Source organism: Benincasa hispida, chromosome 2, assembly GCF_009727055.1.
Source record: "Benincasa hispida cultivar B227 chromosome 2, ASM972705v1, whole genome shotgun sequence".
In the NCBI taxonomy this organism is placed as follows: Eukaryota; Viridiplantae; Streptophyta; class Magnoliopsida; order Cucurbitales; family Cucurbitaceae; genus Benincasa; species Benincasa hispida.
This window is the reverse complement of record NC_052350.1, coordinates 47,096,413-47,168,501: the sequence shown is the minus strand read 5'-3', so window position 1 is coordinate 47,168,501 and position 72,089 is coordinate 47,096,413. Positions and strand designations below refer to the sequence as shown.

General features: G+C 33.4%; 3 protein-coding genes across 4 annotated transcripts; 2 read left to right on the top strand and 1 right to left on the bottom strand.

Moving 5' to 3' along the window:
* Positions 1-17,012: 17,012 nt before the first annotated feature.
* Positions 17,013-48,913, top strand: LOC120071130 (calpain-type cysteine protease DEK1). Of its 2 annotated transcripts, XM_039023206.1 has the most exons (32): positions 17,017-17,433; positions 17,542-17,717; positions 18,456-18,706; positions 24,352-24,534; positions 24,647-24,782; positions 31,301-31,431; positions 31,519-31,633; positions 31,719-32,751; positions 32,880-32,990; positions 34,679-34,737; positions 35,160-35,322; positions 36,738-37,011; positions 37,214-37,364; positions 37,497-37,608; positions 37,693-37,858; positions 37,989-38,059; positions 38,172-38,263; positions 38,385-38,547; positions 38,645-38,716; positions 39,067-39,444; positions 39,665-39,780; positions 39,848-40,145; positions 42,559-42,878; positions 43,144-43,495; positions 43,586-43,906; positions 43,990-44,094; positions 44,273-44,401; positions 45,598-45,978; positions 46,073-46,210; positions 46,444-46,680; positions 46,803-47,253; positions 48,401-48,913. In XM_039023206.1, exons 2-31 carry the CDS (start codon positions 17,593-17,595, stop codon positions 47,106-47,108), a joined length of 6,489 nt encoding a protein of 2,162 aa, XP_038879134.1. In that variant the 5' UTR covers positions 17,017-17,433; positions 17,542-17,592; the 3' UTR covers positions 47,109-47,253; positions 48,401-48,913. The 2 variants fall into 2 exon arrangements, with proteins under 2 accessions (XP_038879135.1, XP_038879134.1); XM_039023207.1 differs by lacking the exons at positions 45,598-45,978; positions 46,073-46,210; positions 46,444-46,680; positions 46,803-47,253; positions 48,401-48,913 and adding an exon at positions 44,552-45,567 and having other exon boundaries at positions 17,013-17,433.
* Positions 48,914-52,478: 3,565 nt separating this feature from the next.
* Positions 52,479-55,047, bottom strand: LOC120071537. Its single transcript, XM_039023865.1, has 6 exons — positions 54,736-55,047; positions 54,439-54,499; positions 54,110-54,340; positions 53,325-53,595; positions 53,106-53,183; positions 52,479-52,780 (listed from the first exon to the last, which is right to left on the bottom strand). Exons 3-6 carry the CDS (start codon positions 54,334-54,336, stop codon positions 52,730-52,732), a joined length of 627 nt encoding a protein of 208 aa, XP_038879793.1. The 5' UTR covers positions 54,337-54,340; positions 54,439-54,499; positions 54,736-55,047; the 3' UTR covers positions 52,479-52,729.
* Positions 55,048-67,494: 12,447 nt separating this feature from the next.
* LOC120071485 (arabinogalactan protein 13-like) lies at positions 67,495-68,059 on the top strand. The gene has a single exon (XM_039023799.1). The coding sequence runs from the start codon at positions 67,597-67,599 to the stop codon at positions 67,780-67,782; it is 186 nt and encodes a 61-aa protein (XP_038879727.1). The 5' UTR covers positions 67,495-67,596; the 3' UTR covers positions 67,783-68,059.
* Positions 68,060-72,089: the final 4,030 nt, after the last annotated feature.

Genomic DNA, 72,089 nt, shown 5'->3' with positions numbered 1-72,089 from the left:
CATCGACACATAAGGACATAGAGGTAATCTAGAGGCAAAACGGTAATTTGATCCAACTGGTGTTACGAACACTCGTGAAGAACTAACTTGCTGCTATTGGTCTATATCTGTGGACATAGAAACATATCTATAATGAGAAAAGTGCAACTGTAAGTCTTTAATGCAGTGTATCCATAGTTAACAAATATTGATTAATTTGGTTAATGAGTTTAGCCAATTAATCTCACATCGTTGGAGCTTCTGATCTGCAGGTCCATTAGGTCTCCTTCCTAGCTTGTAAAAGGTATTGAGGTAATTTGTCATTAAATCGAATTTTAAATGTTCAAATTCATAATTTGGAATTTTTCAATATATGTTAATACATTTTAATATAAACTTTAATTTTATACTGTATTATTAATTTTAGATATGATTCAAGATTAATAAATGAGAGAACGAAATATTTGAAAGGAATTCGAATATTAATTTAACATGAATAAGATTCATATTAAAAACTATAGGTTAAAAATAATGTGCATCAAACTACAGGTTAAATGAGAGAAATATATTTAAATATGATTCAAATGAGAAATTTAAATTAAATATGTGTTATTTAATTGGATGATTAATTAATTATTTTATTTTATTGAATTTTGAATTTAATTAAATTGATTAAATCAAAACTATAGGTTAAAATTAATGCACATTAGATGCGTATTAACACTATAGGTTATGTGAGAGTGAACCATTTAAGTATGATTTAAATAGTTATTGGTTTTTATTTTTTAATTAGATTAAATAAATAGTTTTATTTAATTTTAATTAAGTAAAATGCAATTCCCCACGTAGGGTAGTTATTAGAGACATGGAATGAATCCCACATTTCGTCACTTTCACCCTCTCTCATTCTTTTTGTATCAAAATAGAAGAAAGAAAAAAGGTGCAGTGCAAATCAATTTGATTGATGAGAAAATTCTCTGCATTTTTTCTTCCTCCTTCCTCCCAATTCCAAAAAAAGGAGAATCTCACAATTCTCATCTCCTCAATTTCCCTCCAAGAACATGGATAACTCCAAGTGGTGGTGCCCATTTCTAATTCGTACAAATTCCACAGAATTCCCAGAAGGTTTGTCATGTAAGTTTTTCCCCTGTATAATTAGGTTTTTGGGAATTGCATGCTTAATCTATTTTTTCTTGTTTTATACCAATGTAAAAATATTTTGTTTTAGATGCCAATTTTAAATACGTTTGGGTTCTATGTTTTGGCTTCCACTATGCCTAGGGTTTTCATCCCATCACTACCGAGGGGCAGTCAAATACTCATTCGCTAAAGCAAGACATTCTTGACTAAATACTATCTCCTAAATAACTCTTATTCTTATAATCATTTAGTTACCATCTTCGGTCAATAACTTACTAACACTTAGTAATTCTGTAAGTCTTCATTTTCATACTTCAAAGGTCAACCCTTACAATGGTTCCAAACTGGATAGTCAAGGTTAGGAATTGACCAAAAAAATCTTATCCATTTCTAGAGTTTGAGTTGTTCTGAATCTCATGTTACGACCCTCCGAGGGGATAACCGTTTGTCAAACGACTAGCGTAGGTTGCCTAAAGTCAACAAGCATACGCAATATAGGAATCTCAGGGTCCAAACTAATGGAAGAGACCGTAGGACAAGTTGATGCATATCCTTCACCCACTTACTATGAACTACTTCCCTTATTCACCTTGCTATTGACCCATGTAAACACTTTCCGAATGGAGGTCACTCCCAGGCTAAAATGAAGTCGAGCATGAATCTTACGGTGTGAATTCTTAGAGATGTGAGAGCTAAGAACAACATATCGTATATGTTATTAATCTCTTGCTGAAGTGTTCTAAATGTTCGAGTATATTCCTTTACTTAGGCATAATTCAACTAATAAACACCTTAAGTCTATGTGGTTTTATCCAAGTATAATGTTTATAATTGGATATAACCTACGAGATATGGGTGATAAACCAGTTTTAAAACCACAAACCACTCACGCATGCTCATAAAACCGGTTAACAATGCTCAGTATATGGCTAAAATCCTCAGGTAAGAGGTGTTACGTAAACCGTCAACTTAAGTATCTACAGACTTAGACAGGATTATAGATCGATTGAGTTTGTAACCACGTTTTATAAGATAACGACCTATTTTAACTATTAAATCAAGTTGTTGTTAAACCTAAGTGAGTATGCATCTTATTTTTGTTATAGGTTTTAAATGTCTAACTCATTTCATAACCCTTATCATACCATAGACATGCTATAACAAATGCTTAAGCATTTCATACATTAATATAACAACTATATTAATCTTATGAAACCCTAATCATGAATACTATTACATTATAACCAATTTTAACATGTATTGATGCATGAAAACATGCTCTCATATGGTGGAATTTTAAATCTACATGGCATACAATATGCACATACATATTTACTTTAAATATAACATACATCACATGCATAAAATATTTAAACAACTCTTATATGGACCAACTATGGTGTCCTAAGCAACCAAAAACCAATTTATTACAAAATTAATTTTAAAAAACAACTCCAAGTTACTTTTAGACTGCTTGAATCGACCCAATTCGGATCCAAACCGCCCGAATCGACCCTCCAAAGCATCAAAGAAGTCTAAACTGGTCCATTTTGGGTTAAACCGGACCTCAGGCCATCGAACCGGTCCATTCGAATCATTCCCACGAACCAATTCACGTGCGCGTCCATTTATGGGTTGGGATGAGCAGCATTGCAATGCTCCATCCTAGCATTGCAAGGCTTCAGGATGAATAGCATCGTGACGCTCTAAAAACAGTGTCACAACGCTGCGAAGTCAGTGGCTGTTTTTCTAGTTTATGCAACTGACCTTGCTTCCTCGAATCTTCAATTACAACCTATTTAAAAATTTATGCACTCCAATAAAATTACAGACTCTCAAGCACACATTAAAACTCATCAACCAAGAGCCAATTAGAAATTTAACAACTGAATAAAAAAGAATTATAATGCCAAAGTTGATGTAATACACGAATCCCAATTACCTTAAGTAAGCAAGTGTAAGTTATGTGATGTCTTCAAATGAGTTGTAATGAGATTATTTTTTGGTTAGGAGTGATGGACGAAGAAAGCAAACTAAAGAGCAAGAGAAGTCTCGGATGGCTATATAGGAAAGAATGGTCAAATTTTGGCTAAGTATAGGAAACCAAGAGGAGGTCATGCTATCCTATGAGATTTAATGCTAAATTGTGTTGTGAGTGGAGTGGAAAGAAAGTGGCTCAATCAAATCTTAGTCATTAATCTTTAGTAGGCTAAGTGGCCCAAGGAGATTTCATGCAAGTAGTTTGGTAGTAGCATAGGAAGGATGGCCAACTTCATTTGAATGGTTTGGACAGATTACTCGGGCTATTTGTGTAATTCTAGTGGCATTTGAAAGCTCTGTCTGTCTACTTTCTGTGGATGTACTTCTTGTGGGAAAACTCGCCAAAAATAAGGCCAGAGAAGAAAAATAAAGATGAAGGGTTCATTTCTCGGGTGAATCTAGGCCATCAGTGACAAAATGATGCTCCATGACGAATCACAAAGATTTTTTACCTAAAAATTTGAGTTAATATTTTCAACTCAATTATAAACAACTTTGTAGAAGGAAATGTTTTAAGATGAGGCCTGGAACTCGAGTTATATATTTTTGAATTTTGAACTGGAAATTGTTGAACAACCAGGCAGCTGCTTGAATTGGGGCCAATGATGAAAGTTTGAATCTCTAGATCAAACGACGGGGATTTTTTAGCTGAAATTTAAAGGTAATGTTGAAAAAAGTTTGTAGAAGGACGTTTCTTGAGATGAGTTATGGAAATTTAGTTATGAATTGTTGAAATCGAATCTGGAGTTTAATGCTCTAAATTTTTTCTAAGTGTGGGGAGTGTCGGCGATCAAAGGGTGCATTCTTTTGGCACTCAAGCCCTCCAAATTGGCTAAGTATCTGAACCTCAAAGTGAAGGGTAGAAGGCACAATGTGATGGTTTCCCATGTGATCTTGATTTATTGAGTAGGCTTAAAAGGAAGGCTAATGTAAACACTAAGTAGTATGCTTATACGTGTAGGTTCAATGCCCATTGGAGAAGCCTATCAAGCCTTAAGGAAGAAAATTTGAAGGACCTGCGAGTGACTATAAATGATTTATAAATGGTTCATAAATATTTTTATAATCCATGCTTTATTGATAGTTACTTTTATGCTAGTTATTTTACAAGAAGTTCCAAGCAACACATTTCTCTAAAGTTTATAAACGCATGCTAGTTACAAAGTTTATGAAATATGCTTTGGTATAATGGTTGAACCATGGTAGTTCTTAAAAGAAGATTCTATGACATGTTTAAGTTACAAGTATTTGTATTATGTTTTAAAGCATATATCCTCTTAATGTTGTTGAGCATGCGTTAGCAAATGATATTCTTATGAAAACTATGTTTTATGAGATCAAGCTTTCAGTAAGCTTGTTTTATGAAAATGTTTTTCTATCAGGTATTTTTAGCTCAATACTGAAGTACAAAGAGAAGGTATTTGAGTTGTACTACCTGGTTTCAATTATGTTATGATTCTGATACTGAAGTACTTAGAGAAGGTATTAGAATAATTCACTCAGTTTAGTAATATGCAGTGGTACCCTGCTTCAATTATGATCCTTGACATCAGGATCCGTTTGCTCTACATGCACATATGACAGTTAATCAGTTCAATAGGATTGAATTATGAGGGTTCTTTCCCAACATTGGATAAAAGGTGTTGAACAAAAAGGTTCTTACTCCAGCCCAGGCTTATGTTTGAGAGATTGAGCAAAAGGGTTCTCTCTTAAACAAGAATATCTGACATTGAGAGACCGAGCAAAATGGTTCTCTCTCAACTGGGAATCAGTTCAGCTATGTTTTCAGATACAATAGTTTTAAAATTTTTATGTACACGTTTGCTTGGCATGTTTTTAGTTCCAGTATTCTATTTTCTAGCTTTCAGTTTAAGCATGAGATATTTTTATTAAGTCATTCACTAGGCTAGTAGCTCACTTTGTTTTTAAATGTTTTCCCTCCCTAGGCAGCGGTCAATTCCCCATAAACTAATTCTATTGCTGCTCTGCCACTCAAAGACTCAAGGTTAAAGGAAGATTAGGTATTTGTTCTATAACACATGTTTTGTGCGTATAAGGACTAAACTTAGTGTCATGAGTTCACTGGATTTTATAGTGTACATAGTTGTGAATGTGAATAGTAGCTATAGAACCTATTGATGTAAGAATGTTAGGTTTCGGTTAGTCTATTCAGTACGTTTAGTATGTTAAGCTCTGAGGTTGTGAATATTGTTGTTATCAAGTCATAAATGCATATCTAAAAAAGGTTTTAAATGTAAGTTAGGCAATAAGTGCCAACGAGAGGGTCGGTAACTGCTGTCGTCACATGCCCTTTTAGGTTAAGAAGCTAATCTGGGAGGTCAGTTACCAAACATGCATCGATATAATTTCACCCACCAAACTCGAATTAACGTTAATTGAGTGCTTAAATCATGCTCTAATACCAATTGATAGAATAAAAATGCATAAAATATGTAATCGTTAAGCACTTTAATTACACTTAATTCTAGTTACAAGCATGCTTAAAAACAGTTTTTCAAATATAAGGGTTTCAATTCATTACCTTTGAAGAATTCCACCTTAATCCTTATGCTCTCCACAAATTTGACCTTCAAATTTACAGTAAACCACCGATAAAATCTTCTCTACCATTCTCAGTCTTGAATTTGAGTTGACTCCGAATTGAGAGGAATCAGATATAGCTTGGAGAGGGTTTGAGAGCTCGAACAAATTTTTCAGAAATTTCCAAAATTTTAGAATTTGTCATCCCTTTCAATTTTAGAAATTGAAGTATTTATTTGACATAAACATGCAAGCACTAAGTCCTTAAGCTATTTGACACTTCAGGCATTAACATAGTGAGCTAGGTGTTGATGTTGGTATTGTTCCACTAAAAAGTCTAAAACTTGGATAAATCCACTAAAACCCACTTTCAAACTCAATTTAATTTAGTTTTCAAATTTAATTAATTTAAACTAAAATTCAATTTTCAAAATTGAATTTTCTTAATTTGAAAATAATTTAATTAAAAAACCAAATAAATAAATTTAATTAACTAAATAAATAATAATTTAATATCAAATATTAAATTAATAAAACACCTAATCCAAACATGAATCATATTCATGTAATCAATATTTAAATATTTTAAACTTTCCAAATACGCTTAGTTTCAATAAATCTAAACGTTAATTATATCGAATATGATTGTCCAAACATTAAATTGAAATTGAACACTTTAATATTCAAACTTTAAATTGAGAACACTTCAAAATGAAACCTTAAACTGAATTTGAACACTTCAGATTCACTAAATATTCCAATTCAAGGTTTAATCTTTTACGAGCTAGTATAGGGACCTCATGGACATACAGATCACGAGCTCCAACGATTTGAGATTAATTGGCTACACTATTTAAACCGAATTAATCAATATTCGTTAACTACCGAGACACACCACTACAGCTCAGTAAACTTTTCTAGTTATAACTACGGAAAGGTGCATGATCCCGCGAATTACTTCTGACAAAATGAAGAAATCATATTGAAGAACATAGCATTTCGTGATACATTGGTAAATCAACTTTAATTCTCTATCAACCAATAATGTGGGACTATTAACATGGTTAAAGCAAACTGTTTGAAGTCCGGACGTAGCATGGTACTCTTTCTACTACTATGTTAATACATAGCACTCTCCTCACTGTAGATATATTTCTGTTCACTTGATTTAACCATAATCAGTAAGTTGACTATTCATAGGTTGTTTGTAATAACGACTGGGTCTAATGTTGTTTTACCCCCAAAATTACATATTGCTCCTCAAGTACCACTGATCCTTTAATGAACAATAGGTTTGTGATCCAATCACTAAATGTAGTCCCTCTTGGTCCAATGAGAGTGTGGGGGCCCTTTGTTCAAGACCTGGAATCAGTACTTAAAAGAACAACCTCTCTACTAACCCTAGAGATGGGTATGAGTGAATTCCGTCTTGTACCCTATGTCCTAGCCATCTATCCGATCTTATCCCTGAAATAGGAGACTTATTGAGCTGACACTGTTGAGCCAACCCTCACCTATTCAAATCTAAGAATAATTTCGAATAAACAGAAGTTCATAATTAACTCGGGATTCAGGTCGAATTACCTAGGTTATCGATTTGAAACAGGTAGTCTTAAACGAAACAACGTTATAAAGTAAGAACGACTTATTTCTTGGTCCTGGTCTTATACAAACTCATTGCATAGGTCGCTCTCACTCGCATGTCTCTATATAAACGATTCACGATACATCGTTTGCATTATCTACAAAATATGTTGTGTCTGATAGTGTTATCAGAATAAGGTACCAAACCTTATTCATATATTATATACTGTTTTGGCTATTTACTCGAACTTGATCCATCTTTATGTCTCCAAAAAAAGTTGAAGTATTCATGTAATAGCCATGGATCTCAGTTTATTAGATTTAGTCTAATATTCAACAACAATTTTATTGAATAAATGTCAAGTGAACTCCGATTTGGCAATCTTTGGTGAAGTGAGGATTTTGTTCATGGCTCAGAGGGGATGTTATGTTTGCCATGGAGATACATTTTCCTATGACGAGGTATACTAAGCTTGCTGAGGCTACTACCATGTTTGAAAGCCTTTAAAAAGCTTTTAAAGCTAGCATTTTCCTTCACTGGGCTAAAACTGATTCACGAATAATTTGGAACCTATTTATTGGGAAATATAGATACGAGAATGAAGTTCAAGTGTCTACTGATTCCATTAGTGACCTTTTATCACTATGATTTTGTTTAATGCTTCCTCTTGGTTAATCACAAGTATGACTCTGTCGTTCATGACTTAGTTGTCCATGCTTGAAGAATTGGATTTTCGGCTGTGTGGCTTTAAGGTCCCATCATGAGGGGATTATGCTCTTTGTTATGTCATTAGTTGTCTTCACCCCCTCCATTCTATTATACTAAAAGAATACATTATATAACTGAAGGAACTCTAAATCTAGAGTCCCAATGAGCGGAAGTAGATCGTTCCAAACTCCATTGTGAAAGAACATAAACATTTACAATCATACAGAAACAGTTATGCATCGAAGAATAAATTACAACATGCTTTTTAATTAAAGACAAGGGATCGAATAATTGATACCTTTGAAGAATCCCTTTTTCATGTATCCCTCAATCAAACAACAATGCGTTGAATAACATGAATGCAACGAGCCTATGGAAAAACCTCGATCACCAGCGAGTACAACTCGATCCTCAAACAAATTTGGACACCACCATTCGATTATCTTGGTATTCTCGGTGTGAGAATCCAGGAGCTGTGGGCTCTGTATGGAGTTGGATAGAGGGATGGAGTGTCACACCCCGCCCCAAGCCCACCTCTTGAGCCCGAGGGGAGGCATGAGGACAACAGATACCACCCTTTTGTGATACCTACTGCCCATCTCTACCTTACTACACTCAGTAAACTTTAAGCCAAAGATGTAATCAACGATTGTTTGACTAACTCATTTTATTATAAACAGTATAACGTCTACACAACTCTCAGGTTTAACTACAAAATTTACATCAACAACTCTAAAAAAAAAATGAAAGTGTGACTGTAGCGTGGTAGAACTTGACCTTATCAGTACTCTGGAACTCCTCACCTTTCGCTACCTAGGGGGGAGTAAAGAAAACAAAACATGGAAAACGTGAGCTATAAAGCTTAGTGAGTGGCAGCTTTATACGAAAATATGTTTGATTTCAAAAATTCATTTTTGGGAAAACAATTCCACAATCAAACAACAACCATATAGCAAAATGTAACCTCCCCAGCCTGTCAGCTAGACAACCCTGGCATGATCATGTATTTTCCCTGGGTACTCTCCGTGAATAACCCACGATGACTAATGTGGACACAATCTCAACACCATATAACTCGTCGAATGTGCACATGTCGACATTTTCTGTTAGACATGTTGGGTACGCTGACAATTCCAACCAGATATCGTGTCAATCCCAAGCAATCGTCCACAAAGCATGCTAACAGTATCCTGGGTGCAAATCCCATTTCCTAATACAGTTACACACGCATTATGACAACACAACAACAATTAAATCCAGATAAAATACATTTCCCGATTATTCCAATATTTCAAATATTATATATATATATATATATATATAATAACATATATACATAGAAATCACTCATACAAACAGTAGAATAACCACTCACCTTGGTTGGTTAGGAACTTTTCTCTTCAAAGTTCCTTAAGTTTCCTCAGGTTCCCTTTTTAACTCTAAATTCCATATTCAATTTCATGCTTAGAGTATCATTATTCCAAGCCTTACTTCGCGATACTAATGTCTCAGGAAGCTTACCTTAAAATATTAGCTCATAACTCCTCGTGGTTTGGCCGAAATCCTTAAATCATCAAGACTGGCCCAAGCTTACCCGAGAGCTCGACCCTTCTGTCTTTTCGTCGCTCTCCAGCTTGATTCCTTGGATTTTATTCTCCAACAGCCCTGCCTTGAAAACTAGACTCTCTCAGATTTCAAATGGCTTTGGAATCACTTAAAATGCACGAGTAGTCTGGGAGAACTCCTCGTCCTAAATTGATGCTACTTCATGATCCCACTGTCTGTCAACATGTCCTTCGCTTGGAAGCACTTGACCAAGCACATGGTCTTACTACCAACGCATAGCCTCTTCCCAATCAGCCTTCATACACTCTTCCTAATACCCTTTGAAGATAATTCGAGTTATCATTTGAAGATAAGTCTTTGGCCCTATTTATAGGCGTTCAAAGTCCATCCAAGCTCGACACCTCCTACTTGGCTGTATGTCCAGGTGTCCTCTCTTTCTGTTGCCAATGCGTATCCTTGCTACAAAGACATTGAAGTGTCTTCCTTTCCCTTAGCCAATGTACAAGTCCCTCTGTGTATGCCTCCTCGGCTGTCCACCTCAACTTGCACGAGATCTCATCTGTCCACCTCCTACTTACTTAAACTTAATCTTTTCTCGGTTAGCCACTATCAGCCTATGGCTTTCTCATCAACACATCACTTGAGCCATACTAAATTCAAGACATCGCAAGTCATTGGTCGCATCCCTTTCTTCTCTCACATGGCTTACCCTTGGCACATGCGCTCAACTAGACCTATGACCATCATAAATTCCAATGCATACTGCTTGCTCCAGCCTTGTCCTATGCGCCCACTACCCTCGGATGTCCTTGGCACATAGCATATCACCAACGCATACCAATCCTTGGGTCAAATTAGGTCTCACTCAACGCCTCATGGTATATCTTACCATCGTCTAGCCTGTTGCTATTGCATTTCTTATGACTAACACTAGTATGTCTTTGTTGCTTACCAACGTCCTAGTCTCTTGCTCAAGATCAAACAATCTAACCTCACAAACCTTATGTACCGCCAGCCCCGTCAATGCATGAACACTCTACTATGCATTTACCCTGGCTTGGCCTATCATCTAGTTCATCGTGTAGCTCTTGCACCCATCGAATAGCTTATCGTCTAGTAATCTCTCGTTGTCGCTCATCATCTAACCCTCTCACTGTCGCTCGTCATCTAATGCATAACCCATCACACAGCGCCTACATATATCGTATAGTACTTATGCCTCATCGCATAGTTTCATCATTTAGTAATCTCTCGATGCTAACGACCTCGCTGTCGCTCATCGTATACCTTTCATTGTTAACGATCTCGCTGTCACTCATCTTGTAGCACTAACGTCTATTGTCTAACGCATCACGCATATCGTCTAGTGCGTCCGTTTATCGTGTAGTTTCATTGTCTAGTGTCTACGTCTATCGCACAACGCCCATTCTCAAGCGCTTCGCCTATCGTGTAGCACCATCATCTAGCGTTTGCATCTATCGCGCAACACCCATCGTCTAGCGCTTCGCCTATCGTCCAATGCTCATGTCTAGCGCATCGTCCAACGTCTACGCTTATTGTCTAACACCTGGGCTCATTGTCTAACGCATATGCTGATCGTGTAGCACTATCGTCTAGTGCTATCGTTTAGCGCCACATACAACTACGCAATCGTCCGCGTGCACGCTCCAAAACCCAGCACCTTGCACATACTAGTCAGAACGCATGCCCAGTCTCAGTGTCAAGTGCCTTGCGCTCATTGTCTAGCCTTCTCGTTCTCACTCAAGTAGCTTCTTATCATCCCAATGCATGAGCAACTTTTGGGTAGCGCCTCTTGCCAATGCTTCAGCCAACATGCGTCCAAACCTCACGAGCTCAACGCATGGTTGTCCTTGGCTTTAATGCTTAATCCCTTATAACCTCTATAAACTTAGTTTGATTAGAGCCTCATGTGTTAATGTTTCCTAACACCAAACACATGGTTTCTTTTTTACTTCACACTTAGCCATTTTTTTTTTTTTACTAGTTAAGGCTCAACTCAAAGCTACTCAAGCAATCTATTCCAATACTTAGAAATTTCCTTTTTTTCAATATAGAATTTAACTTATACTTAGTTAACTCTTTTAATTACATGCCTAAGTAGGGAAATTAAGATTCGGGTTTCACATGGAGGAATTAGACGATTGAGTATGTGACAGAAGGAAGAAGTCTATCGTATAGATAATACTCAATCGTGTAGAAACTAGTTTTATCGTATAGAAAACTTGATGCGATCGTTTAGTCTCTAAGGCTATCATTTAGTAAAACTCGTTTTTACTCGATAGTGTTTCTGTGAAATGTCTCAAATTAATGAATTTGGAAAACTATTTTTCTTTTATCTCACAGTTATCATAAACTACCTAAAACCACCCACTAAGGTTGGTTATCGGAGAAAAATAATACTAATTATCTCATAATTAATATATTATAAATAAGTATAATAACTAACTTATCATATTATATTTATAACCTATAGTTTTAATATTGATTCATATGCAACAAATAAACCATAGTTCTTTTTCTCTTTTATGGCATTTAATATAAATCATATTTATATTAATTCCTCGAATCAAATTATCAAATACATTAAATCAATTATATCATATATAATTGAACTAATTTAACTATATTATATATAATCAAATTCAATTGTTAATTTAAACATTTCAAACTAACCCAAAAACTGATTTTCAGCATGAATCCACTGAGCTACCAAGGAGACCTTATGAACCTTGTTGGGATTGGTGTCATAATTCTCCCAAAGTCTCGTAATTTGTAAACAGTTTGTACACATCGTTAATGATAAAACAAGAGTTATTTTATTTGCATTTATTCATTTCTAATAAATAAAGATATGTGGTTATTTTATGTAAACTTAAGCATGTATATGAGATATACAAGTGGATCATGCTTTAAGTAATAACCTAAATGGTATGTAGTATAAGGATACAAATATTGGTCTTTAGTGGAGTGTCTGACAGTTAACGGATGATGGATCCCGTGACTAAAGAGTTTAATCAGCTATTCACGTACCATTGGAGCTTCAAGCTACATTTCATAAGGTCCCTTTGGTAGCTCAATGGATTCAAGTTGAGAATCAGATTTTGGTGTTGATTTGAAGTGTTCAAATTAACAAGAGGAAATTCAATTATATATAATATAGTTGGTGTGTTGTATGAGATACATCAAATGGATGATTAATGTAAATATGATTTACATTAAGTACCATAAAATAGGAAAAGAACTATGGTTTATATGTTTCATGAGATAAAATATTAAAACCATATGTTATAAATATAATATGATAGGTTGGTTATCATATTTATTTATAATATATTAATTATATGATAATTAATTCTTTTTCTCTAATAACTGATTGAGTTGGAGGTTATTAGAAGTTTATGGTAACCGTGAGATAAAAGGAAAATTGTTTTCCTAAATTAGGAGTTACTTCATTCGAAAAGTTCTCACGGAGACATATTATCCAGTGAAAGAGTTTTACTAAGCGATAGCTTTGAAAGACTACATAATCAGCTAAGCGATCGCTTACCTTTGACTATACGATAGTTAATAAACTGATCATTACTACACGATCGAGTAGCAAAGTTTATGCGATGGGCTGCTTTTAACTAAACGATTGAGCTCATCGTCTATATGATAGACAATGTCATATTTCCCACTTGCTCGATTGTAGACCTCCGGTATCTTCCTCAAGCCAAGATCATACAGATCCCACAACTCCCGGATTCTCACACCGAGAATACCAAGGTAACCATTGTGGTGGCGTTCTCACTCAGTTCGTGGATCGAATTAGACTCGATTGGGTTCAAGGAGCTATTGGTTGTTTGTGTTGTTCGCGTGGTGATTGTTGCGTTCGTGTGTTGTTGTCTTTGGACGCATTGTAGACTGATCGAGGGATTCGTGAAGAATGGTTCTTCAAAGGCATGCATCCTCTATCTCTCGTATCATCGTTTAGCATGTTGTGATTTATGTATATGCATAGCTTGTTAGTTTTCGGTTAGACTGCATTTGTTTGTTTTCAATTCGAATGGAATTTAGAACAATCTCTTCCGCTGCTCATGGAGATCCTCGTGTTTGATTTCCTTCAATGACTTATAGCTTGAAGCTCTGACGGTATGTGAATAACTGACTAAACTCTTTAATCACGATATCCACCATCCGTTAACTGCCGGACACTCCATTAAATATCGACAATTACACTCTTCATACTACAGATATTTTCTGTGTCCATTGGATATAACCAATCAATAGTACGATGACCCTTCACAAATCGCTCGTAAGTACAACTTGACCAACTTACCATTTTGCTCCTATAGTTACATCTAACTCCTTAAGTACCACTGATTTCTCTAATGAACAATACATCATAATCCCACTTCGGGGAAGGAGTGACCAACTTATCGGACCAATAAAAGGTGTGACACCACATTGTTCAAGCCCCAGGATCAACCCTTAAGTGAGCAATTTATCTACTTACCCCTGCTTCGGGGAAGGAGTGAATTCCATCTTGTGTAGCTGAGTTCCCAACTCCCCAATTAGACGAATCCTCAAAGTGGAAGGTTTGAGTGGGGGATCTGGCTACTCGCACCCATGTAAATCAAAGGATTGCTCTCAGAGACAGTAGTTCAAAACTCACTCGGGATTAAGGTCATGTTATCTATGGTCATCCTAGTGAAATGAAAGTCTCAATTATGAACGTCGTTATATAACGAGACTAAACATTTCGTGGTCCGGTCTTATATAAATTCCTTTGTATAGAGCATTTCCGCTCGCATGTCTAATACACGATTAATCAGGATCAGACCATTTGTAGCATTTTACAACATTTGTAACACCTATAAAGCGGGTCACACTCGTAGTGTCACTAGAATAAGGTTTTCCTCCTCTATCCATATACTACAAACCATTTAGGTTATCACTTAAATCATGATCCACTTGTATGTCTTCCCATACATGCTTAAGTTACAATGATAACCTGGGCTATAACTATTCATTAAACGACCACGTTAACCACCTCCGGACCGTAAGGGATCTTAGTTTATTGATTTTTGGTTAATGCAACTAAAATATCTCATATTTTATAGACTGAAGTGAATAAAAATATTTCATATTATAAATCACAAAACTGTTTGTTCATATATGTGTTTACAAACTATGAGACCCTATGAGATTTAGGGCATTAACCTCAACAATAACATTGTGCCACAAGTTGTTCATAAATGTACTATGTAAGGGCTAGAGCTTACTTTACTTGTTATAGTGGAAATCAAAATACAGAGGTCGGTCCTACCCGGTAACGTATTTAAAAAGTAATTAAGATAAGAGAATCCCATGTTCTTAGAGCAAAGCCATTCCTGGAATCTTTCCCTTGGCACAATAGATTAGATAAAATTAGAATACGGTAAAAGAGTTGGTTTATTGTTTCTTCGTTCTATATACTAAATGAAAAAATATCTAGAACATAAGTTGTTAATTGCAAATTTTATTTATTTATAGTTCAACAATATATGTGTTTGAGAGATTAGGACATTCGACGACCTCTTAGTTGAAAGTATATGCTCCAGCCTATATTTACTTATCATAAAATGTTATAAGTTCAAAACCCAACTATTGTGCCAAAGGGGAATATAACTCACACTAACATGTACATGCATTATTACTTCCCTTGAGGTCAAAAGTTCAAGATCCCATACTCCCACTTATTGTTCGGGAAAAAGTAGAGCCATCGCTATTATAAGAAACAACGTTTAAGTTTTTTCCCTCCCTCATTATTTCTTTCTTTCCAATTTAACAATATACGAGTGCAAGGGAATTTTGAACCTACTACCCCTCGATTGGTGGTGTATGACTTAATCGGCCAGGTTTTTGTTTGTTTTTTAAGTATAAATGAAATAAACGGAAAGGAAAGCACGAGGACAAAACGAATTAGAACAAAGGGCAACATCAACCCAATGAAGTTGTAACTCTGGCCAAATAATCGAATAACTAAGTCTTTGAACATGGGCAGCTAAATTATGAATGACGTAATTACTCATGCGATTAACTCAGAAAACCAAGAATGGAACCACAATGATGGAGATCACGAATAGAATCAATAAAATCATGAACCTCATTGATGAATTTGATTTGCCCAACCAAGAGCTTCCAGAGGATATGAGAATCTATTTCAACCCATAGCGGATCAATATTAGTCTCCATAGTTGTAGAGAGGGCATGAAACAAGGCAAGAGCCTCAGCAGGCAGAACATAACCCACCATGGAAAAATGCCTCTTTATAGCAAGCAAATCATCTCCTTTTGAGCCACGAACAATGATTTTGATGCCAACAATACCATTAAAGAAAGTCGCATCCGAATTCAACTTTAAAGTGCCATTAGGGCGGATGTCTAGCGAGATGCCTCCTCAACAATCGGGGAAGGATTTGGTCGTTAGGCTGAGACTTGACCAACTCGACGATCCATACCTTCTAGGACCATGTTCTCCGCTCAACAAATAGGATGATAGGTCGAAAAGACGTGAACATAAAAAACTTTTACCCGAGTTGTGCTCATGCAAGTTTGAGATATTAATTACCAATATTTTAAAACAATAAATTATAAATAGTATATTATAGTACATGCCAAAAGCTAAGGACTTGAATTTAATTGTTGTTTTCGTGTTGATTATATTACGGAGAATACATAAGAATAATGTTCATGATTGAATGTTACTTAAAAAATAATAAGAAAGAAGATGCGTCCCGAATTGCACGTCTAACCATGACTATGACTAAAAAGAAATGATAAACTTGTATTCATTGGAAGACTTCATTGACTCTTTGTTGGTTTGTTCAAATCAAATTTTCAAATGGATTCAAAACCTACATACCATATTTAAAAAAGTTAAAGGAGACATGTTTAGAAAGAGAGAGAGAGACTTGTGAGACCAAATTGCTTAAAAAAGTCAAATTTGTCAAATATAAAAACAAACAAAAAAATGGACCTTTTTCAATCCCTACCTAATTCCATACAATATATATAAGATAATTCTTACATCCAAATAATTTAAACAAATTACTTCACTTTTTTCTGAAAACATATATAAAAAAAACACTTTTCTATTTTATTATATCTCCAACTATTATTGACAGTCTCATCCCTTTTTTTATCTTTTAATTGAACGAAGAAATTCTCCCATTCAGACATTGGCTCATGATTCCCCACTCTCAACTCCCACGCACGCGAACACGTTCCAATAAACTTAATAATTTTAGCGCGTAAATAAAACGCGCATTATCCGCGAGTGGGAATAATAAAGAGATATCTTGAGATTTATTTATTTTATTTTTACCAGCCATCGTCTTCCTACTCCATCGCTAAGCATTTTTTTTGGTTTTATTTTGTTTTGTTTTTTTAATAAAAAAATTATTATTATTTTTTTCTCTCCAAAGAACCTTTCCCCTTTTTCACTCTTCACTGTTCAAACGAGAGGGAGAGAGAGAGCAACCAGTAGGGTTTTGTTAAAATTTTTGTTCTTCTTTCTCAAAAGCTTGTTCATTTTTGTTTGGTATTCAAATCTTTGAAATCACAGAGATAAACCCAAATCATCAAACCCTAAAAATCTGTTCCAATCTTCCCCATTTCTCCTTTTTTGACTTTGATTCCAACAACTTTACTTTTTCTCACTCTTCTTCACCTTTCTCTCTCTTTCCTCACCCTTTACTTCACATGCCGAGCTAACCCAATTCCTTTTTTCCCTTCCCCAAACCCTAAATTCCCATGTTTGAACACTACCCATTTTAGCTGAATTTCATAATCATGCTGTTTCTGTCTCATCAATCAGCTGCAGTGAAACAGGTAACAATTATCCAGTTCGTTCCTCACATGGTAACTTCTTTAGCTCTGGGTTTTCAGTTTTAATCGTGCTCTCTCTTTGTTTCTTGCATTTTTTCTTCCTTTTTTCAGTGGAATTAGTATTGGTTTTGATGCATGCGGGGTAGCTAGTAGGAGGACGCCATGGAAGGGGGCGAGCATAAGGTGGTATTAGCGTGTGTGATATCAGGGTCGCTCTTTTCGGTGCTGGGCTCCGCCTCGTTTTTCATACTCTGGGCTGTGAACTGGCGTCCATGGCGGATTTACAGGTAATTTTTTTTTTTTGTTTGTTATGGATATACTGGTCTCTTCTATTGTGAATTTTCCTTGGATGGCACCAGAATTTTTTGTAATGCTGTATTAGTTTACTGGTTCCAGGTTGTAATCAAGAATGTTGTGGTAAGGTAGTGGATGTTAGTGTGGGACATCGGTATTTGATTATGCTTTATAATTCGTACATCATAAAAATTTACTTGTGCGAGCATCACTGTCCAATGAGCGGGTCGATTAACTGAATGCTGGGTCGTCCTGGGTTGGAAAGATTTATAGTAGGGCAAGGAGTCTGGATCAAACATTTCTTTATTCTCTTACTTGGGTTATGATTGAGTTATAGTTCTTACAATATGAAAGCCCTAAAGGTTAAAACATATAGGTAAATTGTCTGGTTTCTGAGCAGTTGAATGAAGATAAACGGTAGGTCAATATCTGTTGTTTTGTATCACTCGTTATAATAAATCATCTTCCTTATCTTGAAATGCCTATCGAAAATTGTTATACCCATTTTTCTAAGCCTGGTTTTTATTGTGTTATGCATGCATGTGTCTAATGGAAATGGATGCTTACGTCTTTATGGTGTAGATGAATGGATTCTTTTGTCTTCCTTTTGTCCCTAATATATTTTTCTGGTTTCTTATATATATTTATATTATATATATACACACACACATGCACACACACTTATATATTATATTTTCATCATTTTTAATGCAAGCACAATCTTTTTTCAGTTGGATCTTTGCTAGAAAGTGGCCAAACATCTTGCAAGGACCTCAACTGGATTTGCTTTGTGGTTTTCTCTCTTTATCTGCATGGATATTAGTTATTTCTCCAATCGTGGTGCTGATCATATGGGGGTGCTGGCTGATTGTAATATTGGGTCGAGACATTACTGGGCTTGCTGTAGTGATGGCTGGCACCGCTCTTCTACTGGCATTTTATTCAATTATGCTTTGGTGGAGAACACAATGGCAAAGCTCAAGTATGTAGCTGTACTTGGTCTAATTTTGAAAAAATTATTACTACTCACCCTTGTATCTGGTTAATAAAATTCCTATCAATTGTTATCTTTTTAAATGACATTCGACTTTCTTGAATGGTTAGTGGTAAGATTTTTGTATTCAGCTGGGGAGAGGAGGGAGATTTTACGAGGAGCAAGTAGTCCAGTTGTTGGTTGTTTAGCAATTAGCATACTTCTGGTTTATTCTAGCACCATTAGAACTGTCTAGGTTTAGAAACCTTTTGATAATCTTACTGTTTTTTGTTTTCTTAGAAGTTGGTCAACAAAGTATGGATGGGGTGTTAGTAATATAATGATCTCGAATCTCTATATCCGTATGCATATGCATGTTTGGATGATTTTAGAGTTGGAAGTGTCTAAAGCTTTTTCCTCTAATGTGTGAAAAAGTTCCCCAATTGACAAGTCTATTCATTTGTCCTCCTTGTGGTAAAATAATAGTACGCTTAAGTAGGTATGGCCATACGTCGTCAATCAAGCAGCACAAAGATCAAGGCATGGCTTACAAGCTATAAGAGCCATATGAACTTATCAAGCAACGATTTTCTTCATTTCACCTTGAGAAAAAGTTGAAAGTTGGTTATGATGTTATTGGTATAGTTAAATTTGGGTAGGATTGTTGTTTAGTTATCTTGTGAGGTGTGTGGATTCAGAGAAAGGGTAGAATTTTTAGAGGGATGGAGTGGTCTTCGGAGGAGGTGGGAGGTGTGGGAGACGGTGATGTTTAGTGCCTTCTTATGGGCGTCAGTTTGTCAGACTGTTTATAATTATCAACTCAGAATCATTCTTTTGAAGTGGAGCATTTTTTTTGGTTGAGGGTTTTTTATGGGCTTGATTTTACATGTTCTTGTATATTCCTTCACTATTTTCATTGAAAGCTTAATTTCTTACTAAAAAAGAAAAAAAGAACTATGTTCAATCATGCAAGACGCATGTGCGAGACAAATTGCATTAATGTAATATTGTACGGATAGGGTAGGTGGGGATGAATCTAGCGTAATAAGCAAACATAGCTGATGATGCAAGTGTGATGTGAATTGCATGTGACGTGCACTTTTGTATCAATTGGGGATGCACTATGGGAAAGAAAGTATTCCGATTGGAGGAAAGTTCCAACCTCTGATTGATGATACATTTCACCCTTTTTTATAGCCAGAAAGGTATTCAATCTTATGGATGACTTCTAGTAGTTCTTCCATCCCCTCATGTTCCACCTATCCCTTCACTCCCAAGGGATTTCGTATAGTTAGACAACCTAGAAAGAGTTTTAGCTCTTTTGGCTGACTTTTAGCCCCTTTGATAGGGTGGCTATCCACATGTGTCCCAAAGTGATGTCCATTTTTTGATAATGGGTATACTCAAGAAAAAAGTTTGGAATTTGACCTCTCTTAATACTCACGAGGTCATGGACTCCTTTTCGTTTAGGATCCCCTTTCAACATGAAATTATTTATTGAGCTTCATGTGGAATCACATGGGTAGTAAGTAAACATAGCTGATGTTTTATGCATATAAATGTTTGTAGATATAGCACAGACTTCTTAAGAATAAAACCCACTGGAAAAATTTTGAAATTTGTCGAGAAACTGTAAGTCAAGGGTTAAAGATGTCCCGTACTTCAGACCTCCCACCTTTGAAGATTCTCCTATTTATCTTTAACTAGTTGTTTGATTGATGGTGCAAAGCATTGCTTGCCATAGAAGCTGACGTTATTGTGAAAGACGATTTGAATAGGTACCTCTCTAATCATGGCCTTACTTATATACATGGACTGAAGTTGCACCAAAAAATCTTTTGGAATCTCCCCAATTGTTCATTGCAAAGTGACATTCCATAATACATGATCTAAATTTTCCAATGTCGAGGCACCTATTTCTCATTTCTCTCTTTGTGACAGGTGGTTATTCTTGAAGCATTTAACATGCCATACTACTTACCAACATTGCATTGCTTTTTGCTTCTATTTGTTGTCATTTAAAAAATGAGAAGAAAACCCTCTGGCTTCACACAAGAGGAACTAATGAACCTTCAATAAAACCAGAGTTCTTTCAACTCTTTTATGAACTCGATCTTTTTAGCTCTATACCTGTGCAAACTTTTACCATCCGTCGCAAATTATAGCTCGGACATTCCATTACCCACATGGAAAGCTTTTTTGTAATTCCTTTGGCACAGTTTCCTCCCTTTTTGTATTATTTTGTTTCATTGATGAAATATTTGTTTCCTCTAGGAAAAAAAGGAATTTTAAATTTCCTAAGCTTGGTGAAGAAATGATAGTTGAAGCAAAAAGCTGCCCAATCAAATAGGCAAAAAGAAGATTTAGCTAAGAAACAACATGAAGGGTTTAAGGGTCCATGCATGTTTCTCTTGCAAGGTGAGTATCATGGGCACCATTGCATGTAAATCCAAAGTTCCCCTATCATACCCTGGAATTATGGGAAAGGAAAATGGTGAGAATCATTTTTTATGGAATCAACAACTTTCATTGAGAAAAAAACGAAAGAATACAAGGGCATACAAAAAAAAGCCCACAAAAGCAACCCTTCTAAACCCTTCAACTAAGTAAGATATTACCAAGAGCATAATTACAAAAAAGCTTCGAAACCGAAACCCAGAGCGAAACATGAAACCTCAGTAGGACCAAACCTTGCTAGGGTCATTATCCAGACCTCTAAGTAGAGTTAATATAGTTTTCAAGCAAAGTAGAGTTAATGTACTTTAATGATCTTCCAGAAAGTGAATAGTAACCATTCTTGGAAAACACATTTTTATTTGGTTCCCTGACCCCTCTAGACAGTTCTTGTTCCACCCTTTCCTTCATATTTCAACCTCTACTTTCTCCTTTTTTTGGTGGGTTAAAATTCCAAAGAAGGTTAAGGTTTTTGCATGGTAGGTTTTACATGAGAGGATCATATCTAAAAGCGTCCTTCCTTCCTCCTCCATCTGCCTTTCGTGACAAGGGTCGATTTTTATGACTGGCTAGGGTGTGTGCTATTGTGTGGGATCTTTGGGGTGAGTGAGACAATAGTCCGTTTGGAGGGTTGGAAAGGGGTCCAAGTGATGTTTGGTTCCTTGTTAGATTTCACGTTTCCCTCCAAGTTTTGATTTTGAAGACCTTTTGTATCTATTCTATTGGTTCTTTTTTGTATAGTTGGAGACCCTTGTTTTAGTTGGGCTAGTTTTTTTTGTATGTTCATGTATTCTTTCATTTTTTCTCAATGGAAGTGTTATTATATAAAACAAAGCGTTCCTCCTTCGTTTTGTGTATGCAATGATGCATTCTTTATAGGAGGACCTTGACATTTGTTGTGGGACTGCCAATTTGCTTAGTTTCTCTAGGATTGTTGGAGATTCTTGTTTGGTATGTGTGGTGCTTAGGTAGGGATGGCAGCTCGTTGTTGGGGAGGTGCTTATGAATCCCTCTTTTAAGAAAAAGGGAAAAGTTTTGTGGCAAGCTAACTTCTTTTGCTTTTTGTGGGGTATTTGGTTGGAGAAAAACAACAAAATTTTTAGAGAGGTTTGGTCGGAAATTTTCACGGCATTTAAGTGGACAGTGGTCCCCCCAAATGACATCATTGCTGCTATAGAGTATTGTTCTATGATCTACCTTTCAAAGCTTCCAAAGAGCAATTATGGAAGTGCATTGTCGCTGAGATTTTGTGGAAGATTTGGGATGAAAGAAATGCTCGTATCTTCCGGGAAAAATACAAGACTTCAACTGACGTCTTAGACTCTGCCATCTTCAATGCTATTTTTTGGTGTAAAGATATACCGGCTCTTAAGTGCCATAGTTTTACGTTCCTTGTTACAAATTGGAAACACCTTTTGTATACCATATGATTTGGTTCCCTTGTACTTTTGGATATCTTCGGATATTTCATTTATCAATGAAATCGGCTCTTATCCTAAGAAAACAAAATTTTTAGAGAGGTTGAGCGATCGGGTGAGGAGGTCTGGGAGGTGACTAGGTTTTTTAATGCCTCCATTTGGGCTTTGATTTCTGGGCCTTTTTTTTTTTGGGTAATTATGACATTAGTCTCGTTCTTATGGATTAAAGTCCTTTTCTGTAATTTGTTTGGGCTCCATTTTCTTGGCCTTTTCTTATTGCCCTTGTATTCTTTAAATATTCTTAATGAAAGCTCATTTTCTTACCCCAAAGAAAGACCCTATAAAAAAAATAATAATAGCAGAGCTGTGCAAACTATAGTGTACTAAACCACTCAACTGGTTTTGTTTTGTTATTATTTTGAATAGATTGGTTTAATTTTATATTAAGAAAAGAAATTATATTTTTATTCTTTCACCTTTGTCTCTCTTATTCTACTTTTCAATCTCTCCGTCTCACCCCTCCATTCTTTTTTCTCTTCTTTCTTTCCTTTCGATTAGAGATTTCTTTCTTTTCTATTAATGATTTATTTCATTTGTCTTCTCCCGTACTATTCTACATTGGTTTGAGGACAAAATTGGCTAACTGCCAATGTGGCCGGTCGGTTGGTGCTACAAATCCTCCTAGACTTTGATGTTCCTCGACTGATTTAAACTGATAAATTAGTTTTCGGTGTCAGTTTGACCCAAAATTGATGCCAACCAACTGTTGTGCATCCTCGGTGAGCATAGAACAAAAATCTATTCATTTCTCTTTTTCCATGAGTTTGTTTTCGTTAAGTATGTTGTAGTCTGTAGAGGAAGGGTAGGAAGGGTTCTCACGTTCGTCTCCTTGTTTTCTCAATTGGTGTATCCCACTGCCACCATGGTTGACCTATGGTCATTGAGGCCAATGAAAAAGGTAAAAGGGGTTACCAACAATGGGTTCGAATCATGGTAGTCACTGGTCACCTACCTAGGATATAATATCCTATAAGTTCTTTTGACAAGAAAATGTATCCCGACGATAAAATACACAAGTCGAGGTGTGTTCAGAGTTCAGAATGACTCATACACTAACAAATATTAAAAAAAAAAAAAATTGGTGTGTATCTCATTTCCCTCCAGTATAACAAAGTTTCTTCTATAAAAAATAATCAGTAAAATGAAGTTTGTGCATGAAGTTTGCTTTTGGTAACTTCACTCTACTTTGATGCCTTTTCCTGTTTTTTATACTTAGACTAGAGGAGTACCTTGAGGACATCCAACAAAATTGAAATCCTTAGACTAGAGGATGCAATGCATCTTATATATCTACCTTTAATTTTATTGAAATCTAGGTCTTGGAATAATTGTTATTTTTTTTTTTTCGAGCTTTTGTTGAGATAAAGATTACGTCTAGGGATGATTAGCAAAGTTGTGAAAGTCCATCTATACCTTCGTGGAGTGCTTTACCATATGTCTGCTTTGATTATGTTGAAAGAAAATCCTATGTCGTGCTTATGTTGTTGATATCTAATTGTTATTAACAATGCACTCATTCAGGGACAAGTTAATTGGTAAATGGGAAAATGTTGTATTGACGGAAGTTCATCAGGTGTTTGAACTTCACGATTGCAATATGTCATACCAGCACGATGTTGTTTAAAGTGCTTTCTTGCATCATTTGTAGGGCAGTAATCTTTTCTTTAAAAATCTTTTTCATACATTCATCTTGACGTCACGATGTGTTTGTTCCTTGGACAGGGGCTGTTGCTATACTTCTTCTTTTGGCGGTTGCGCTTCTATGTGCATATGAACTTTGTGCTGTGTATGTTACAGCTGGTTCTAGTGCATCGGAGCGTTATTCACCTTCTGGTTTCTTTTTTGGTATATCAGCAATTGCCTTAGCAATCAACATGCTCTTCATTTGTCGGATGGTCTTTAATGGTATACCCAAAAACTCATCACCACCAAACAATTTCTTCTATTTTTGCATTCCTTTTCTTTGACAGGAATCTATTTTTTGCATCCTCTTTTACATATTTTTCTCTTGGTTCAGGAAATGGATTAGATGTGGATGAATATGTGCGGAGGGCATATAAGTTTGCATATTCTGATTGTATAGAAGTGGGTCCCTTGGCTTCTTTACCTGAACCACCTGATCCTAATGAATTGTATCCTCGTCAATCTAGTAGGCAAGCTCTCACATCATTCTTTCATCTTTATAAAATCAATTAGTTACGAAATCTTATAATTATGTGGCCAGTGACCACTATTCTTACTAGTTTTTTGGTTTCCCATGGTGTAATACTGTGGATGTATTTTTGGGTTCTTTCTTCTTCTATTTAGTCTTTTCTATTTTTCTTCTGGATACTTGTGTCCTCAATCTTCCATATTTTGATTTCACGTTAAAGTCATTTTTTATCCGTTCTTATTATTTTGTTTCTTCTAATAATTTGTCCCGTTTGTTCATCTGCTCAGGATTAAGTTAAGTGAATCACGAGGAAAAAAATCCTTCAATTTGGCGTACTGACCCTGTGATGTGAATAGTTTATGTTGTAGTCAATTAACTATTTAATAATATTTCAAATATGGATTCACTAGTTTGTGATATTATAATTATATTTTAATCTTGAAATGTTAACTGTCCAGTGAGCATATCTTATATTTTTATTGATTAAAACAGGGTTGGTAGACTTTTCATTAGAAACAAACAAGTATTAGGAAGGTTTGAGAGAATCATGTGGTGCACTGTTGTCTTTCTCTTCAGGATATTAAGGCCTTATAGTTGTTAAATGCTAAGTTTTATTTGGATTTTCTCAAGTTTTAGTTTCCAAAAGCTAAACCACATAATATTTCAGATTGCTGCCAAGAGGTAAGTTAGGACATTTAAGTGGCCAAGACCCTCATTTGTATACTTCTGCTTATTGGCAACCTCACTTGAACTCTGGTCATCAATTTGGCCATGTCAATACTCGAGCTGAAAGCATATTTGAACAGGTTGATGATGTTTTGAGGATGAGCTTTGGTTTTTTAAATCCATCAATGAGAAAATGTTGGATGTTATCAACGAACTGGGGGTGATTAAGATGTATTTTTCCCATACAAATGAGAAAACCTTCAACCAACTAAACCTCAACTTCTTTATACAATATTGTTCCAAACACAAACAGAGAGAGAAAAGGGGAAAGATGTTGACAAGGTTCTTTAGCGGTGAGATTCCGCTTGGTTTCCCATTGAGAATGTTGGTGTAGCCAAAGTCAATTATGTGCATCTAAGAAATTCCAATCTAGTTTTTCATTGACCTTTTTGATATGTTAATTGGAAAGGAGGCCTTGCTTTCTCTTCCTTCTCTTCTCACGCACAACTTTATTAGTCACATTTGCAAACAATATGACCTGATTGGGAAGAGGAGTTAACGTGTGCTAGAACTCTGGCTAAACAATAATTCATCTTTAGGTTGTTTGGAATTTATGTATCTTTAGGGAAAAAAAGAATTTACATATCTTTAAAGAAACTTGTTAGTCATTATTATTGTCAAGTATTATAGATTGCAGTCTGGTTGTGTTTGGCCTCATCAGATTCATGGTGATTCTTCTAAAGCTCCCTAGAGATCTGTTTGTTCTAATTTGGACCTATTGGGATTTGAGTGTCTATTGTAACCTCAATGATCTGAAAATCATTGAATGGGGATAATTTTTTTGAAATTACAAAAAGAGAGAGGGAAAGGAGCTCCAACCAAAGGAGTTATAGAAGACATCTCCAATTGGTCAAAAGAGAATCAAAACTATAAGAATGGAATAAATTTGACAATTTACACCAAGAGATAGCGGTATGAACAACATGATCCATAAAATAGTCATAGAGCTGAGCACGGTCGTCGAAGAGGTGGCTCTTACGCTTGAGCCAAACATACCACAAAAAGGCTCTAATGAGCTGTTTCCAAAGAAGACTCTTCTTTCCCTTGAACGGATCATCGTCGAGCATAAGAGAGAGGAAATGATTGATGTCTGATGGGAAGACCACATACCAGCTGAAAGCATGAAGAATATGGTTCCAAAACTATGCAGATAATGGGTAGAAAATGAAGAGATGGCTTTGAGTCTCGTTATCCTTCTTACAAAGAGGGCACCAACCGGGAGAGATCATCTTTGTTGGGAGACGATGCTATAGCTTATCATGTGTAAGGACCACTTTGTAAGCAAGTTCCCGCAAAAAGAATTTGATCTTTTTTGGGTAGTGATCAGACCAAATAGCTTCGGTGTAGCCAACAAACGCATTAGTATTGTTGTGGTACCTAAGAGCAATCCAAGATTTGGAGGAGAGAACTCCAGATTGTTCCGGCATCCAATACCATTTGTCATTAGATTGCAGAGGCTGATGGTTTGTGAATAGAAGAGACAAATTGGCCCACTTAGCAATTTCCAAATGATTGAGATGCCTAAAAAGATGGAGATCCTAACAACCCTCTAAAGTGTTCTAAAGGTGAAAAACGGAGGCCTCCTTGGCAAGGGAAAGAGCAAATAGATTAGGGAAGGCTATATGAAGAGGCTGCGTGCCCACCCATAAGTCAAGCCAAAATGAGATAGAGCACCCATTACTAAGAATAGCAGCATGTTGATCCACCAGAGGTTGATAAAAAGACAAGTTTTTTCATGGGCCGAGTGCACAGAGTGTGTGATCCAACTTTATTATCACAGACAGAGGAGCCAAACTTGGCAACAATGACTTTCTCCACAAAGCATGTCTTTCCACCCTAAACCTCCAAATCCATTTACTAGGAGACTTTCATTTCTCAACTTTATATTAGTGATCCCAAGGCCACCAACACTCTGGGGAAGAGTAACAAGATCCCAACGGACAAGGTGGAGGTTGGACCCTCCCTCTTTCCATTTCCAAAGAAAATCTCTATAGAGCTTTTCAATCATATGGGCCACTTTGCTAGATATTTTGAAGAGGGAAATGTAGTAGGTAGTGTCACATCCCCACCTAGGTTTACCTCTTATACCTGGAAGGAGATGTGAGGACAACAGGTACCACCCTTTTGTTACACTCGGGGGAAGAGTAACAAGATCCTAACAGACAAGGTGGAGGTTGGACCCCTCCTCTTTCCCTTTCCAAAGAAAATCTCTATAGAGTTTTTCAATCATATGGGCCACTTTGCTAGGTATTTTGAAGAGGGAAAGGTACTAGGTAGTGTCACACCCCCACCCAGGTTTACCTCTTATACCTGGAAGGAGATGTGAGGACGGCAGGTACCACCCTTTTGTGGCACTTACTGTCCAACTACCTAACCTAATTTCAATCTTAGCCAAAGATAAATAATTAAAAACCTTTATTTTATTACAACATGATAAAGTTCATACAACTTAGTAAATTTACAACTATTTGCTTTTTAACCCAGACTCGTCTATTGATTAAGAAGTTCATCTTGTGGCAGACCTTGACTTTGACTCTTCTGCTACATGCGAAGGCAAACATAAATGAAATGATTGAGCTAGAAGTCCAGTGAGTGGTAAACAACTTGCAGGGTTTCTTACAACCCATAACAACAAACGGAATGACGTTAGTGCGTAAACAAATCATAGCGAGGTTACTTCTCAAACTTTGACCTAGTTCGTAACCGTTCATGCAGTTTCTACACACACGGTAGATAGTGGATATTTTAATGTTTCACTCCCTATGTGCACATAGATCTACCTCTTGGAGGCTCAAAACCTATACACATCGATCCTCTAGGTTCTGAGCCATAAGAGGTAGATCTATGTGCACATAGGGAGTGAGACATAGAAAGATCAACTGTCTACTGTGTGTAGGAACTGCAGGAATGGTTACAACAAGGTTGAGGTTTGAGAAGTAACCTCGCTATGATCTGTTGATGCACTAACGTCGTTCCGATTGTTGTTAAGAGTTGTAAAAGACCCTGCAAGTTGTTTACCACTCACTGGGCTTCTAGCTTATTCGTTCCTTTTATGTTTTCCTTCACAGGTAGCAGAAGAGTCCTGGTTGTTGCTCGAAGTCGAGGTCTGCCACTAGATGAACTTCTTAATCAATTGATGGGTCTGGGTAAAAAGCAAATAGTTGTAAATTTACTAAGTTGTATGAACTTTATCATGTTGTAATAAAATAAAAGTTTTAAATTATTTATCTTTGGCTAAGATTGAGATTAGGAAGTTGGATAGTAAGTGCCACAAAAGGGTGGTACCTGCCATCCTCACATCTCTTTCCAAGTATAAGAGGTAAACTTGAGTGGGGGTGTGACAAGTAGAGAGGTTGCTTGAATCAAAGTTAGCTTACCACCTTTAGAAATATATGAAGCCCACACTTTGATTCTCCGCTTGATTTTCTCAACAATTGGAGCCTAAAAAGAAAGGGTCCTCGGCTTGCCATTAAAGGGGAGCCCAAGGTAGGAATTAGGCCATGTACCAACCTTACAACCATAGAGGTCAACAATACTTTGAAGCTCAACCGAGGAGAGGTTAATGCCCAAAATTTTAGACTTGTGATGGTTGATGGATAGGCTAGAACAAGCTTAAAAAACATTGATGAAATCAAGTAGATTTTTTATGTAGTCGTGGCTGTATGTGGAGAAAAGGATAGTATCATCGGCGAATTGAAGATGACTAATGGAAAGGCCATCTTTACCAACCCCAAAACCCTGAATTTTCCTATCCGCTTTAGCTTGAGTCAGTAGTCTATGAAGGGTATCAATAATAATGTTGAAGAGGAAGGGAGACAGTGGATCTCCTTGCCTGATACCCCTAGTGGTACGAATTTTACCTTGGGGACGAGCGTTGATGATGATAGAGAAGTTTGCAGAAGTTAGATAGCCCATGACCCATTTTCTCCAACCGTTACCGAAACCCCTAGCTTGAAGGATGGAGTCAAGGAAAGCCCAATCCACCGTATCAAAAGCCTTCTCGATGTCGAGCTTGATCACAATGCCTTGTTTATCCTTCCTCCTCCATTCATCAATGAGTTCATTGGCAATTAGAGATGCATCAAGTATTTGACACCTCTACGAAGGCCAATTGGTGCTTAGAAATAATGGAAGGGAGAACCCTTGCCAAAATTTTGTAGCGCCCGTTGTGAGGCTAATTGGTCTGTAGTCACCAACTCTTCGGGAATCAATTCTCTTGGGTATAAGGCAAATATAAGTCTCATTAAGGATAACATTGATGATACCATTCTTGAAAAAGTGTTGGAACACCCTCGATATGTCAGCTCTTAAGAATGTGCCAAGACTTTTTATAAAACTCGATTGTAGAGCCATCAGGGCCCAGAGACTTGTTTGTACCAAGAGAGCAGACCGCAAACCATATTTCCCTTTCAGTAAAGGGAAGTTCCAACTACTGTGACTGTTGAGTAGATAAGGAGGGCCAGACTAACTGGGGCAATGCCTGGAGATTGGGTTTCTTAGTGTATAGTCTAGAAAAGAAGCTTATGAATTCAGCTTCAATTTGGGATTCAGCTTACCGTGTACTCAGATCGCCTTCACTAAGCCATAAATACTTGTATTTTTGTCTCCAAAGGGTTTCCTCCTTGGCCACCACTGAGAGAAGTTGGGACTTGAGGCTTCTTTTCTGCACCCTATGCATAGGAAGACACTCATTGGATTCCTCAAGGCTGTTCAGTAAGGTGATTTTGGCAATGAGCTGTTTTTTTTTGTGTGTTGATACAACCAAAAGTAGACTTATTCCATTCCTTGAGAACAACTTTGAGACCTTTGAGCTTAACAATAAGTACACGACCCGGTCTACCACACAAAGGGGTGTTCTTCCACCAATAATCAACAGTGATATCAGAATCCCTGTGTTGAAGCCACATATTCTCAAAGCGGAATGGCATTGGGCCCCATTTGTCAACACCGATAGATAGTAGAATAGGGTAGTGATTGGAGGTGGGTCTCTCAAGTCTCTTGGATGTGGTAAAAGCAAATTTCTGTTGAATTCTGTCGGTAAGCAAGAACCTATCAATGTGGGTGAATGGGGATAAACTTTCTCATCTTCTTCCTTGATTGGTTAAGGAACCTCGATGTTTATTGGGCTTGGCTGCTAGATCCTTCCAATAAGTTCTCAGTTAAATCTTTTAGAGAGGTTTTTACACCTAGTTCTGAACAATCTTTATTTAGAGATTTGGAATGATACTTATCCAAATTGGATTAAGATTTTCCTACAGAAGCTTAGTCTTGGTGCAGTAAACATGACTGATCGTCTACAGAGAAGAAGCCCTTATTTTCATCTCCATTTGTATTATGTGTTTGTCAAATTCTGAGTCTCTAGGACACTTATTTGCTCCCATTGCTCCTTTGCATCAAATTATTGGACGACTATTCTAGAGGTTTTTGGATGGTCTTTGGCCTTATCAAAATATCCTCTTTTTTTGTGGGTTGGCTTGCTCTCAACTGAGTCTTTTTTTGGTCTCTTTGAGGAGAAAGGAATGGTCGCATTTTCAAGGATATTTCTTGTTCTTTTGATTATTTTATGGGTTCCATTCTTTTTTATGCATTGTATCAGTGTAAATGTAAACATCCTTTTTACTGACTGTAGCCTCCACTTTAATTGCTAATTGACTGACTTTCATGTAATATTCCTTTAGGTGCTCGACCCTGTTACTTCATTTATCAATGAAATTTGTTTCCCTTCTCAAAGAATTTATTTTTGTCAGCTGATAGTGTGATTGTTCATTTTTGGGTTGGATCTTCCATTTTCAGGGCTTCACATCTTGGGCTTCTTTATGTTGGTTCGGTTTTAGTACTTGTTGCCTACTCTATTTTATATGGCCTTACGGCTAAGGAGGCACGCTGGCTTGGTGCCACTACTTCTGCTGCTGTCATCATTCTTGGTATGTTCCAACTGCTTCACCTATATTTAACCTTATTTACTCTTGGATTTTCTGATGTTTTAATTCTTTTGGGTACTTGTTTTGTAGATTGGAATGTAGGGGCATGCTTGTACGGGTTCCAGCTGTTAAAAAGTGGTGTTTTAGCACTTTTTGTGGCTGGCATGTCTCGTGTTTTTCTCATTTGTTTTGGAGTTCATTATTGGTTTGTTTCTACCAATTTCATTTGGTTTTCTTATTACTAAATCCGATAACTGTTATCATGGTTCTCATTTTTCCTTCTGCATCAGGTATTTGGGACATTGTATAAGTTATGCAGTTGTAGCTTCTGTACTATTGGGTGCAGCTGTGATGCGTCATCTTTCAGCAACAGATCCGTTTGCTGCTAGGAGAGATGCCTTGCAAAGCACTGTGATTCGCTTGAGAGAGGGATTTCGCAGGAAAGAACCAAATAGTTCATCAAGCTCATCAGATGGTTGTGGCTCAAGTATGAAACGTAGTAGCAGTGTTGAGGCAGGTCACCTTGGTAATGCTGTTGAATCTACTAGCAAGAGTGGGCCAGCAACACAATGTACAGCTGATGGTAATAATTGGAATGGCATCCTATGTCGAGCTGGTAGTTCACAAGAGGGTATTAACAGTGATAAGAGCATGGATAGTGGACGGCCAAGTTTGGCTTTGCGGAGTAGTTCTTGTCGTTCTATCATCCAAGAGCCTGATGTAGCAATGTCGTTCGTGGATAAAATTTTTGATCATAATAGTTCCTTGGTGGTTTGTTCTAGTAGTGGGCTTGACAGTCAAGGCTGTGAATCTAGCACGTCAACTTCCGCAAACCAACAGACATTAGATTTGAACTTGGCTTTGGCATTGCAGGAAAGGTTGAGTGACCCAAGGATTACATCTATGTTGAAGAGAAGCTCTAGACAAGGGGATCGTGAATTGGCTAGTTTATTGCAGAATAAAGGACTGGATCCTAATTTTGCAATGATGTTAAAGGAGAAGAGCTTGGACCCAACTATCCTTGCATTACTTCAAAGGAGTAGTTTGGATGCGGACAGAGAACATCGAGATAATACTGATATTACTATCATTGATTCAAACAGTGTTGACAACATGCTTCCTAATCAAATTTCTCTATCTGAAGAACTGAGACTTCACGGGCTTGAAAAGTGGCTTCAGTTCTCCAGGCTTGTACTACACAATGTAGCCGGGACCCCAGAACGAGCATGGGTGATCTTTAGTCTTGTCTTTATTATTGAAACAATCATTGTAGCCATATTCCGTCCAAAAACCATTGACATTATAAATGCGAAACACCAACAGGTGAATAGAGCTTTTACTTACATATATGGAGTACTATGGCATTATTGAATTTTGGAATTATCAAATTTGTGAAATGTCAAGGTAAACTCTGTGTTTCTTCAAACTAAAACTTTTTCTTGTGCTTTCAGTTTGAATTTGGCTTTGCTGTCTTACTACTATCTCCCGTGGTCTGTTCGATTATGGCTTTCCTCCAGTCACTGCAAGCAGAAGAAATGTCAATGACGTCAAAACCACGGAAGGTATGCATTCCATTGTGAGATTAAATATATGCAGATAAGAAAATTGTTTTGATTTACATCAATGAAATATTGTTTTCGTAGTTACATTAATTTTTAGTAGCCCCTAGCATTTCTTTTCTTATAGGTGGAAACAGCTCTTTTCTTGTAATGTGGAGGTTGCATATAGAGCTTTATTTTCTACTGTGGATATTGCAGGGCTTGTTAGGTAGGCAATTTGAAAATAGAAATTTGAAAACAAAGAATTCAATGAAATTAGAGTTGTATTTCATGCTTCAAATATACGTTTTATGTTGGACCCAAATTTAAAGCCCCAAATCAATTATAAAAGGTTAGACAATTTTCTCTTTAAATTTTTTTCCCGGAATGTCTAGGAAGTGTCCCAAACGTGTCTCACGTGCCTGAAATTAAAAATAAATAAACAAAAATACACATGTCTGGAGCGTGTGTGTGTCTGACATGAACACTGGATAAAATGGATTGTCTGTGCTTCATAAGATGCAACTAAACAACAGAGCAAACCTATGTGAATTTTATCTGTTATGCAAACATAGATACTGGCCTAAAAATCCTAGGTGAATTTAGGCCAAGTACGAAGTGATGTACTCTGTCCTTCACATTTATGCAACTTTGGAAATATATGCCTTTAGTTTATATGGGCGAGCATCATTATTTTCTCAGCATGATGAAGGGTGAATAGTGAAATGTCTTGTCCAAATCTTACTGGCCATAGGTGTCCAAAAATCTTGCATAAGATTGGGCTTTGATAGTCATCCCCTTTAGGCACAGTCCAGTTGGTTGAGGACTTGAAAGTTTGGTATGTCAATGTGGAGGTCTTAGTTTTTGAGGAACTCCTATGTTGTTTAGGGTAGGAGGGATCTCATTTTGGTCCCCTTCTTCTCCTGGGCTTTTCTTCTTGTTCTCTCTTTTTTCTTACGAGGATTGCGTTTCTTCCTCCCGCCTCTCTTAATTTTCTTCACTTGGGAAGATTTAGGTTCCAGGAAGTCACATTCTTTGTCTAGCAGGTCTTGCTTGGAAGCGTGAACATCTTATACTGCATGCAAAAACATGCTTCCTTCTTTTTGCGGGTGTAGTGGTGTTCTGTTTACAAAGGTGCATCAAAGAATCCTGACAATGTCCCCTGGGGTTGCAGTTCTGCGTATGGTCTAGATTTTAGGACGCTTTGGGAGTTTAGTTGGCTTGGAGTTGGAGCAGAGATTGTAGGGCTGGGATGGAGGAGGTTTTGTTGTCTTGTTGTCTCCCCATATCTCATTTCCCTGGCAGGTGTATTTTTTTTCGCTCTTCTTTGATGCTTTGACTTGTGAAGAATGAAAAGGCTTTTAAGAGGCACTGATGCAGTAGAGTTTTGGGAGGTTGTTAGGTTTAATAATCAATACCTCACTTTGGACCTTGGGGAATAAGGCTTTTTGTAACTATTAGCTAGGTCTTATCCTTTAAGATGGGAGTATTTTCCTGTAGCTTTTTGAACTCTTTTTTGTTGGGTAGTTATTTTTTCCGGATGTCTTTGTACATTCTTTAATTATTTTTAATGAAAGCTCGATTTCTTATAAAAAAGATCTTTTAACTGATACTCTCTTGAGTGTATAGTTCTATGATTTGGTTCACACGCATTAGGTTTCTAATGATATTATTTATTTTGGTCTATGCCTCAATATGATCTTTTTCTGCAGTATGGGTTCATCGCTTGGCTACTCAGCACTTCTGTGGGGCTTTTACTTTCTTTCTTGAGGTTTGTCAATATCATCAATCACCAAGTATTTTTTTTTTGTCTTTTTGGAAAAGCTCTACAGCTGTAGTGGCCTGGGAAAGTTGGAAACTGGACCTTTTTATTTATTTATTTATACTTCCATATTGATATTCATACTCTTCTTTTACATTGAGGTTCATGTCCATTTTTCTAAGAATTGAATTCTTTCTTTTGAGTGTTCTATAGTTCCTCTGTTTTATTATTATTTCATCTGCACAGTTTCCAACACCTTTCCAGTTTTCATGCCTTTTTTAAAAACTTTTTTACCTGGAGCCTTTTTTCATCTTCCGTCACTATGTCAATTTTTGTAGCAAAAGTTTTTGATTTCCGTCCTTTTTTTAGTTTTATTTTGATCCATTGACTTTTTCCCCTTAGTTAATGATTGTACACGCTCTGTTTTGCAGCAAGTCATCGGTCCTTTTAGGGCTGTCCTTAACAGTTCCACTCATGGTAGCTTGTCTTTCCCTTGCCATTCCTATATGGATCCGGAATGGGTACCAGTTTTGGATTCCTCGAGTACAGTGCATGGGTTCTGCAGGAAACCAACGAACTCTTGGAACAAAGGAGGTTTGTATGCCTGCTTTTTAATTTTTAAAATTTTAAAACTCCTTTGGTCCGGGGTCCTTTCTCCCCCTTTCTTTTGTAATTTCATACATCAATGAAATTGTTTCTTATGAAAAAACAAAAGAAAAAGAAAAAAAACTTCTCCCATTTTACTTCCTTGTAAAAATGGAAGTTTTGGTTTCAAGTTGTAATTTCTGATCTTGACTCTTGTAATCTTACTGTTATGGGTGGGATTTGTTATTCTTACCATGTTGCAAATCGTTCTCAAATTTTCCAATAGAACTAGAAGTAGGTTCTTCTGTCAGAGTAATAAAAGAAATTAGAAGAAAACATTTTATTATATGAAAAAAGCGACACATTACGGGCACACGACATCACAGAGAGATTCAGGATAAAAGGAAGCATGGAGTTCACAGCTAAGTGTTTTGACTACTTGGAAGGTGTATTTCAAATTTCCAAAGGGGGTGTAATGTTGGGTGTTATGGAATATTAGTGGTGCTCGCATAGCTTGTAGATGGGATCGTGAGGAATAAAGCAAATTAATATAATTCTTTTAATCATTAAATGAATCATAGGGACTTTGAGCCTCTGTGCATTTTTACAAAGATGCCTCAGTGCATTTTTACAAAGTTGCCTCTTGTGGTTCAAAGGAAGCGTAAGTCTCAAGGCCATAGGTTAGAGTTTCCCTCGAGGTGACCCTCAAGGTTTAAGCCTCAAATAGCCTTATAAAACATCGATGTGAGTAGCCCATAGAGAGGGTCAATCCTTAAAATTCTGCCTATCTCCTAAACTTCTAACTCCTTTTGTTTATGGTTAGTCTTTCTAACCAACTTTTCAGGTAAGTACAAGCACACTACTATAATCCTAATTACAACTCTTCCGCTACTAAAATTCATAATATAATTCCAGGTGTTTAATCATAATTAACTTGAAGAATCAATTTTGATAACATTGAGTCTTCAGCAATCTCAGTTTTCTTTACTCAATTTCACGAGTTACATGGAGAATTATATTGGGAATTTTAGTAGTGGAAAGAACAATTCTTTGAGACTGATGCTTAGAAGAGAAACATGAACATAGCAAGAGATGAACCTCTTCCCAACCTCTAAAATTCCTACCATTCCTCTCAAGCCAAATGTTCCATAGAAATTTGACAAACCAGCCATCGAAGGCCTTAACCCTTTGCAAAAAATGGTGGCTGCAGAAAAACTGCCTCTATCATAGAATAATAGTCTCTGTTCTAAGCCAAACAAATGCCGAACAGCTCCATAAAGCAATCCCAGATTGATGGGTTTGTCAAGTTATTTCTATGTTTACAATATCTCCCTGTTTCTATTATTTATTTATTTCTTTTTTTCATAACTCTTCAATCACTGTTCAATGCTGCATCTAATTTCGCTATCGTGATGATTTTACAGGGGATTGTTCTTGTGATTTGTATGTCACTGTTTTCTGGATCTGTGATAGCTCTTGGTGCTATAGTGTCTGCCAAGCCTCTTAATGATTTACGCTACAAAGGGTGGACTGGTGATGACAAAAGCTTCTCATCGCCCTATGCCACATCTGTGTACCTTGGCTGGGCTATGGCATCTGCAATTTCTTTAGTTGTCACTGGTGTGCTGCCAATAGTTTCATGGTTCTCAACATACCGTTTTTCCTTCTCTTCTGCTGTTTGTGTTGCCATATTCACAGGTAACATCTTCAGGTTTTCTATAGTTGGCCTTTTGGATTAGTTTCTTTGAATTAGTGGTTTATATGACCTCCTTACTTGAACAGGATCTGTTCGATTGGTTGAACAACTGTGTCCTTGAGTTCTAAAACTAGTGGTTTATATTTTATAGGTCTGCCTAAAGTTGGTCTTAATAGTGTTTTTTTTTTTTTTTTTTTTTTATAGTGGTTCTTGTCATGTTTTGTGGTGCATCATATTTGGAAGTTGTGAAATCAAGAGATGATGGGGTTCCTACAAGTGGAGATTTTCTTGCTGCCTTGCTTCCGCTAGTGTGCATCCCTGCTTTGCTCTCTCTTTGCTCTGGACTATATAAATGGTGAGAGCCTATACCTTGTACAATCAGTGTGGATGGAATGGCTGAACTTTGCAGCTAGTTACGTTACTGGCCAACTTTAGTTTTAACATTAAGGAGAGAGATGATTGTTACCATTTGAGTATGTGTTCTCAGGAAAGATGATGGCTGGAGGCTTTCCCGAGGTGTTTATGCATTTCTTTGTATTGGGCTTCTCCTGCTACTTGGTGCTATATCAGCTGTTATAGTTGTAATCAAACCTTGGACGGTAAGAGAAGACTTGTAATACCTCTATTTTTGTATGCTTCGACCATCTTCATTTCACTCATGGCACCTTATTTCCAATAAACAGATTGGGGCAGCATTTCTTCTGGTGCTTCTTATGATTGTACTAGCAATTGGCTCTGTCCACCATTGGGCTTCAAACAACTTTTATTTGACGAGGACCCAAATGTTTCTTGTTTGTTTCCTTGCTTTTCTTTTGGCTTTGGCGGCATTCCTCGTTGGATGGTTTGAAGGTGAGATAAGGAATTGTCGATCTTATTTTTTGTTCTTGTGTTTATTTCTCTTCGATTATGAAAAGTCATGAATTTGGTTACAAAGTAAAAATTCTCCACTCTAATAATGCCTTTCTTTTTCATCCTTCAGGCAAACCGTTTGTGGGAGCTTCTGTTGGCTATTTCTTATTCTTATTTCTTCTGGCTGGAAGAGCATTAACTGTGGGTCTTGACCTTCTTTAACGTGTTTTGCTAATCATTTTTTATTTTGTCAGTTGTTAACTAGTAGAATATTATTACTTGTAATCACCTTTTTTACCCCCATACTTTGCAGGTTTTACTCTCACCACCAATTGTAGTTTACTCTCCAAGAGTTCTTCCTGTATATGTTTATGATGCTCACGCAGATTGTGGGAAGAATGTCAGGTTTGTTTAGCTCTCTGATTCTTTTTGATTCATTGGCAAATGTCTGTAACTTTCTTCATGATATTGTGTATGGGGCTGTATTAGAAAAACCATCTGATATTTGCTAATTTATTCTTCATAGTGCTGCGTTTCTTGTGCTTTATGGGATAGCATTAGCAACTGAAGGCTGGGGTGTTGTTGCAAGTTTGCTTATTTATCCACCATTTGCTGGAGCCGCTGTATCAGCAATTACTCTTGTTGTATCCTTTGGTTTTGCTGTCTCTCGTCCTTGTTTAACTCTCAAGGTATGAACTATCCATTGTGAAGGCCTCTGTAAAAGAACTGGGTCTTTAATTTGTACTCACTATTTAATACATTATCAATGCCTTCAAATATATGTAGATGATGCAAGATGCTGTTCACTTTCTCAGCAAGGAAACTATTATTCAAGCAATTTCTCGGTCTGCCACCAAGGTGTGTTTGACTACAATACATATTAAAATTACCTTATGTGATGTACATACTACTAGATGCATTTTCATCACCTTCTGTTTAACTGTATTCATAAGGATTCTTGACTGCAGCTCGACCTTTTATGTAGTCAAATTCTTTTTCTGATGCTCTGTTATGATATGTGGATCATATAATCTCTTATTCACCCAAAAGGTTACTTGTTAGAATGTACATTCATGCTCCTAGTGCATGTTTTACTGGGTGCCTTCATTTATTCGCCACTGCAACTTTTATTTTTTTAGTTTAGATCTATTTCTATTATGAAATGCTGTCCCTGCATCTAATAGGACTAATACATGTTTACTATCCAGACTAGAAATGCTTTATCTGGAACATATTCAGCTCCACAGAGGTCTGCTAGTTCTGCAGCTCTTCTAGTTGGTGATCCTACCGTCATGCGAGATAGAGCAGGAAATTTTGTGCTTCCAAGGGCAGATGTTATGAAACTTAGAGATCGCTTGAGAAACGAGGAGTTAGTTGCGGGATCATTCTTCTGCAGACTGAGATACAGGAGGCCATTTTTTCATGAGACAACTAATGATGTTGATCACAGAAGGCAAATGTGTGCTCATGCTCGTATTTTGGCCTTGGAAGAGGCAATTGATACAGAATGGGTATACATGTGGGACAAATTTGGTGGCTATTTACTGCTTTTGCTTGGTTTGACCGCCAAAGCTGAGCGAGTTCAAGTATGTCCTGTGCTTTTTGCATATTATTGATGAAATATACCTTCACTTCTGTTAACTGGTAGATGGAAACGCTTCTTGTCTGGCAGTTGGAAACTGACAGATATATAATATTGACTTATTTTAATAAATATTATAATAAGAGCCGTTTTATTGATAAGTTTTAAATTGTTTCAATTATATTTAGCACTTCTGTAATGATTTGGTTGATTATTTTTTGTAGGATGAGGTTCGTTTAAGACTTTTTCTTGATAGCATAGGCTTTTCAGACCTGAGTGCTAAGAAAATAAAAAAGTGGATGCCTGAGGACCGTAGACAGTTTGAAATCATTCAGGAGAGGTAAATAACTTTGTTTTTATTCTTTAAGAAATATGGAGGATCTCTAATTTTCTTGTATACATTGTAGTTATATAAGGGAAAAAGAAATGGAAGAAGAAATCCTAATGCAAAGACGTGAGGAGGAGGGAAGAGGTAAAGAAAGAAGAAAGGCTTTACTGGAGAAAGAAGAGCGTAAGTGGAAGGAAATAGAAGCTTCTCTAATGTCCTCTATTCCAAATGCTGGTGGTAGAGAAGCTGCTGCCATGGCTGCAGCTGTGCGTGCCGTTGGAGGTGATTCTGTTCTTGAGGATTCTTTTGCTCGAGAAAGAGTGTCAAGCATTGCTCGTAGGATTCGAGTAGCCCAGTTAGCTCGCCGTGCACTTCAGGTTGAGTATTTTACTCTTTCTGATGAAATAAGGAATATGGCCTTTTTCTTGGGCTGGGCAGTTTAATATTACCATTCTATGCTTAGCTAAAATCCTTTTTTGGGTGGTGGGGGGTTCAAACTACTGTAGATATTTTTTAAACAAGAAACAACTTCTCATTGATGTAGTGAAAAGGAATAAAATTTTAAAAGAATACGAACTCCCAAAAGGAGAGAAAAAATACAAACAACAAATACATCCACATAGAGATAAACTTACAAACAACTACGACCGAGATGCCTCCTTCGAATACTGAGAAACAAAGGCTACTACAAAGCTACAAAAAAACCCAAAAAACGACCACTAACCAAACAAAAGATGTCAAAGAGCAAACTGAAAACTCATCGATGATGCACGGACTAAAAAATTGATGAAAGAAGCTATTGAAGAACCAACTCCAAGAATCTTGAAAAGAAACTCTCGCCTAACACTCTAATACCTTCCAACAGGAAAACGAAATAGAGCCCAACAGGTGATATTAAACTGCCATCACTTAAATCTTCCAAAAACAACAAACAAAAAGTTAGGCACCCTCTATAAAGCAACCACTTTTAAAGTACTCCCACGTTCTCTGATGTTCGAAACAAAAAATCCAACTCTTATTGAAATTCTAACTGCCAAAACTCCTTAGATTTTTACAAGAGGGGATAAAGGGTGAATTTCTTTGAATTGTATTTCACAAACCTTAATTGAAGATGAAAACTTTTGAAGGAACAGAGCTCGTAGTATAACTGGCGATAATAGTCGAGATAGTCTAATTATCTTGGACATCATCCTTAAATAATGCCTCAAAAGCATCAACGGAGTCCACAAGATAAGGATACTCAAAACACTTTTTCTTCAAAAAATGCTTCAGGCTCTATACTAAGTAATTTCAGAATCTTCATCAGAATCAAAAGTGTGAATACACGTAGAAGGGATGGACATATTTCGTAAGCAGAGAAGAGCTGATAACAACTTTAATTAACATTAGATCCGAAAAGAGAAATAACTAACTGACTAAGGGAGTAATTTGAACAAAGCCTTAATACGAGTCATTTTCTCGTGGCAATATCTCCTGATTGGAAAATGTCATCAATCTTACATAAGATTCTTCGAAAATATCAGCATCAAAATCTGAGTTTTTGTGAACTAGATAGGGTTTAGAGTTTAGGGTTACTGTAGATTAGCCAAAATATATGTTTTTAAGTCAAAATTCTCTGGCAAGTTGATTTTTCAATCAAAATATTCTGAATAAGTGATCAAATAGTTATTTTAATGGCTGCTTTCAGAATGAGATGTGACCCTTCTGAGCACAACTTGATAAAATGCCTCTATCTAGCCTAACAGGCTAAAGCTTCATGCTTTGCTTATTCCATTGCATCACTGCAATTCCTTGGCTATTTTTGTGGAATGCATTATTAAGATTTCTGTCTTCTCTTTTCTGTGGTTTGATGACCATCCTAGGTTTGACTTATTCAAACCCACATGATTAGTAATTGACACCCAAGTTCCCTCTTTGAAATCGTAATGCTTCAATCTAAGAAGCACGGACACTTTCGTTTGGCTAGCGTATCCGTGTCCGACTCTCCCACACTTATTGGACACGTATCGGACACTTATTAGTGCAACAAATGTATTGGACATGCATAGAACACTTGTTGAGTAGACTAAAAAGACACACATATGACAATAATAATAACTTTTGAGTGTGAAATACGTCATCCCATTTACTTTGAATTTTCTTTTGGTATAAAAATGATATATATTTTAATAAACATGTTCTTACCATATTGTGTCAAACTTTTAAAACATGGCATGTCGCCGTGTCCATATTGTGTTGTATACGTGTCTTTTATCTGTATTTGTGCTTCTTAGGCTTCAACAAAGATTCCCATGGCTAGACGTCTCTCTATGCTTTGTATTTTGTGCAAAATGATGCTAACTCAAAGGCCCCCTTTTCAGCTTGTGCCCCTTCACCCTTGGCTAAAATCTTTTGGGATTTTGTTCTGAAGGCTTTTGGTTGGCACACTACCATTTCATGTGACATTTGGGATTTCCTCTTATCCTGCTTATTGGGCATCCCTTCAAGTAGGGGAAAAGAATTCTTTGGCTAAACATCATTTGGACTTTTATGTGGTCCATTTGGTTAGGAAGGAATTCTTGTATCTTTTATCTGTTCTATCATCGACCTATCTCTGTCTTGGCATAAATAGACTTTCCCCTTTTGTAATTATAGTTTATCATCTCTTTGCCCATTGGATTAGTTTCTTGTAAGCCTCAAGATAAGAATATCAATGAAATGAATGGTTTCCAATCAACAAAAAAGAAAAAAAAGGAAAAGGAAAATAATAATAATGTAATATTTACCCTTCGTTTTCATTGTACTCTACAGACAGGAATCCATGATGCTGTCTGCGTTCTTGATGATGAGCCAATAGGATGTGGCAAGCACTGTGGTCAGATTGAGGCTAGTTTATGTCAAAGTCGAAAAATCAGCGTTTCAATTGCTGCATTGATTCAGCCAGAGTCTGGTCCTGTTTGTCTGTTTGGCACGGAGTATCAAAAGAAGGTTTGCTGGGAATTTCTGGTGGCTGGTTCCGAACAAGGCATTGAAGCTGGGCAAGTTGGTCTCAGATTGATTACTAAAGGTGATAGACAATCTACTGTCACAAAGGAGTGGAGCATAAGTGCAACCAGTATTGCTGATGGAAGGTCTGTGTCGATTATTTTGAGTACTAAACTAAGCAGCTTCTCCCTCTTGCTTCTGCTTTGTTTCATTTTGCGTGAGATTGCTTTCTTTGGTGTTGCTGATGTAAGGCATTTGTTATTTGTTTTGCGAACCGGACCGAGCAACCCTTCCTCTCTCTTTCCTTGTACTTAAAAGTTTCATGCTTTCAACCCCCTTCTTCTGGCTGTTTTGGAGAATAATCTTTTGGTACAGCAGAAGTTTATTTAATATTTTAACTTTTATTTGCAGGTGGCATATTGTAACTATGACCATTGATGCTGATTTGGGAGAAGCAACCTGCTACTTAGATGGTGGGTTTGACGGCTACCAGACTGGGTTGCCATTAAATGTGGGCGATAACATTTGGGAGCAAGGGACAGAAATTTGGGTTGGTGTTAGACCCCCCACAGATGTTGACATATTTGGAAGATCAGATAGTGAAGGAGCTGAGTCCAAGATGCACATTATGGACGTGTTTCTCTGGGGAAGGAGCTTAACTGAAGATGAAATTGCTGCTCTCCATGCAGCTATTAGCTCCACAGACTTTAATATGATTGATTTCGCAGAAGATAACTGGGAGTGGGCGGATTCACCATCTAGAGTATGTTCTGTTTCCCTATTAAGATATGAGAGGCAAGCTACATTCTAGTTGAACCTATTGACTAATGGATACCTTATTTGTTTTCCTCAGGTTGATGAGTGGGATAGTGATCCTGCAGATGTGGATCTGTATGATAGGGATGATGTGGATTGGGATGGACAGTATTCGAGTGGAAGGAAACGAAGATTGGAGCGTGATGGAGTAGTAGTTGATGTGGATTCTTTCACAAGGAAGTTTAGAAGGCCTCGTATGGAAACATGTGAGGAAATCAACCAACGGATGCTTTCAGTAGAATTGGCTGTTAAAGAAGCCCTTTCTGCAAGAGGAGAAATGCATTTTACTGATGAGGAGTTTCCTCCAAATGATGAGTCTTTGTATGTAGATCCAAAGAATCCACCTTCTAAACTACAGGTACTTTTTCTGACTGGTCATCTGATTATTGAGGCTCTTAATTAGTGTCATATTTTCTTCATAAAATGTTTGTTCTCACGTAGGTTGTTTCCGAGTGGATGAGGCCTGTGGAGTTAATAAAGGAGGCCAGAATAGAATCTCAGCCTTGCTTATTTTCTGAGGCTGCTAATCCATCTGATGTTTGTCAGGTTTGTCTCTGAGAAACCACTAAAATATTTGTCCATTTGGTTTGTCCTTGCAAAAGGAATGATCATATTTGTCTTTTGAATTTACCAATATCAAGCATTTAATCTTCCATTTTTGGCTCTGATCTTACTGAACTTTAATGTTTAACAAGTAACATGTCTATGTGATAAAATAAAACAGGGACGACTGGGTGATTGTTGGTTCCTAAGTGCTGTTGCGGTGTTAACCGAGGCTTCCAAAATTTGTGAAGTGATTATTACTCCACGTTATAATGATGAAGGGATCTATACAGTTCGCTTCTGTATTCAGGTGAGCTTTTGACAATTATCATTTGGTGCTCATGCATTAGCGCGGTGTTGATGAAATAATATGTTATTATACAAGCTAGGCTTCAGCATTGTTGGTGTAAAATTCTTCTGTTGTTTCTAATTTATTCACGTTCCTAATCTTTATTGCTAGGTTACTTCTATGTGGTGGGAGAAAGAGCCTTTCTGTTTGTTTTCAGCGTAGGATCTAGTCTTAAAAAAACCAATTGGGAAAGGTCCTCAATGTCTTGGATGAATTGTAACTCTTCTAAGCTCTTTAGATTTGGTATTTAGCAAGGTGTCTGCGACCCTTCTCCTCCTTAAATTTTAAAGAGAAGAATAATTACCACAAAAAGGGGAGGAAAGTTTCTTACTCTGTCTTTGCTCAAAAGGGGAAGAAACCATTGACACCTGATGCTTCACAATCTTTGTATGGTTAAGGGCGGTCCTTTCTTTAAAACAGAGTTTGGGCTCTTAATCTGCTTCCCCAAAAAGGTTGAAAACTGGTTATTTGAGGGTTTGATGGGACTTTTAGGGGAAAAAGAAAAAGCTACTTTATGGTTGACTTGCGATGTGCGAAGGAGCAAAATCTTAGAATCTTTGATGATAGGAGTTTTGAAGATTGCCTATAGCATTCAACACATGGTTTCTTGGTCGACAGAATTTTGGTGCAAGGCTTTTGGTGTTTTAGTTCTTCTATTTGTGGAGGAGTTCTCTACCCACCTTGAGCTGTATTCCTAATTGGTGATATGAATACACATATCACCAAATTATTCGTAAGGGACAAATAATTACTAAAATCTTTACTGAGCCTGCACCAAGAAGCTGTAACGAAGAAAACATTGCCTATAAAACATTACAAATTTTTTTATGTTATTTCTTTCTAACCATGTGCACCAAATAAAACTTGTAATTGTAACTGTGTTGAGCCGACTTTTGCCTTGTCTTTGAACGGATGATAAAGGATAGTAGAGAAGAGATCGTCAGCCACTTTGTAGTTGAAGATAAAAGACCAATCAGAAAAGGATTCAAGAATTGTTTTTGATCCAATCTGTACATCTTCCTGTATTGAATAACAGTATCAGTTTACTAATACGTATTCTAACTCGTAATTAAGTCTCCGTTGCTCATTTTTCTAATTTCTGTTTAGATGTATTGTGATTAATATTTTGATTAGTGTATATTATTCTCTCTTTCTAGAGTGAGTGGGTCCCTGTGGTTGTTGATGATTGGATCCCATGTGAATCACCGGGGAAACCTGCATTTGCTACGAGTAGGAAAGGTAATGAGCTCTGGGTGTCCATACTGGAGAAGGCATATGCTAAGTTACATGGGTCTTACGAGGCATTGGAGGGCGGTCTAGTTCAGGATGCACTTGTAGATCTTACTGGAGGTGCTGGTGAGGAGATCGACATGAGGAGCGCCCAGGCCCAGATTGATTTAGCTAGTGGTAGGCTATGGTCTCAATTGTTGCGCTTTAAACAAGAGGGATTTTTACTTGGTGCTGGCAGTCCATCAGGTTCAGATGTGCACATATCCTCTAGCGGCATTGTGCAAGGACATGCCTATTCGTTGCTACAGGTAAGTTGTTTCTACCTGTGAATCTGATAGGTTTGTACAATTTTCTGATAGAATGTCACAATGAACAATGTCCAACATTTTCCTGAATTTTCAGGTAAGAGAGGTTGATGGCCACAAGCTTATTCAGATACGAAATCCATGGGCCAATGAAGTTGAGTGGAATGGCCCTTGGGCTGATACTTCACCCGAATGGACTGATAGGATGAAGCACAAGCTAAAGCATATTCCGCAGGTCTGTCCTTACACTGACTGCCAGTTTGCTGTTAGATGAAAGGACGTACAATGAAAAATGGATGTTAAAATCTAAGTGTGTGATCTCAACATAGTAATCGTATGAGACTTGAAATCATAAAAACTAAAGCACGAATCAAATGTGTGATTTCTGATTCTCAACATTGTAATCATATGAGACAATGAACTAAAGCACGGCATAATTGCTTTTTATGTTTTGTATGTGTTTTGCAGTCAAAAGATGGAATATTCTGGATGTCATGGCAAGATTTTCAGATACACTTTCGATCAATATATGTTTGTCGAATCTATCCTCCAGAGATGCGCTATTCCGTGCATGGCCAGTGGAGAGGTTATAGTGCTGGTGGCTGTCAAGATTATGATACATGGCATCAAAATCCACAATTTCGATTGAGGGCTTCTGGGCCAGATGCATCATATCCTGTACATGTATTCATAACCTTAACCCAGGTATTTCTTTACTTGATTTTTCTTTCTGAAACGGAAACAATAATTTCATTGAAATCTTCGTTACTTGAATTTGAGAATAACTTCTCGGGACATTATTGACTCAAAGAATTATACATTTTAAGGGGGTGAGCTTCTCGAGGACCGCTGCTGGTTTCAGGAACTATCAATCAAGTCATGATTCAATGATGTTCTACATTGGAATGAGAATCTTGAAAACCCGTGGACGTCGAGCAGCTTACAATATTTACCTGCATGAATCTGTTGGGGGCACAGACTATGTCAATTCCCGTGAAATATCATGCGAGATGGTTCTGGAACCTGATCCGAAAGGCTACACAATTGTGCCTACAACGATACACCCAGGCGAAGAAGCGCCATTTGTCCTCTCTGTCTTCACTAAAGCGTCTATAACCTTGGATGTTTTATAGCACATGTGATCATCTCTTCAGCTGATTTTATCATACAAGGCGAGATGCCTTTGTGCATCCACCAACATTTCGAGTAGCTTGGGCTGGCGGTCTGTTTTCTGCTTCATGGGTTTCATTGACCTATCAATCATGAGAGAATCGCCTGGTAAACTTTTCTTTCCTAAGTTCTATATTCCTTCACCTTTCGTCTATCTTGGTCACTTTGTCTGGTTTTCAATAAGTTAGTGCCGTTTCATTTGCCCTATGGAGGTTACTTTGGCCTCTGAAAGGAAAGAAATTTGAAGGGATACCCTGTTACTTAGTTCCCTAGCAGGGGAAATTGTTGAAGAACGCTCCCTTGTGATGAAGACACTTGTTGCAAGAGAGCAGACTTCAGGGCAAATGAGCTGACTACATCTTCTGTTAGCTGTTAAGGTAGGAAAAGGCTGCTGAGAGGATTTGTCACACGTGGGGCTAATGAGTTTTAAGGTGTTTTTAGACATTATAAATCAAGGATTATATTTCAAGGAAACTGGTGCCACCCCACCTCTACTTTATGACACACTTCATGTTACACCCTAAAGGCATGATCATGGCAACAATGGTGCTTGCCATGGTCAGTGCACATAGCTAAAGGTGGCCTTGACTTTTCCTCTTGAAGTGGTGAGGTGTAAGTTTCAAGGTATTATAAGATGTAAGCCTCAAATTCAATAAAAAAAAACATTTTACAAATCCTAAGTTGATATGACCAAGGTCTGCTAAACGTGATGATAGTCATATAAAAGTGTGAAGAAATTCACGTCCATAATTTTCACTTGAAGTAGTCATAGTTCAAATTCTCACAACTCTAACCTTTATATTTTTGAAGGAAGAAAATACTATTATTTATCTCACCATTAGACGAGATGTTGAGGTTTTAAACCTCAGTGTGTTTTCACAAAGGCGTAAGCCTCTTATAGGAGAGAAGTATGCCTCTTATGGTTCAACGTAAGTCTTGAGGTTAAAAGTCAAGTCTTGCCTTGAGGCAAGCCTCAAGCTCTGCTTAAAACATTGCCCCTCCCTCACCTTCGCCCTAGGCTTTTCTTTTGTTTTTTCATTTTTTTTAAAATTTTTTTATTGCTTTCCACTTTAGTTAGTAATACAAGCCACTTTTTATTCTGAAGTATTATTTGGGTTACTATATTTTATGCTTTAACAGCACAGCATTTACAAGTATGCACTATATACTCATTCTTCATGAATGATTACCCGCTGATGACAATATCATTACTCTCATAAGATGGTTGAAACTAATCCGAGTCTATTCTTCTCAGGTTGCAATGTTATATATATCCTCAGCCTCTAAAGGGGCAAGCCCTTTTGGGTCAGCAATTTGGTAGATACAAGCAGCTGCAGTTGCAAGTCCGACATGAGCTCAAAACATTAGACATAATATCCCGAACGAGCCTTACGCCTTTTTCTGATTTTACATGGGGAAGAAGATGCTAAAGCAAGGGTGCCTAATAGATTCTTTTCAGTATTCAAAGAGTAGTACATCAGGTACTTTTGTCAATCATGTATATAGGTAGATTTTGTATTTAACTATAGGCATTGTAATGTAAATTTCTTTCTTTATGATTTTTCCCCTTTTTTGGGTGGAGGGGCTAAAGTAATAGGAAACAAAAATTAGCAGAGCTAGTCAGTTTGGGCACTATAGAGAAAGCAATGTAGCTGGGGAATGCTTATGTTTCTAGCTGCAGTTTTGGAAGCTTTAACTGTCGATCGAGTTCAATTGTACAAAAATGCATTTTTTTTTAATCTCAATATAATCTTTTGTTTTATACTCAGTCTCTCGTATTGTAGACGTCCATGATTCGATTTCAATTTAGTTAAAAAATTCATGGTTGATATTTGTAAAGTTGTCCATATAATGTATGAGCCTTTTGGGAGAAATGTCTATTTGTGTTCAAGACGAATACAGGTGAGCTTAGCTCAACCGTAATTGGCTTACCTTCTTTCCTTAATGTTGAAGGTTCGATCTTCATCCCATAGTTGTACTTGAAAAAAAAAATGATAAAGAAAGTCTTAGAATGTGAAAATCTAATAGTTGGACAATTGAGGCTTCACCAATTTAACAAGAATGAGAAGGATTTCAACCCTTCTGAGGTTGACCTTGAGAGCACTTTTGATTTGCAAAGAGAAATTTGTTATTTCAGCAAAATATCTTAATATCTTAAGCATTTTTCTTTTAGTATCATTATGAGAATTGGTCATTTTGATTATTCTATTACTATTATGTCATCATTATTTTTCCTAACCAATGTTTGCTCAAAGTAAACTAGCATGATTGGTTTTTTTGAAAGAACTATGACTAAATTGAAACATATCTAAAATTTTAAGTTAATAATTTTATGAGTTGGTCTAATAGTGTAGCTTTCTGAACTTTTCATAGGTTTTACACTTTTGTGGTCAAAAGATGTATTGTCCACAAGATTGAAAATTGTGAACGGATGACCTAAACTTTATTGTCAAATGAGATTTGACTGGCTTTTTAAAAGTAAGTTCTAATCTTTTGCTTGGGCAAACAAACTTTTCTTTTTCCTGATTTTTTTTTTTTTTTTTTTTTTTGTATTTTCCCCTTTTGATGTCGTTCTCTCTCGTTTTTTCCTCTCGTGCTTGTGCTCTAGCTCTCTGCTCTCATTCTCTCTCCATGCATGTCGGTGCCTCGTTTTCACAGGTTGCCACCACACCATCTGAAGTCACCCTTGGGGTGAAGAGCGGGGAGGAAGAAAAAAAATTAAAAAAGATTATTAAAAAGGCTTTAGAAAGATTTATAAAATTGACCTATTTCATAAACAATATTTTACAAATGTCATAAACTTTAGTTATATTTCATAACTAAATTTTCGGATTTTTTTGAACAATTTTAACATGCACACTCTCTTATTAAATATTAGTATTACTTTACAACTTAAATATTTAAAGTAATTCAAACGTTAGTAATAATTATTTGGAGATATTTTTTTTTTAAAAAAATAATTCTAATATATTTCATAATTAATTGTATATCTTCATTTAATGATTTGTTTTATTTTATTCATTAACGAATATAGCATATATCCCTTAAATTTAGGAAAATGTATTGTTTTATAATATATTCTCCCTCATATTGAATTTTTGTATTATTTTATAATTAAATTATTTAAAAAAAAAATTAAAACGAATTTAGTATTTATTAAATTTCCTTGATTTTAGGAGTTTTTTCTTTGGGAGGATATTTTTTTCCAATTAGTTTCAAAATTTCACAAATTTTTCTAGATTACATATTTTGGATTTTGACTTAAAATTCAAAATCCCAAATTTCAATAAATTGTATTTATTGCAGAATTATTGTTACAAATATTCATTTTTATCTGTGTTTCATTTCTTATGTATACATATGAGATTTATTTCAAATATATACAATGTTATTTAAAAAAGATACAAGGTTTATTCCAAATATATTTAGAACTAGTATAAATTTAAGGTTCTTATATAACATATATTACATATTTTAATTTCTAGTCTCATTTCTATTAAAATATATATTCCACATATTTTGTCATACGTATAGATTTGAAATTGAGATATATATTTCACACACATATCATATATATACATATATATTATATTAAAATAGATGACATCCTCAGATTATTTGAAAATAAACTCATGTATTTGAAATTGAAAACTAAATGTACAAATAAACCCCATGTATTCTATGTACTATAGCCCATGTGACTTTCAAGTTCGAGGTTATTGATGATTGTCTAATTGAATCCTAGGATAGCGAGTGAAACCATTTGGCTGGTGACGCAGGTGAGGATCCAACGACCGTTGTTTGATTCGGTTAAGGAGGACGATGGAGCCGTTGTCGTATGATTCGGTTAAGGAGGAACAATGGAGTCATTGCCGTTGGAATCCATGTTGGAGAGGAGAGAATGGAGTTGGTCGTCGGAGGGTTTGATGCCGAAGAAGCGGAGGAGGGCGCCGAGGTCAAGCAGCGTGAGGCTGACATCAAAGTTCATGTTGAAACGCCTAAAAATGTTGTGATTGGAATTGAAGTCATGAATTGGTTGTTTCAGACGATTTGACAAGATCTGCAAGGAGGAGTTTGCCAAGGTTAGGGGATTTGGAAAATGGAGAGACGAGGATTTCTTCAAAGATTTGATTTTAAAAATAAAGCTTCTGGAAAAAGAACCATTTAATGCCTGTGAATATGATATGTTTTTTTTTTTTTTTTTTCATATGTATCTTTTCTTATTTCTATTTTTTCTTATTATTATTTTTCAAAATGTCTAAAATTCGTGGAAGGTGATTTAGACATTTGAGTTAGAAAGAAAAACTACGGAATTTCAAATAATTTTATAATTGGACCTATTTAATTAAATTATATGTGTAGAAAGAACAAAACTTTATATTGAAAAAGCGAAACCAAATCTCACTTACGCCCAAATTTTTTAGTTCAAATTTTAAGAACCTTTAGATACCTTGAAAAATTTAGGTACGAGAGATCTTAGCATGGTCATATACCACTAGTTTAAAGATTCAAAGTTCAAATCCTTACGCATGTTAGATCTCTCATAAAAGTATAGATTATTAGACACAAATTTGAAGGGTTAAAATCATAACGTAAAATAAAATTTGTAAAAAAAAAATTAAAGTTAAATTATAGAAAATTCTCCTATTCTGTCAAAAGTATCCTTGAACATATATTCACTTGAATATTTTTTTTAAAAAAATACTCTTATCTTTAGTTTTGAATAAAAATGGTTGGTATTTTACTTCAAAAATACCCTTAAATTTTAAATTTTTTTAGTAATGCCCCTAAACTTTCAAAATTAAAAAATATCCTTATCCATAGTATGTAGACCGAAACCGATAATACCTTGTTTTGAAAATATCCTTACTTTTAAAAGTTGCATTAGTACTCTTAACCTTTCATGATTAATCTTCTTAACTAATCACAATAAATAGAGTAATTTGAATTGCAAAAGAGATTTAAAAAAAAAGTCTTTCATCACTACAAATTTGATACTTTTGAAAATTCAGGAATATTTTCAAGAACCTTCTTCGCCAAATTTTAAATGTTGATTTTTTCGAAGTCAAGCGTGATATTCTTGAAACCTAGTATATTTAACCACTAATACCTAATTTTTCTCTATTAAGGTTTAGTAACAAAGTATAACAATGAAGTCAAGAGTGGTTAATATTTAAACCTATGAACTACAGTCACACCCTTTCTTAAATAAAATAAAATGGTTGTGGGGTAAGCCATTACTCAAAAGTTAGAAGCAACCCATAACTTGAAAAGGAAGAAAGCTAAAATTACAAACATCAGAATCCAAACAATAAAGAGGGGGGAAAAAAAAGTAAAGAAATCATTTCTACCAATTTAAATTTACTCATTTAGCCAATTAGCAATCAAATAGCACTAGAAAGAAACCAGGTGACTTATATATTACATCATCATCTCAATTCTGAAAATTTCCCAATCAATTTCAACCAACCAAAAAAAAAAAAAAAATCCAAAGTCTACTCTCCCTTCCTCCAAAATATGGCTATCAAACAAGAGGTTATTTCTATCCCATGTGTACCCCTATTTCTGTCTCTTATTGATTCAGTCATTCTGACTCACTATCCATACTTCTCATGGCCTTCAATCCTCTGGGTCTCTGCATATTCCAATAACATTCTCAAGTTATTATTAGAAAGAGAAACACACAAAAAAGGGTAGGGATGGATTGATAATACTTTGTCAGCTTCCAGATTCACAAAATCTTTAATATAACATTTTTAAGTGAATGTTTTACACTAAAGTCATGTTTATTGGAAATCAATCAATCATCCTAATGTGAAAAGTGGGTGAAAAGTGGGGCTCATTCAAATACGTTTCTAGAAAACTAGTTATTAATTACGGTTAATTACGGTTGCAGGAATTTTGATTGCAGAGCAGTAAAGATGGCCTAATAGCTTATACATGGAGTTGTGTTATTTTACCTTTTTTGATGTCTTCTTTTCCCTCACCTCATACCTTTCTTGGCACAAATCTGATAGCCATGAACCTGGCATCACCAGCTGCATCCACACACAAGCGAAAGGAGTTAGCTGATTTTTCAAACGAACTGAAAGGAGACCGAAAGGATTCCTCGGTCTGACCCGGGATTGCTTTCTTTTCCTCCTTGGCTCTATCAAACATGATTCGTAGCAAACACTTACAACTAAGCTTTTCTGTAACAACTTGGCTCTTTTCTTAGGCCTTTGAGGAAGTTTACAACCTTTCATGGCCATGAAATCTTCTTCCTTCTCTTTGCTAGACAGAGAAATATAGAGCCTTGGCCAGACAAACCCTTTTCGGTCGTTTCCTGTAGGGTGATCCATTGAGGCCTTTTCATCAACGCCCATCGAACCCCTTGTTGTATAGTATCGATCTTCCTTTTCTGGTGATGTTATGGTTGTTCTTTGATTGTTAGTTGGTGCAACAATGCTCCTGTGACCAAACAGAATATCATGTCAACATTAGCACCAATAATAGCCTACATGATTCTGTAAATCCCAAGGTTATAAGTGAAAGGAGTGAAAATAAAGAATGCTTAAGATACACATAAGGATCTATCTAACAACATACAACCAATAACAAACTCTTCTTCTTTTTAGCGATCTTTGACTGTTTGGGCCAGTTTACAGACACTCCTAATCTCACGAGACAACTCGCCTGACCCTACAACATTAAAGGAAACCCATAGGATAGTAGAAATAACAAACTCTCTTCTAACCATCAACATTTCAAATCAGAATTGTAGCATTCAAATACAAAGATACTTCATCAAGTTTTCTAAAAAGGGGTGGAAAATGATATAGTTTTAAGCTGTTCAAGACCTTAAATATGATTTTCTTTTAGCATTCCAAAACCTAAAACTTGGTGGATTAAAGAAAAACAAACGAAGAAAAGGAAAAATGGAGTATGTTTTCTTTCTAATTGATTCAGGAATCTGGTTTCTTACTTGTTAAGGCGATGAGTTTGATGAGTAGATGAAGCTTTCTCAGCTGTAACAACACGGCGATCCCCTTTAGAAGAAACTTTCTTCTTCCCTAAACAATCGGGTTTATTAGTAATTCTTTGTGGTTCCTTAACTTTCATATATCTCATCCTCTTCCTGTTCCCCCACTGCAATAGAAAATCTGTTTCACCAGATTTATTGCTTTTCTGACCTATTTCTTCCTTTTCCATATCTCTGCAACAAAAATCACATCCACTCATTTGCTCTTTTGTACAAAGAAACACTCCAAAATCAATAAAACCCCACAAAAAATATAGCACTACAAAACTAACCTCAAGATCCAAGCCCCAAAAATCAATGGATCATAAACACAATTTCCCTCTAATAATAACCCTGCATTCAATGGATTAACAATCATTAACCAAACACATGATTTACCAGGCAAAGCTGCAACAAAATCAACTACTCTTTCTTCCATAAGTTGAAAAGAAACAAAGGAAAAGTGAGAAGTAAACAAAACTCCCTCAACCCATTACCGGATTCAGAATCAGAGTTTCCCCCATTCTTCATTTTCCCCCAAAATTTAAACGAAAACCCACAAAAGAAAAAGAAGGAAAAAACACAATTACCTCTACCAAAACTTCTTATCAATCGCTATTCATCATCAACATCACAGTTGCAATGGAAGAAGAATCCAGGTAGCAAAAGAACCGATGAACCACCAGAGAGAAAAATGGAAATGGCAAAACAATCTTCCAAAGAAGAAGAAGAGAAAAATGGCTAGAATGGAAGAAGAGACATTAAAGATTAATGGGTCACAGTTGGTTTTAACCATTCAAAGGAAACAGAGGAAGAAAAATCGGCCGCTCTTCAGTTCAGTTGCAGAGAAGCTCTCTTTTCTTTGTTCTCTCTTTGTTTGTTTCTGTGTTTTCAGTTTTTCACCCTACTCTCCTTTTTTTCTTTTTAAAATTTTTATTTTAAAAATTATTCCCCTTATTTTTTTAGATTTAAAAATGGAAAGGAAAATCGTGGAATTTTTTTGACCGTTGGATTGAAATGGACGGTGAAATCAAGCTCGGGTCGACCCGATTGAAATTTTCAAGTGCACGTGACATCGGGTTGATGAATTCAAACAAAATCTGTTCAATGAAATTTTGCGTACATTGCACTAATCACATGAGTTGCAATCTGCTGTGGCTCATATATACCATTTTTTTTTACTTTTTTAATTTTTGACACGTCATCATTTTAACCCTAAATGTTTACTTTGATTGTTGCCACGTCATCCATTTTTCTAATTTTCATTGCCATCATTTATGCTACCATTTGTCTTGGTAATAGTAGAAATATAATCTTTTCAAAACAAAAAAAAAATGTAGTAATATAATTTTGGATTAAAAATATTTCATATTTATTCTACTTTTTGGTACTCGGATTTTTAAAAGGACCATTTTGACCACATTTAATCGTTTTTTAATTTTAATTTTATTTTTTTTTAATTAAGTTGGTAAACATTAGAACTTAGAGTTAGGGTGTGTTTGATTTAATTTGTTGAGTATTTAATTTTTAAGTCATTTTTAACAAAATTGACGTGTTTGATAATTACTTTCAATGTATATTTTTAACCGTTTTGATCAAAAGAATTTAAATAAAAATGATTTTTTTGAAAAACTTTTTGTTTCTAATCATTCCAAACAAGTCCTTATCTTGCATTATTAACTACTTTTTTACATTGATTTAAAAATAAATTTTGTAAAGCTCCATCTAGTTATTATTTTTTTTTTTGTTTATTGATTTTTTCAAAATTAAACATATAAACACTTCTTTCACCTCTGAATTTTTTGTTTTTTTTTTATCTACTTTCTACTCACAGTTTTAGAAACCAAACCAAGTTGTATGAACTAAAAAGAAGAAGTTTTTAATAATTTGTTTTTTTTTTCTTAAAATTTGGCTAAGAGTTCAACTCTTTTATCCGAAAAATATGAAAAACCATTGTAAGAAATTGAGAGAAATAGACTTAATTTTTTTTTAAAAAAAAAAAAAATAGATGGTTACCGAACGGGACCATACAAAATAGTTTATAAGAACTTGATTTTGGACTCGACTTGATTGACTTGAGAAAAAAAAATATTTTTCAAAAAACTCATTTTTATTTAAACACTTATAATAAAAACTGATTAAGATACATTTGAAAAGTTATTTTGAGTTGCCAAATACTTTAATTTCTTCTAAAATGATATTTAAACTTAAGTACCTAACATTATTGTTTAGAAGACCTTAAAATGTTTTGCATCTAATTATAGAATTTAACAAGGTAAATTTTTAATTCTATTTTTTAAAAGAAAAACATAGTATAAGAATAGAGAATTTTCTTTAATTACACATATTGTCAATATTACTTCTTCAATTAATAAATACAAATCAAATGATTTTTTTATTATATTTTTTGTTAAAAGAAAAACAAATTTGATAAATTAATAAAGAACACCAATGACAATATATTCTATTTGTGTTTTCAAAGGGATGTTATTATGAACATAAAATGTTAGTAATGTTATTTGTCACGTTTTGCTTGTTTTTAACCCATTACTTAATTAGCAAATATGGTCTTAATTCTTAGATTTGATTGGAGGCTAACTTTATATAAAAAGAGCAGAGATTTACTATTTTGTTTGACATATTAGTATTATTACTATTTTTTTTTTTTTTTTGTTAAAAGTATAAAAAAAGATCATCAATGCGTAGAGAGAGCGATAAGATGAAGATAGTATTAGAAGCGTCTAAAATCTATTCAAACATATCGGTTAAAGAAAGTTACAAACATTCTACTGAATCAGTTGAATTTATTGAGGTTATCACTTTTTTCAAGAGGATATTTCTAAAGCTCTTAAAGTTTGATATCTTTTCTCTCCGAGCTCAAAAAGACTTTATCAACATTTGGAATTACTCGTGACAATAAAACCGAGATATAACGAATGAAATTCAAACTTTTGATTTTTCTTTTTCCTTCATGACCTGTTGTGTTGTGGATCAGTCCATGACTCTCTCTTTATCAACTGGAAATGTAAGTGAGAGTTGCTTGGGCATTGGATTTTAGTGATTTAGGTTGAAGATGGGTGGTTTCTTCTCTCTCTCTTTCATATTTCTTTAACATTGTTTCTTTTGTGTTCATTCTTATATATATTGTTTTACTCACCCAAAAATATTTATTCGAGTATTGACGTTTTTAGAGCGTAACCTAATTAAGGTTTAATTTAGGATTTCGATAGCTCTTAAAATAATTATTGACGGTTGTACTTGTGGAACAATCAACCATAAAATAAAGTGAAAAGATGTTTGATAGATTTAGTTTTTTTAATTAGAAAAAAATAGTTACAGTGGTTGGTAAATTAATACGAAATTTGTTTTTTTTAAAAAAAAAAATTAATGCTTAAATGGTGTTATTTAGTTATAGGGATCAATGTACAATTATTATTTCAATTATTTCAAAATTGATATTATATTTTTTTATAATTTATTATCAAATAATTATTTTTAAATTTACATGATTTAAATTACATCGACCTAAATTATTTGAATTTTTTTAAGAAAAATAATCTATGCTATCTAAAAGGGACTATGGGGGAGAAACATTTGATTTCTTCTTTTGTCCCTTTAGTAGATGATTATAAGGGTATATTAAGTAATTTCATGTTTAAAATCATTAAATGAATTATGTTGCCCCAATTTTTAGCATCACACATAAAAGAAAAAAATTCTATTTTTCCTCCTATTTTTTAACATCAAACGTAAATGATATTAAATATTTTTTAAAAAATTCGTTTAATTTTAACGTGAATATTATTATTCATTTTAAGAAAAAGGTTTCAATTTTGAATTTTTCAAGATTTGATTTAGGATCAAATCAGTTTTTTCTATAAATTCAATCTTTACACTCCAAATTTTCATCGATTATCTCTCTCTTTTTCTTTTTTCTCCTTTTCTATCTTGTTTATTACTTTCTTTGTTTTCTTTCTACTAGGTCTTTAACTCCTACTCCAACTATTATTCCATAATTGGTGAGGTGTTTTTTTCTTCTATAATATATTTCTTTTATATGGTAAAATAATTGAATATTAAATATTGATCAGCTTTACAATTAAAAGGGAATCTCAATCCTCCACCACATTTTATTCTTTCTTTCCTTTTTATGAATACATTTTTATAATGGAGTGTGATCAAATTAAATTTGATTAATTATATAATCGAGTTTTGATTTTAGATTTAGACTAGACTGAATAACAAATTGTGAATTTTTCAAATAGAAGAAATTAAGGTGTTAATCAAATCATCCAATAAAAAAAGTAATATCTCTTTGAAATAAAGTTTAAAATTAAGAACACGCCTTGCAAATAAGTTTTTAAGGTTTATGTCTAAGAAAAGAAATAATATTAAAAACAAAAATAAACAACATTTTAGCTCAAAATAAAGTTTGAAATCAGAAGAAAATCACATTGTCCAAATCTAAATAAATTTTTTTACTACACGAATTATCACGAAACAAAAACATTAATCAAATAAAAAAAAAACAACCAAATCATCCCATTTCAAATAAATAAACAAATAAATATTTTGTAGGGGGAAAATTATGTACGTGTGTGTTTTTTTTTTGTTTTTTTTTTTAATTTAGAGAGGATTATCATGCCGTTAAAAAAAACAATGATATTTTGGTTAAATTGAAAGTTTGAAATTAACAAATTAATAAAATCATCCAAATTGAAATAAATAAATAAATAATTTTCAACTAAGAGATGATTGTCAATAATTTTAATAAAAAAATGGAAAAAATATATTCGTTTAGTTTAAATTAGGCAGATATCTAAATCAAAATAAAGAAATATTTTTTAAAAAAAAAAAACTAAAAGAGGGTCATCACATAAATTTGAATATATATATTTTGAATTTAAATTAAAATTTGAAATTAATCAAATTATTCAAATAAAAAAATATATATATCTTTAACTAAGTGACAATTATCACAAAATTTTAAAATACTTAATTTTATTAAAAAAATTAATTAACCAATATATCTTTTATTACATATTTTTCTTAAATTATTCAATTATTTATTTTATTCTTATAAAACATATGTGTTGCACGTAGTATTCAACTAGTTGTTATAAAAGATCGAATCAATCATGAAATTTCATAGAGAATAAATGTGAAAAAAAATATAAATACAAAAGAATAATTTAAAACTTGTAAACTACATTTTTTAAGAAAGTTGAATCTAAAAGTTGATATCTTTCTATGATGCTTGATAAATAGAATTAAGTTAATTTTTTTTCCTTAAAATACTATTTTGGTTATAAATTTGTTGAATATTAGTATATGTACTTTAATTGTCTAATTTTAGTTCCTACTTTTAATAAATTTTAAATTTAATCTACACTAAAAAAATTTTTTTTTCATGTATTAGTGTGTTTCTCAAAGCGGATCACCTCGCCTTCTTGTTATCCAAAAGTCCTCTGTTAGGGTACTTAAGTAACCCCATGGAAAGCATCTCTTCTTAGCTTCTATTACCTGACCGAACCGGGTCCCCTGTCGCTGACAATTGAGTGTGGCGTTGAAATTGTTCGTTTGGAAATCTCCCGAAAAGCTTCGAACCTTTTGGTATGTATTGCCCCCTAACTAACATAGTATCTATTTAAATACGCTCGGATGACCCCTTGTGCATCTTTTCTTCTTTTAGACAAGTCTAGTAGCCTATTATAAATTTTAAAAACGTATTTACAATTTTTTTTAGTAGAATATAAACTTCAATTAAAACCTTGTATGTATATTGATTATCTTAAAAAAAGAAAGATGGATGAACCATGTTTTAGGTAAACCCTTTTTCTTTTCCCCCTTTTCTTCCACCTTTATTTTAGATGGATTATTTCTTTAGGGGTTCTAGTGAGTTTCAATAGCAAAAAAGAGGGGAAATATTGGTGATGAAAATGTGAATGATTAGCAAAAATGCCACATTTTATAGCATTTCAATTTTTGGGCATTTTTTAAATTTCTATTAAAAAAATCATAAAAATTTGGTAAGGTAATTATTTTAATTAAATGACAAAACTACTAAAAATATTTTTAAATATAGCAAAATATCATTGTTTATCCGTAATAGGCATTGATATATATCTATTGGTCTATATTTTATTTGAAATAAGTGATAAATAGTGACATATTTTTATATTTGTAAATAAATTATCTCATTTTCCTATATTTAAAAACTAACCTATTTTGGTGACTATATTTTATTTTTAGATTCATGTTTGATAAGTAAAATGGAGTTTGATGAGATAGACAAGTTTGTTCAAAACAAAATGTTAGAAAGAATAATCTTAGAAAGATAGAAAACCCTAGAAAGAGAGAGATAATGTTAGAGAGAAAATATTAGTTAGAATAGGATTTAAAAGTATATCCATTAATTTGTTTTAAGGAAAAAAAAAAAGTCTAGTTTAGGGCAAGAAAAATCTTGAAGTTTTAATTCCTGTATGGATAGATTCTGATCTAATAGATATCTTAATTTTTAGTTTTATATCTAATAAATCTTTGATATATTTAAAAAATAATTATTATTTTAATATAGACCTAAAGTGTTTATTGAAACCTTTGACTTTCAATTTTATGTCAAATATGTTAGTAAATTTTTTTTTTTCTAAATAAAATGTTGAATGGGTCAAGGACTCAAGATATGTTTGGATTAACTTTCCAATTATTTAATTTTAAAAATAAATTATTTTTAAAAAAAATTGAAGTATTTGGTAACCACTCAAAATAGATTTTAAAATACTTTCAAAGTAATAAACCATTTGTATCAAAAGAGATTAAATAAAAATGAGTTTCTTGAAAAATATTTTTCTTTAGTCAGTCTAAACATACCTGTATTAGATAGAAAATTAAAATTTCAAGAATCAATTGGACACAAAATTTAAAGTTAAGAAATCTATTAGATACTTTTTAAAGATCAAATAGATATTGGGCTGAAAAATTCAAATACTAAACTTATAATTTAACGTAAATATTTTTAATGATTTGTGAGTTGTTTCCATAATTTTTTTGGTTGTTTTGATTGTTCTTATTTGGCAACAAATCCTTGATCATTACAAATGCTTTTGAAAAAAAAACACCTTAAGAACAATACAAATCCACATTGGCCTATGGAGTAGTTCTTGATGACCAAAGACAACTACCATGCCCAATATTTCTCTTTAGAGATTCTCAAATTCCCCAAGTTTGATAAGAAATTTATATGCTTTTGAAAATTGTTCTTGAATTTAGTATATTAAGGCCAAGATGGCCTACACAAAATAAATAAGGAACAAAAAAAAAGCTTTCAAAAATACAAAAATTTTGAATAACAAGTACCAAGACCCCAAAAAATACATCTTTTTCAATTCATAAAGAAGTCCAAATTTGAATTTGTCGAATATTTCGCTACATATGTTTTCATACATGTTTATATTTTATTCGTTTCTTTTGTATATTTTGTACCATGTCCATATTTCATAAATATGGAGTTATATATATTTAACAATATGAGGTTATAATTTTTATGTACCCATTTAGTGAAATACGATGAATATATTTGTAAATAATATGACAGTAATAACATATTATATGCTCTTATAGACGGTGCCTATGACAATTCAAATAGGGTTTTGATTAAATTCACCAAACTTTTAGCGAATATGATAATCACACATGAAGTACCAATAGTGGTAGAATGAGTTGCAAATAAAAGAAACTAAAAAATTTACCCAAAAAGCACCAGAAAAAATGGAGACAAAAGGGTGAAATTGAGAATATAATGGTACAATAATATGCTCTTAATACTTAAAATAATTTATCTTTAATGGACAATATCAATTATAGAATATATATAATAACCTTGAAAGTTCATAAATTTGGAATAAAAATTAATAAAAACGACTTAGAAATCTAGCCGATAGAGCTGAAATTTTCCATAAAAATTGTTGGGTTATGAAATATTAAATAATTGAGATGATTAATATAGGTGATTGAACATGTAGGATAATTAATGTTGGTGTTTGAATTATAAATTGTGTACATAAAACTAAAGTTAAACGTTTAAAGAGTATTTGATTTAAAATTTGATAGATGCATGATGTTTGAGAATAAGATATTTATTTGGTTGTGCATGGAAACGCTATAACAAAAATCATGTTTGTATTTAATTTATAAAATTAAGTATGACAATATATAATTATAATTGATTAATTAATTAAAAATTAAATATCGTTCAATATATTGGTAAAACTTAACTAATTAAAAATCAACCATAATTTTAATTATAAATATTTGAAAGTTGAGTAAGTTTTAATTAAATCAATCATTTAATATATTTAATGAACGTCATATAATTTATAATGTAATACTTAATCATTTTTATAATCAATTAAGTTCAACCTTAGTAATTTTATTTTTAATTAAATAATATAAGAAAATATATTTTAACAAACAATTGGAAAATTAGATAAAAATATGATATGTTAATAGAGGATATTAATAAAGAATTATAAAGAAATTTTATATGTTTTAATGAAATATCAACTTAAAATTAATCTCAATAAATAATTTTTTGATTATTAAAAAAAAAAACAATAAGAAATCTATAATTATTGTTGAAAATAAATTTTTGTACTAACTAAATTTAACTCATCTTTATTTTTTAATTAAATATATTTAATATATTGTTAACTAATTAATTATTTATTTATTAAAAAAAAATAATTACATCCATTTAATAAGTTTTTAGTGTAAAAATAAGTTAAGTAAATATTTTAATAGATTATTATTGATTTATTAAAATAAATATTTATATTAATTTTGTTAAATGAATATTTATTAATTAGTTAACTATATTCAAAATAAATTATATATAAAATGTAAAATAGATGGAGAGGGAACAACATTGCCACCGTTTTGGAAGGGAATAAAATTAGGATGTCTGGGTCTATTCTCAGGCAAAGTGTTCAAAAGTGTGAAACAAACATAAATTTTGTATGTATGTGTCAATTTACATGCATAAAACTTTCCAACCAAATGATCCCGAGGGAACAATTAATTTAGTCCTAATATAAATTGTGCACTATTTATATAGTGTTATGTTGACTAATTATTTAATCATTTGATATTTTTATATTAAACATTAATTTAATTATGTAATATAATTACTAATAATAATTAAATAAATATACATTAATCCGAATAGTAATAATCAACCATAATTTTTTTTTTTAATAGTTAAGATGATATAAAATATTAATGGTAAATGTATTAGCTAAAATTCATCAACTCTAAATTATATATTTATATTTAATAATTAATAGAAATTAATAGTAAGCATTAATCGCCATTGGTTTTTAATAAATTAGTCTATACTTTTACTTTCATCTTCGAGATATAAAAATTTCATCTCAATGGTGGATATTATTAGAAGATTCATAATAGATGAGATTCAAAGTTTTTTAGATAAAAATATCTTGAGTTTTAAAATGTGAAATCCTTTATTTAATTTTTTGTTTTTAAAAAAAAGTGAAATCCTTTGAAACAAAAAAATATTAAATGCCTGTTTGAAATTCTATAGCAAAACTTGGGAACAAAAAAACCATAGTGGAATATAAGTTGTGAAATAGGAGGAAATTGTCAGAAATAGCATCTTTAACTTTTCATTTTACAAAACTAGTACATTTTTTAAAACTTGTTCAAATAGTTTTTCTCAAGATTTAGTTTAAAAAGCTAACTTTTTCTACGTTATCGATTGTTTTGGCTTTTTGGGCCTTCCTTAGTAGATTAAAGACCGAGATTCTAATAATTTTTCTAAATATTATATAATATACCCAAAACTTAAATCAAAATTTAGATATTTTCAAATGTTCTCTAAATTTGGTCATCTTTACCAAATATTACATTAAAATCTTAAATAAATTTTTAAAATCTTTAACCCAAATTTCCAATTTCCAAAACAATTTATCAATTATTTCAAATGATTTTTTTTAGATGGATCTCAAGTGATTGGTTTTTATTTTTAAATTTTAGGAAATATTATAATTTTCAAATAAATAGGTAAGATATGAAAAATATATAAAATTTTGGTATTAATCTGTCTATATTTAAAATTTCAACATTAATCTTAGGCAGACTAATATCGAGATTTTATATATTTTCCACATTTTACTTAAGATTTTTTGCAAAATGTAATCTTTACCAAAATTTTAAAATCAAAATGAAACCATTCATCTGGAAAAAAAAAATTAATCAATAAATTTATTTGAAACTTTAAAAGTTCTTATAATTGTGGAAACAAAAATTGACCAAAAAATTACAAAAGAATTTGAAAAAGATAAACGAATTTGGATAAAATTTAAAAATATATAAATTTTTGTATAAGATTTGGGTAGATTTCATAATATTTAAAAATGAGTAGAATCTCGATATTAAATCTACCGAGATGTACTAACAAAGGTCCAAAAAGACTAAAACAATGGGTAATTTCGATTTCATCCGAGATGGACGGAGAAAAACTATTTGAATGAATTTTAAAAAATGATGCTAATTTTATAAGATAAAAAATTAGACATGTTATTTTCGATAATTTGCCTGAAATAGGTCACAATTGTGTGTGTGTGTGTGTGAATGTCTTCTGTCTAATATTGTGGGATGAGTAGGCCCAGCCCAATATCTCAATTGGCCCAATCACTACAATGTCCATTGCTCATTGGGCTCAAATTCAACCCAACAAGCCCAAATTCAAATCTTTCCTTGGGAAACCCAACAATTTGAAATTTCAAAATTAAGATCCAATTTTAGAGAGAGAGAGAGATCAAAGTTTTGAAATTAATTACCTTGAACTTCTAACTTTGGTTGATAACTTTTTCCTTTTTTTAATTAAAAGAACAACTTTTGTAACTTTTTCTCTTTTTAATTGAAAGAACAAGTCTTTCTTTCTTTTTATGATCAATTTGAAAATTCAAATTTACATAAAAAGATATGAACATATGAACATTATTTAAACAAACATTTCACCAAATGCAAGTAGATGTAGACAATGCACCAACTCCATATTATTGTTAAAATATCAATTTCAATCACTAACCAATTTATGTCTAATTTCTAACTCTAAACTCCTTCATATTTGATTTTTTTGAAACTTTTTTTTTAATATCACATCTATCCACATTTCAATCAAACAATCTGTTTATTCTCTTCGATATATTTAAATATTGAAATAATTTTCGATGTTAGTTCATTCTCAAAACGTTGTTTCTTTAATAACTTAAACAAACAAATCTTTAGAAAGATTTGTACATATAAGGACAGATAATAAAACTTTGGAGATAATTTGAAAAAGAAAACGATTTCAGCCTCATATATTTATCCCTTATACATATGTACTTTTTACTTTAAGGAAATATCTTTAGATCTTTCTTTAAGGGAAAGTTTAGTTTATATATATATATTAAAAAAAAAAAAGCATTACAAATGAAACAACAAAATGAAGATTCCAACATATAATCATGGTATTAATTTTTATCAACATATTAGATATTTTTACATTTTTATAGTTTCGATATTTCGATTGTATCGTAAAAAAATAATAAAACATTGAAAGTAAACAAAATAAAATGTCTCTAATGTAAAAATATAACATACGATATCTTCTCAAAATGATTCGTTGTACAAAACTTGAGTTGTTTGATTTGGTCAGACGTGTTTTACTTTTAATTCTTTTTTTAAAAGAAAAAAGAAAACAAGCAACAAAATGTCATTAATATACGTATAACATATGATATCTTATCGAAATAATTTGTTGTACAAAATCTTGGCATTTGATTTTGGTCGAAGTGTTTTTACTTTTAATTCTCTTTTTAAAGGAGATAAAAAAAAATATATCAATAATGTAAATATAACATATGATATCTTGTTGAAATAATTTGTTGTACAAAAACTCAATTGTTTGATTTGCATTGATGTACTTTTTTTTTTTTTTTTCAAGAATAAGAAAATAAGCAACAATATCGATATGTGACTAATGTAAATATAGCATATGATACCTTGTTGAAATAATTCATTGTACAAAATCTCAATTGTTTGATTTGCATTGAAGTACTTTTACTTTTAATTCTCTTTTTTAAGAAAAAAGAAAATAAACAACAAAATATAACTAAGGTAAAAATAACATATGACATCTGATCAAAATAAATCGTTGTACAAAATCTCAATTGTTTGATTTGCGTCGAAGTGCTTTTACTTTTTTTTTTTTTCTAGAAAAAGAAAATAAGCAACAAAATGTGATTAATGTAAATATGACATTTGATACCTTAACGAAATAATTCGTTTACAAAATCTCAATTTTTTTATTTGCGCCGAAGTGATTTTACTTTTTTCTTTCTAGGAAAATAAAATAAGCAATAAAATGTNAATTCGTTTACAAAATCTCAATTTTTTTATTTGCGCCGAAGTGATTTTACTTTTTTCTTTCTAGGAAAATAAAATAAGCAATAAAATGTGACCAACGTAAATATAACATATGATACCTTATCGAAATAATTCGTTTACAAAATCTCAATTTTTTTATTTGCGCCGAAGTGATTTTACTTTTTTTTTCTAGGAAAATAAAATAAGCAATAAAATGTGACCAATGTAAATATAACATATGATACCTTATCGAAATAACTCGTTGTACAAAATCTCAATTATTTGATTTATGTCAAAGTACTTTTACCTATAAAAGAAAATATGAAACAAAATGCCACGTATGTAAATATAACATATATATGATATCTTATTGAAATAACTCAATGTACAAAATCTCAAATGTTTGTTTTTGGGTCGACGTTCTTTTACTTTATTTAATTTTCTTTTTGAAGAAAAAGAAAATAACCTCTTTTTATATTTAACATTAATTTCACCAATAGCATATATAACCAACTAACTAATAATGCTCAAAAGAAAAAGAAAAAAAAAAGGGTCATCATCATCATTTACTCTAAAGACCCTAAACCAAGCAAAACCAACATCTCAACTCTCTTTGGATTTTGCCACCAAACTAAAAAGCTGTAAAAAAAATTAAAATTAAAATTAAAATTAAATTTATTATCTTTTTTAAAGCAAAATTAAAGGATTAGGAATTAGGTGTGTTAGTTGATATAAAGAACTTAGCAAGATGTTGTTAAAGTATTAATATAAAAAGTGGTGGACCTTAAAGACAGCTGTTTGGCAATATACACCACCAAATCAAACCACCCTGTAAAAACCTTAAATAAAATAATGATAATAATAATAACAATAATAAAAATTTCCCCTTTTTGGCTATAAATACCAACAAATTCCTCATCATTTCTCTTAACATTACCTGTGATTTCAAAAAACAAAGAGAAACCCATTTCAAATTTCTCAAATTTAAGCATAAAAATCAAAGCTTTAAGGCATTTTCTTCAATGGAAGCAATGAAATCTCAAGCTTTGATGATGATGATAATGGTGGTCGTTTTAATGGCTTTTTCATCATCCTCCATTGTTGCAGCTCAAGAAGCTCCAGCTCCAAGCCCTGCCTCTGATGCTCCAATTTCTCTTCCAACTTTAATGGCTTCTCTTGCTCCTCTTGTTCTTGGATTCTTCCTCTAAATTCTTCATTTTTTTAAAAAATTTTACTCACCATTTATATAGTAATTTCCAATGGATATATAAATATGTGTGTGTTTTTTAAACAACCCATGTTCTTCATTCTTTTTTTCTCTAGAAATTATGTAATGTCTATGAAGGAAGGAAATGGAGAGATGGGTTGGTGTTTTTTTTATTTTTTCTTTTTCAATTAGGGGTTATTAATTGTGAGGTTATAATGATTGAATTTGTTTGGGTGTGATTTGGGATTATTAATTTGATGTATATTTTTCATATTTAATGTTATGTTATTATTATTATTTTTTTTTATCCTCTTCCTTTTTGTAATGCTCTTATTTTGCAATTATATTTCACTTACCAATTAAGTCCTTTACAATTGTAAAATGCAAAAATTTACAAATTTACTGAAAATATTTATAAATAATAACAAATTAACACATTACATCTGCTATAGATCCCAATAGACTATTATATGGCACAGATAGACATAAATATTGATCTATCATAGTCTATTAGACAGTGAAATTTTGTTATATTTTTAAATATTTTGGTTGATTTTTCTATATTTGAAAACAGTCCAAAAATTTAAATCTACTTAAATTTTATACCATGTTGGTTAGTGATTGCACAAAAAAAGCTCAATAAAACTTCGTTTCTTATATTAATATTTTGCAAACAGAAATCAAAATAATCACGTTTTGAAATTAGAGGACTAAAATTAGTAAAAGTTGAAAGTGTAGAAACTAAAATGGATCGTTAAAAGATATAGAGACAAAATAAATGGATTCAAAAAATAAAATAATATTAATTTTTTTTTTCAAGAGATGAAAGTATAAAAATATAGAAATTTCAAAATATGAAAAACATGTTTGAGACAAAATCAAGACTCAGCACATGGGAGGTCAGTGAGTGAGCTGTGGCTTTACAGGCAGAGACTCCATTATTATAAACTTTCAAATCCAAAACTTTAGATTAAAATGAAAATATATATGGTGAATGATGATAATATTGAGACCAAAGCAAAGTTGAATATTTAAATAATTTAGGTAACTTTCAAATTGGTATCTATTTAATCATATAATTAAAAAATAATAATAATAAGAGGTCTATAAATTTTAGGATTTACGTCTAGATAAGTACTTGCAATTATTAAATAAGAACCTGTTTAAATTGACTAGAGAAAAAAAATATATTTTTCGAAGAAGTCGCTTTTATTTAAATTCTTTTTATAAAAATTATTTAAAAGTGTTTCAAAATCTATTTTGAATGGTTGTCAAACACTTTAAATTTTTTTAAGTGACTTATTTTCAAAATTAAACACTTGAGTGTCCAATAGGTCATTGACTTATTTGACATTTTCCAAAATTCATGAACTTAACAAATTCTATTTAAGAGTTTAGGTTCTAATCAACATAAAATTTAATTTTATATTGAATAGATCAGCTACTTTTTGTAAGTTGTGTATATAATAGGGATCTATTAAATAAAAATATAAAAGGTAGAGAACTAGATACTCTTGAAAGTTCATGAACTAAAATTTTAATTTAACCACTAAATTAGACCCTCTTTGATATGCATTTGATTTTTCTAAAATTAAGAGGAATCACTTTCACATACAAGTTTTTTGGTTTTATTATCCATTTTTCATAAACCAAAACGGATTGATAGAAGTCTATCAGTGTCTATCAGTGATAAAAACTGATAAAAGTCTATCATTGTTAGAGGTTGATAGAAGTCTATCAGTATCTATTAGTGATAGAAACTGATAGAAGTCTATCATTGATATTATTGTGATAGAAACGGATACAAGTTCTATTACTTAATAGACACTCATAGAAGTCTATCAGTATTTTTTTGTTATTTCTGTAAATAATTTGACATTTTTTCTATATGAGAAAATTTTCTTTTAATATATATTTAATTTAAAAAACAGAACTTTAATTTCAAATAAAGTGATTAAAAAGTCGTCTAAAATTAAACATATACGAATTAAACAATTTATTTAGCAACTTTTTCAATGTTTCGGGGTTTCAAAAAATCAAACATATTCCCAAACTTATTTTTTAGTCATCCTAAGTTAATAGATGAGGCAAGTTATATAGTGAGTGCATTTTAATAAATATTTAAGGAAAAATAAATTGGGTAATTATTTTAAATGATAAAATGCGAAATATTTTTAAATATAACAAAATGACACAGTATACCAGTAATAGAAAACGACATTTTGCTATATTTGTAAATAAGTTGGTTCATTTTCATATATTTGAAAACAATCCTAATGAATTTATAACTTTAAACCTTGAGAGCTATATCAATAAAAGCTCCAAACATATTAAGATATATTCTAAACTTTCATAAGCAAATCGAATTAAATCCTCCCCCCCAAAGGAGAATTGGGCATTTTTTTGATAGGGCAATTTATAATTATTTTTACTTGATTCAATTTAAAATAGGTGCGAAATTTCTACCAAATTAACAAGAAATATTATTATGTAATTCTTCCTAATTAGAGAAAATAAAAAACTACTCACATTCATAACAAGCGACATCAATTATTTAACACCAACGATTTTCTGTAATATTATGTCAATTCATATATCTAAAGAAGTCCATATACATATAAACATTAGGGCTCTTTTAAAATATATAAACATGAACCAAAATATTTACAAATATATCTGTGATTGACTGCAATAGACTACTATTTATGTCTATCAATGATAGAATGATAGACATAGATAATAATTTATCGCAGTCTATCGCGATTTAACACAAATAGCCTGTGATATTTTACTATTATTTATAAATATTTTCAATAATTTTGTCATTTAAAATATTTTTTCTCAAAAATGACGTATTAATGGTTTTAAAACAAAAACTCAGAGAAATGTATAAATTGATTTACATACAAAAGTTTAAATTTTACTTGATACAAAATATATATATATATAATATATAATATATATATATATATATATATATATATAGAGGTACAAATTGAATTTTTTCCCTCTTAATATTTATTGATAAATTTTCAACCAATGATAATGAAACACATATGGAATTTTCTTTTTTTTTTTTAAAGAAACAGTTAGATACCAAGAAGAGTTATGTTGATAGTACACTTCAAAATTCCAACTAGGAATGAAGAATGGCCACAATTTCATTTAGATATTTGTTGTGAGATATAGAAAAATTCAATATTAATTAATGCATTTAAAAACCAATGTAATGTTGCCATTTGGCATTTTCTTGCTCAAACAAAATGTCTCTCTCTTTCATTGATGAAATTTGGAAGTTTAGAGAGAGAGAGGACAGAATAGAGAGAAAAGGTATCACATGCTAATGCTCATTTATGCACATGGGCTGTGACGTATTTGCTCACATTTAATATCTATGTCTATCATGACACAAATATGCATAGATAGTAATCTATCGCAATAAAATTAAATTTTGTTATATTTGTAATTATTTTAGTTCACTTTTCTATATTTGAAAACAGTCACTTATGCAAATCAAAATTAATATTATAAAACATTTTATCTATCCCTGCCTAATTTTTGTAATTATGTCTATATAGGAAAGTAATTTTTGTAGTTAAAGATGACTAGTAATTACATTTAAGTAAATCAATATCAGATTATGGTATGAACTTTCTTGTATCTATAAAGAATGAGAGGGGGCAAAAGATAATTTTGATACTACCCCAATATCATTTGATTTTTATTGTTCTAAAATGCAATTATCAAAACTTTGGTTAGCAAACATCTTTTGGAACTAGAAAGTTTCATAAGGTCGATATTTACATTCTTCCCGAACAATTCTCCATTCTACCACTCCGAGGATGGAGTACGAGACTTCTAACTATAGTTTTATCAATTTGTCTATTCTCAATAATTAATTCTTGCTTCACTGGATCTAATACGAATCGTCAAATCAATAGCGACAAGTTCTATTAAAAGAGGTTCATATACAAAATGACTTGCCATAATACCAAGAGTGAAGTATTCAAATAACTTAATCAAAAGCTAAAATTTTACTTAGCGAGAGTATTTATAACGCGACATAAATAAGCTCCACTTATTGGTATCTTAACTATTATTCCAACTACAAAAACGATTAGCTAGCCAATATCTTGCACTATCCAAACTTATCTAAACATTGTTAAACAATTTTAGATATCATACATATCTCAAAAGGAGCCAATTTAGTGTGGACAATTTCCCTTTGTAATCACATTTTGTTATAAAATACCCTACTATTTGAATAGAAAATGAATGAAAAAAAACAAATTACCCCATTAATTCATT

Coding starts and splice junctions, on each gene's coding strand:
- LOC120071130 (XM_039023206.1), top strand. CDS start 17,593: ATGGAAGGGGGCGAGCATAAGGTGGTATTAGCGTGTGTGATATCAGGG. Junction 24,783..31,300: donor TATCCTCGTCAATCTAGTAG/GCAAGCTCTCAC, acceptor TTCCATTTTCAG/GGCTTCACATCTTGGGCTTC. Junction 42,879..43,143: donor ACCAGTATTGCTGATGGAAG/GTCTGTGTCGAT, acceptor TTTTATTTGCAG/GTGGCATATTGTAACTATGA.
- LOC120071537 (XM_039023865.1), bottom strand. CDS start 54,336: ATGGAAAAGGAAGAAATAGGTCAGAAAAGCAATAAATCTGGTGAAACA. Junction 53,596..54,109: donor CAAACTCATCGCCTTAACAA/GTAAGAAACCAG, acceptor GTTTGGTCACAG/GAGCATTGTTGCACCAACTA. Junction 53,184..53,324: donor TGTTACAGAAAAGCTTAGTT/GTAAGTGTTTGC, acceptor GTGTGGATGCAG/CTGGTGATGCCAGGTTCATG.
- LOC120071485 (XM_039023799.1), top strand. CDS start 67,597: ATGGAAGCAATGAAATCTCAAGCTTTGATGATGATGATAATGGTGGTC.